At 48.2% G+C, this 72,089-nt stretch overlaps 1 protein-coding gene and 1 long non-coding RNA gene across 2 annotated transcripts; one reads left to right on the forward strand and one right to left on the reverse strand.

The window, feature by feature from the left end:
* Positions 1–7,410: 7,410 nt before the first annotated feature.
* LOC306641349 (cancer-related nucleoside-triphosphatase-like) lies at positions 7,411–16,908 on the reverse strand (the record flags this gene model as incomplete). The annotated part of the gene is made up of 4 exons (XM_079106460.1): positions 7,411–8,079; positions 14,840–15,049; positions 15,949–16,036; positions 16,787–16,908. 4 exons carry the CDS (start codon positions 16,906–16,908, stop codon positions 8,011–8,013), a joined length of 489 nt encoding a protein of 162 aa, XP_078962586.1. The 3' UTR covers positions 7,411–8,010.
* Positions 16,909–40,038: 23,130 nt separating this feature from the next.
* Positions 40,039–41,866, forward strand: LOC306642455. Its single transcript, XR_013758534.1, has 3 exons — positions 40,039–40,152; positions 40,640–40,765; positions 41,285–41,866. It is a non-coding gene; the product is annotated as an uncharacterized lncRNA (long non-coding RNA).
* Positions 41,867–72,089: the final 30,223 nt, after the last annotated feature.

A 72,089-nucleotide genomic window follows, 5' to 3' on the forward strand; every position in this document is an offset into this window, starting at 1 on the left:
TGAACCATTATTGTCAAAAAATCATAACTTGATTCACTGTAGTCAGGGACTCTCTGTAAGCAAGATGAGCCTGGAGCATCTTTCTGTAATTCATTGGCACACCACACCACCCCCCCCCCCCCCCCCCCCCCGCCACACACACACAATGATGGGATCCATCAAAGGGACACATGGTCAGAGCTGGAGCAATTGGAGCACCAGAATGAACAAAGTATCAGGTCATAACATGGAGTAGGAAATAAAGATCTGTGCATCTGTATTATTGTGCACTAATGATTGATAGGTAAACTCGGAAAAAGAGATGAATCCAGGTGAACATGCACACCCTGCCCTCAAGCAGGTGGGGGATTATGCCCCCTCCTGGCCGGTGAGCTGTCCATCTGGGTTTCCTTCTACAGCATGGCTAGAGAACTGAGGAAAAGGTAACCTGGCAGAGATGTAACAAACGACACCCCACAGGTGACTGGGTGTAGAGACGCGTATACAGCTGTTTGAGGAAGTAGCTCTAAGATGGCAGCTGGCGTTGGGCCAAGAGGTGGTGCATAATTAGTACTAACATGACATGATCTCTCATGACATTTTGCCTGATTGGTTGATGTCTCTTCTGCGCTCATGGTCAACACGTTCCTCATTCTTTCTTACTTGGTACTGTGGCACATGCTTCTATCATGCTACTTAATCCTAAACTGATTAGCTGCCTTAGTGTATATAAGACATTCTCTTCCTCTGGGAGAGGAAGCACCTCTGAGAAAAAAAAGCACCTCCGGAAGCAAGCACTTCTGACAGAAAGCACCTCTGATAGAATGCACCTCTGATAAGAAGCACCTCTGAGAAGAAGCACCTTCCTCTAAGAAGCAAGAAAGCACATTCAGAGAAAAATAAAGAAGTTGTTCATTCCCAGTCCACCTTCGATTCCTTCCCGCAGTCTTGTTGCTGCAGGCAACAACAACTGGGTCAACACTGGCAGCCTAAGGCAGTTAATAACAATATATCAGAACTGGTTCATTAACAGTAACCAGGTTGCCATGCCAATATGTTAATAATAGGGGAGACTTTTGTGGGCTGCATGGGACTTCTCCTTACTATCTTCTGATTCTTTTTCTCTTAATATAAAACTGAATCTGACAGTATTGCCCTATGTACATATGTGATGGTGTGATTCTACATCATGTACAACCAGAAGAATGAAAAATTATGCTCCATTTAAGTATGATGTGTCAAAATGCAATTTCCTATCATGTATAACTAATTAGAACAAAAAAAAAAAGTTTATTTTTCTGCCTGCCTAGCATGCCTGAGGTACTGGGTCCAATCCCCAGTACTATGAACAAATGAAAAAAAAATAAAGTTTTTGTTAAAAAATCCACTGGTCCACTTTGTATTTTGAGGAAGATTTTTAGTCATGTTTGACTTGGTGAAATCATCATTGGTCTTTTGGAAAGTATTGTTTCCTTGGGCTGATATAACCAAAGTTAACACATTACATTTCAGCACATTAAAACTGACTCCATCAGCTAATACCACCATTGGTCTCATTAGAACAGTCTTTGACTAGTGAAGAGCAGCAAGCACACAAACAAATACAAAGTTTGTGAAAGTTTTCCAAAATTCTAATTTTCTTTTGAACACTTGACTTTTCTCACTGGCAGCAAAAACTGTGGGTTGCTGCCCTCAGAGAGGCAGGCTCTCTCTACTCCTTTCTGTAACAATGTCTACCAGAGCTGTAGGCCTGCAGCTGCATAGCGAGCCAACCATCCTTCAGGTAACAAGGGTGATGCCCAAACAGCACCCAGGTGAGCTCACAGTTACCAGTTACACATGTGGGTTGAAGACAGCCATTCCATTTCTGGCTTTGTGTCTGAATATTAATATTGTGTCTGTGCATTCAGGGTTGAGGCCTAACATGAGCAGGCATTCTGTCATCCATTCTGTTGCCATGTGCAAGCGGCCCTTTTGCAGGGAAGCATGTGGAATTCTGAGCCTGGGACCTGGGGGTTTGCTGCTGCTGCCTTGGTCATGCTCAGGGATCCAGAGCCTCCCAACTATTGCTCTGGAGACAGTTAAACAGAACAGGGACAAGATAGGTGTGTTTTGCACCAGATCCCTCTAACAGCAGTGGGGGTGGACTGGTCAGGAATAGACAGCCAATTGTGGTGGTGGTCACCAGAAGGTTACTAAGCACCAACCACTGGCAGTCACTCTGCTGCCACCTGGGCTTGCTCTTGGCCAGGTTGGACCTGCCCATATGCCCTGTGCACACAACTGATAAGGGGCACATGGGTCAGTGCAGGGCAGATGGAGGGTTCTTGGACAGGATATCTTGCAGAGACACTTGGCCCATCTTGCCTGGGCAGGCATGTGTCTGTGGCAGTTAGTCATGGAAGGAGGCTTTGCAGGCTTCCTGGGGCTCTCAGGTTAGCCACAGAGGGACTCTTCTGCCACTGTCCTAGGGGTCCCTCTCCCTGGGACTGCATTTTAGCTGAGGCTGCATGACACTCTGGAACTCAGGCTTTTTGGGCTTGGGGAGACCATGGAGGAGACATGAGCCAGTGAGTGGCACAAGTGGAGATTTACTCCTCTTGTGAAGAGTGGTTAAAGAAGAACTCAAGCTTCACTATTTGCCAATGACATGATTCTATATTTAGAGGATCCAAAAAACTACACTAGAAAATTTCTAAAATAAATTAATTCAGTAAAGCAGCAGAATATAAAATCAATATGCATAAATCTAATGCATTTCTATTCATAAGTGATGAATCCTCTGCAAGAGAAATTAGGAAAACCACTCAATTCACAATAGCCTCAATATATATATATAGGAATGAATCTAACAAAGGAGGTGAAAGACCTCTACAATGAAAACTACAGAGCATTAAAGAAAGAAATTGAAGAAAACCTTAGAAGATGGAAAGATCTTCCATGTTCTTGGATAGGCAAAATCAATATTGTTAAATGACCATTCTACCAAAGGTGCTATAGATATTCAAAGCAATTCTAATTCAAATCCCAATGACGTTCCTCATAGAAATAGAGAAATCAATTATGAACTTTATCTGGAAGAATAAGAGACCTGGAACAGACACAACATTCTTGAGCAGAAAAAGTGAAAGTGAAGCAGACAGTATCACAATACCAGAACTTACAGAGCAATAGTAACAAAAACAGCATGATACTGGCACCAAAATAGACAGGTACACCAGTAGTACAGAATAGAAGACACAGAGACAAACCCACAAAAATACAGTTGCCTCATAGTAGACAATGGAGAAAAGACAGCCTCTTCAACAAATGGTGCTGGGAAAACTGGAAATCCATATGCAGTAAAATGAAATTAAACCTCTATCTCTTACCCTGCACAAAACTCAACTCAATATGGATCAAGGACTTAAGAATTAAACCAGAGACCCTGCACCAAATAGAAGACAAATGGGCCCGAATCTTCATCATGTTGGCTTAGTATCAGGCTTCCTTAAAAAAAACTCCCAAAGCAAAACAAATCAATCAAGAATCAATAAATGGGATGGATTCAAAATGAAATGATTTTTCTCTGCAAAGGATACAATCTATAATGTGAAAAGAGTGCCTACAGAGTGGGAGAAAACATTTTCCACAAGCACTTCAGATAGAGCACTAATCTCCAAAATTTATAAAGAACTTACCAAAATTTACACCAAAAATACAAAGAAACCAATCAATAAATGGGCCAAGGAAGTGGACACTTTACAGAAGAAGATATACAGGCGATTAATAAACATATGAAAAAGTGCTCAACCTCTCTAGTAATTAGAGAAATGCAAATTAAAACAATTATAAGAGTTTATCTTACTCCAATTAGAATGGCTATTATCACGAAAACAAACAATAATAGATATTGGGATGGATATGGGGAAAAAGGCACACTTTTATTTTGCTGGTGGAGTTGCAAATTGGTACGGCCACTCTGGAAAGCTGTGTGGAGATTCCTCAAAAAAACTTGAAATGGACCCATATTTTGACCCAGTTTTTCCACCCCTCAATTTATACCCCAAGGACTTAAAATTAACATACTACAGTAACACAGCCACAACATTTATAGCAGCTCAATTCACAATAGCTAGATTGTGGAACCAACCTAGATGCCCTTCAACAGATGAATGGATGCAGAAACTGTGGTATATGTACACAATGGAATATTATTCAGCCATAAAGAATAATAATATTATGGCATTTGGAGATAAAAGGATGGAATTGTAGAATATCATGCTAAATGACATAATCCAATTCCAAATAGTAAAGGGTAACTATTTTCTCTGATAAGTGAATGATGATATATAATGGGGGATGGGAGAAGGCAAATGAGAGAACAATGGGGGAACTTTAGATTAAATAGAGGAAAATGAGAGGGAAGAGAGGGCAGGGGTATAAAAAATGGTGGAATGAGACAGACATCATTAGCCTATGTATCTGTATGATTACACAAATGGTATGAATCTGCATTGTGCACAACCATAGAAACAAAAACATGTACCCAATTTGTGTACAGTGAATCAAAATGGAGTCTGTAAAAATAAAAATAATTTTAAAAGCACTTGACAATTTTAACATACAATCATTATATTTTTTAAATCAGTGAAGGAAACATTCTTATCTGATAGAAACAACAATTTTCCAGCAAACATGGCACTTAAGGTTGAACTATTGACAGATTTTCCCGTGAGATAGGAACAAGTCTAGCAGCCATCAGCAGTTCTATTCAGCAATTTCCCGGAGGCCTTATTCAGAGATGACAGAAAACAGAAAAGAGAAAAAATAGATATATAAAACACACACACACATACATGTTTTAAGATGTAGAAAGCAAATTGTCTTTATTAGTAGATAAAATAATAGTGAACCTAGAAAATAAAAAAAAAAATACACTCTTAGCTGTAACAAATAAAATTGTCAAGGCCATTGGATACCAGATCAATATTTTTTGTTTAAATAATTGAATTTTCTATATGCCAACAACAAACAAACACATTGTTTTAAAAAGGGACATTTATAATGGCTGCATAAACCTAGTAGAACCTAGGAAAATATTTTCAAAACTTCTACACCAAAAGTTAAAAAATATTACTAAAGATCTCAAATACTTGAAAAAACTAGAAACCTTAAGAAGATTTTTTGTCAAATATAAATAATGGTTACATAGGAGAAATTATTTCATAAGCATAAACTGGAAAAGTTTTAAGAGAATTACAATATTTCTTACTGATAGAAAAATCTATTAATATTTATTAAAAGGATACATACATCTTGCTTTAAAAATACAAAAGTCTCATTCTTAGTTACTTATAGCATAAAATTCAAATCATTCTAAGTAAGGCAATGGGTATGAGAACAAATTTTGCACCACTGTCATAGTATTTATGTCACTGGATTGGAGAATGGCTATAATCATTATGCATATCCAGGTTAAAGAAATTAAGTAAACAATGTGAATTAGGTTGCTTCTACTTCCAGAGAAGACTATCATGGACCAGATTTGAACTTCTGATTTCAATTAGAAAAAAAATTCAGAAACATAAAATAATGAATTTCAAATGTAGGATAATAGAAATCATGGAACTGTGATCTCACAGCAGGAAGATGCAAACATGCCAAGGCATATGGTTGTAGTCTTTGCAGCTCCCTGCCTAGAGGGAGCATCCAGGCTGCTATGAAGGGAGACAGACACAGGAGAAGTGTGTGGTCTCTCTGAGATGAAAATATGGTATTGGTGCAGTGGGGAGACCCTAGGAGCTGGAGTTCCTAACAGTGCAGTTCCCCTAACCAGGTTCTGGAGCTCTCTCCTTTCCAAGCTGCAAACAGAGCGAGCTCCAGAGATTCACTGAAATCTCCCCAAATCAGGACCTGAATATTGACCAGTCCTTGAATGAGAGAAAACTAGCTGAGGCTGAGGGGAAAATATATATGAAAGGAGCGGATGTTACAAAATATCACCATGGGCCAGAAATATAATTCTCATACCAACTGGAGTGAAAAATTATACATGGGTATGGGATAGAGTGCTCAAGTCAAATGAGTATGCTCAGACAAAAACACATATGTGAAAGTTATAGTGTTTTCACACATCTTCACCAACATTCGGAACAATTCAAATGCCTTTCCATTGGTAAATGGATCAGGGCTGGAGGCCAGGGTCCAGGGGGCTCCTCCACCTGCCCATGCTCCCATGTGCTTCCCCGGCCCGCATACTTGTCTTCTACACTCGCGCTGGGCCACCCGCCCCACCACAAGCACACTCGCACAGCCTTTGTTTTGGGAATTAAAGTACTTACAGTTATTGCCTGTTCTGGTGCTTGAGTTTTGCTGAGTCTGCTGCCATTTCTAAAACATGTCCCTCATGCTAAGGACAGCTCCCTTCTGCACCCTATTGAGGCTTCTGTCTGGTGAACGCTTCTCGGATCCCTGACACCAGCGCCTCACTGCCCACAGACCTGCTTGTGCCTCGCTCCCTGGCTCCCTTCCTGTCAGCTCGTCAGCACACAGGGCCAGTCCTCCTGGATGTGGCCCCTGCCAAGGCAGCAGGGAAGGAGGGGCAAGGCGTCCTGCCATTGCCAGCTCCCTGGGACTTGGAGTGGGGTTGGGGTGAACAACTGAACTTGCAACCTTACGAGGAGCGTCTCTGTGTTGGCCAGTTTTAAAGGTTCATCCTCTCCTCCCAAGCCACCCATTCAGAGCTAAGAGGAATCCATCTGTAAGCCTGGTGTGGAGTGGCCGGCCAGGGCTGCCAGGAGAGAGGAGGGCACAGGGCAGCAAGCCTTCCCCAACCTGCTCTGCATCCCACTGGCCTCTCATCCAGCCAAAATTCTTTGCACGAGCAGCACTGCATCTGCTCTGTGTGCCCCTGTGGGCATTTCTCCTTAAGACCTAGGCCAGCTGCTGGACTGTCGGTGCCCCTCCTTGAGCCCCTGGATGGTGACGGATTGTATGACATCTCCCACGTGCCCCTGAGCATTCTCTGACATGGCAATACAGGAATCATGGCAGGACTTGCCACAGCATCACAGTTACGTGTCGCCTGTGAGGTTTGGGGCATGTGCACACTAAACCCGCAGAAGGCCTGACAGAGCCACGAAGGGCGTGCTGGAAAGGGCACGTGCTCCAGAGCCACTCAGGCCCATATCCCCCTCACATCTGGTCCCGGTGCCCAGGGCCAGGCCAAAGAGCCAGCTCCACACTCAGGCAGAGCAACACTCCTGCCCCCACAAGCATGAACCCCAAACTAGCCATTCCATCTGTTTTGAAGTAGGTTTCATTGGTTTCCTAATTTAAGACAAAAGCAGAGTTCAGTTCCCTTTGCAGTCTCACCGCCTGCTTTGAGGACAGCCATTGCCTTTTCCTGGAAGGGAAACAAGGCTCAAAAAGTTAAAAAGGCACCCAAGCCCACCACCCAGGCAGGGCTCTGAAGGAACCTGGGCCCAGGCCTTGCCACCCTTCAGTCTGAGTGGCAGGTGGCAGGACGCTCCAAAGGCCACCCACACAAGCACTTGTGTGTTTGAAACACCATGTTTGCTTTAATTTTATTAAGCAACTAACAAAGAATACACAAGGGGTGGGGAGGGAACCCCAATGGCTTTCTGAAGAATAACAATTCAGTGCTGGAGTGCAGAAACCCAGAGAGGGGTTTAATTTCCACGACACGCAAAATTGATGGGCAGTGAACTCGCTGTCCAATGGCAACACAAGGACAAACTTCAAAGGGGACAAATTCCAGGGACTGAGTGCCTTTGCTCAGTTCCTGCTTTACCCTGGCCACGTACATGATTGAAGAGGAAATGAACAGAAAGCCCTGAGCACGAGCAGGACATGAGGGGCTGCTGGTCAGCCCAAGGCCACCTGGACTTGCCAAACATTTATGGAAACAGCTGTCAGCCTCCCCGGCTGCAGGGTCCAGATGTGTGGAGGCACGCAGCTAGAGGCAGGGCTAGAGGCTGTGCTCCACTGGGCACCTCCACAGGGCAGCACCACAGGCGCCAGCCGGCCTCACTTCCCACAGCTCTGCACCCAGGGCACGACATCCAGTAGAAGGCGGTTTCTCTTCTCCTTGGTGACCTGTGGGAGGAAGTAGGAAGCAGGCCTCAGAATTCCCGCCTTTCCTTTGCCCTGAGAGCCGAAAAGGCTGGGAGGCCAGCAGGTGCTCTGAGACAGGACAGGTGTCTCCAGTCCCACCATCGGCTCCACAGAGACAGCCCAAGGGACAGCAAGCCAGGTGAGGTGGCACACACCTGCAATCCCACCAGCTCGGGAGGCTGAGGCAGGAGGATCCAAGTTAAAAGCCTGCCTCAGTAACTTAGTAAGATCTTGTCTCAAAATAAAAAATAAGAAGGGCTGGGTTGTCGCTCAGTGGTTAAGCAACCCTGGTTCAATCCCTGGTGCCTAAACAAACAAACAAACAAAATAAATAAATAAATAAATAAATAAATAAGAAGGGACAGCAGCTTTGAGAGCTGATGGATCCTGACTTGGGAAGAGTGTGAACCAAGAGCTGTAAGGAAGGCAGGAAGGGGGTAGGGCAGATGGACAGTCACCCTGGAGCAGAAGCAGCCTAGAGCAGCAAATGACTGAGACCCAGGGACACCTAAAATCCAAGCGTGCTCCCAAGGTCAGTGCATCTATACTTGGCTCACCAGGGGATTGGAAGACCCAAGTGCTGCAAGGGGTCTTGGCTCACCTGGAGGAGGAGAGGACTGAGCCAGAGAAGCAAGGGTGACAAGGTGCAGACCATAACTCAGCCTCCTGACCCCAGCATGTTCTCCATAGGCAGTACCCTTACAACACAATGACGTCCAACAAGCAAGCACAGGAAGAAATCCCGGCATCCCTGCCCCTGTGATCAGTTCTTCCCTCACCACCAGTCTGGCAGAACAAAAGGGGCAGAGGAACCAGGGAGAAGGCAGGGCTGATGCTTCCTGTCACTATGCCTGGCCCCCACACTCATGGGCACAGGGCCGAGGGTGGGGTGCCACAGAAAGGACGCTGACCTCATGGAGGTGGCAGACTAGGGGAAACATAGCATGAACAAGGATGGGGGAGGCCCAAGACTCCCAAGGAAGGGTCCAGAGAGGTAGCAGGGCCTGGGTGGGAGGCAATAGAGCTCAGAAAGGCTTCCACAGCTGGGTGCACCTGGATGCAACACTGACAGATGGTCAATGGGGAAGGGCACCTGAACAGAGGGGGACACAAACAAAGCCTCCTGGTACAAGGGAGGGAGCACTGAAGGCCTGCAGAGGTCAGCACTGGCAGCCTGACTGGAGCAGCAGCTGGCCCCAAGCAGGCCTGCTCTGGGTTGACTGTGTCCTCCAGAGGTTCATGTGTTGGAAGCCTGATCCCTCAGTGCATGGCATGTGGGGGTGGGGTCTTCAGGAGGCAACCAGGATTAGATGAGTGGCTTTGTGAGAAGGGGAAGCCACCCCAGCTGGCACCATGTTTCTCCCCACCATGTTAGAGAGGGATGTGGGTCAATGTCTAAGTGGTGACCAAGTCTTCTAGAGAGGGGAGTGGTGCCACTTCTTCTCCACTTGGCTCTTCTACCTGAGGGGGGGTGGTTTTATGGAGACATAATTCATATATCTTAGAATTCACCTTAAGAGTAGAATTCTAGGGCTGGGGATATAGCTCAGTTGGTAGGGTGCTTGCATCACAAGCACAGGGCCCTGGGTTCAATCCCCAGCACTGCATATCTAATATCACCACTATCTAATATCAGAACATTTTTATCAAAAACAGAAGCCCCTTCTAGTTACCCCTTGTGCCCACCTCAGCCTCTGGAAACCACTTCTATCTGCTCTCTCAGTAATGTTGCCTCTCCTGGACATTCTCTGCAAGTGGAATCACAGGTATGCGATCTGTGCCTGGCTTCTTTCACTCGGCATGAGGTGACACTCGTTCACACATGTTGTACAGTGAAACCATCGGTACTTCAGTCCTTTGTGTTGCAATAACACCCATTGTATGAAGGTATCATGTTTCTTTTATCCCTTCACAGAATCGGAGTGATTCCCACGTTCTGGCTGTAATGCTGCTGTGATTGTTCATTGAAGGTTTTTGTGAACATGCTTTCCATTCTTCTGGGTAAATATCTTGGAGTGGAATTGCTGGTTTTCAGAGTGATTCAAATTTAATTTTTGAGGGACTGCACCTGTTTGCCAGTTTCAGCACCACTGAGGTCTCAACAAAAGGCGTGAGGGCACCAACACCCGATATCTTCCATTTCTTTCTTTCAGTTGTATTGCAGGCACCCCAAGGGGTGTGCCTTCCCAGCCACCCCTGACACTGCATGGCCTTTCACGGGCTTACCTATCACCTGTATAGCTTCTGTGGAGAAATACCCATTTAGAGTCTCTATTTTTATGAGTTTATTTTTACTTTATTGTTGAGTTCTTAAAGTCATCTTTGTGTTCTAGGATTCAGGCTCATCTGATACATAATTTGCTAGCATCTTCTCCCTTCTGTGTGCTCCTTCCTACTCTTGCTGGGTCCTTTGAAGCACAAAGGTTTAGGGTTTTGGTGTGGTCTGACTTATCTATTTTTTCCTTTGCTGTCTGAGTTCTGGGTGTTCTTTCATAGCAGGCTTTGTCCAATTGCTGTTCATAAAGACTTACTCCTATATTTCCTTCCAAGAGTACTATAGATTTACCTCTTATATTTAACTCTATAAACCATTCTGAGTTAATTTTGTTCACAGTGTGAAGTAAGGGTCCAACTTCGTTCTTTTGCACGTGGATATACAGTTTTCCAGCTGCAATTGTGGAAAATACTGCTCTTTTCCCATTATGCTGCCCAGGCTCCCTCATGGAAAATCATAGACATAAGACTCTATTTTTGAACTTCCACTTTCTTCCAATGGTTTACATGTGCACCCTGATGCCAGTACTACACTCTCAACTACTGTGGAGTAAATTTTAAAATTAGAAAGTATGAGTACTTCAACACTGTTCATTTTTCAGATTATTCTGGCTGGGCCCCTTGTATTTTTATGTGAATTTCAGGATTTGCTTCTCAATTTCTGCAAAAAGAACCCACCGTCATTGACTTCTGATCTTGTAGTATCCAGCAGTTGGCAAATGAGCCCTGACCCTGGCTTTGCATCCAGAGAACAGAGGTGTGGGGATTTGGGGACAGTATCGAATTCCCACTAAGAAGAAAACAGTTTATGTCCTGTTTGTTTAAAATACATGCAGCAAGAAGAGCAGGAGGTCTAAAAATTTCCAAATAGAAAGAAGCTGGGACCTAGCATCTAGTAGGCTTACAATCCTACAACCCAAAAGTGAGAACTGAAAGAATAAAAATGGCTTTGTGGAAAAAACAAGTTTAAAGGACTCTAAATTCTTATTATTAAAGTAGCTTTTGGTTATATTAACATTTTTATAAAAGAGAAAAATCAAATAACATCTCAGACTCAAGACACAGAAGAGTGTGCACCCCACTGACAAGCCAGTGCCCCCGGCTGCAGGCATGGGTGGATCCTGCCCCCACCACACACGCTGTGGAGGGGCGAGTCTGTGTACCTAGCACCCCACACTCGCTCCCAGCCTGCTGGTCTGCTCCACCCAGTTAATTAGAAAACTAGGAAAAGTACACATGTCAACCCACAAAAGCTTTCTCCTTTTGCCTCCAAGGCATCAACATGGCCGTTACCTGTTTTCGCAGTTAGCTTCCGTGAGCCAAACAATGCAATAAGTTCAAAACAAAAACAGTTCTCAGTGTTATAATTAGAGAGCAATAGGCTTTAGAAGCCATAAAAAAAAATGGTCAATGTTCTGAAAGAGCAGTATAACCTCGGGAAGACCATGGTCAGTACCCCAGCCATGGCAGTTCCCACGCCTCCAAGACCCTCCTGTGGTCTGGAAAGTCTTCAGTCAGAATGAGCAGGACCAGGAGCTGTAGGAGTGCCCAGCAGGTCAGGGAAGCACCTGGGCAGACCAAGGTGGAATGACGGCTGGCATTGGCAGTTCAGCTTCTGCTGGAGCCAAAGGGAGACAGCAGGGGGCAGAGGCAGGAGCATTCAGGGGCAGGTAGGCAGCATTACAGATTGGATGCCAGACAGCACCCCCGCTGCAGCCAGGGACGCAAGGCAACAGGGGGTGCCAGGCTCATCACACCATGAGCTCCCACTGCAGAGGATGTGATGTGGCTCAGAACCTCACCAATGCTGTGACATGGACTAGAAGGCAGAAGACCAAGTAGGTGACTTCTCTCTCAGAAACCAACAGGATGAGATGGCAAAGTCCCCTCCGAACTTGACAGCAAGCCACAGGAGACCAACTCTCATCCCAGCTCCACTAGCCTGCTCTTCCTCCTGCCTCAGGACTGTGCTCAAGTGGCATGCTGAGAGGCCTTCTACCCACTCCAGAGGCCTGTCCACCCTGCCTGACCTTCCCTTCCCTTCTACCTAGCCACGGCTGGACACATCCTACAAACACTTGGTTGGTGGGTCCCCTCCAAGCAGCAGGGGCACCCACCTCATGGGGCAGGGAGCAGCGCCAGGCTAAGTGGGGGAGAGGCCAGTCCACAGCAGCTCCCCCGCCCCACCTGCTGGGCAGCAGAGGCATGAGGATACCTTCCTTCTGGAGACTGTCTTTCTTTGTCTACCTACACGTCTGAGTGTCGCCATTCCTGCCTCACCTGTCAAACATGACCTCAGGAGCTTGAGACTCTGCCACCAGCGCACAGCTTGACCTCTGCATGGTGATCTCTCCCCCGTGCTCCTGAGGGATCTTTACCTGGCTGGAGTCCTCTGGGTGCCGAGCTGCTGCTCCAACGCTGGGGCCCTGAACCGACGGGCATCTGTGGCTGCATATGGGTGCATCAAGAGTCAAGTGTCGCTTCTCCCACGCTGCTCTTGGGACTCAAGTCAGTGCCCACAGGTCTAGTCCTGAGGTTCTTGGCATGGATTTCTTTGGTTTACCCAGCTGTGGTTCACAGCAGCCTTTTGGAATCTGTAGGTTTATGTCTTTAGCAAACACAGGGAGATCTGGGCTACTGTTTCCCATCCATCCCTAGGGCTCATTCTTGACATTTTTATTCTGCCTGCTGCTCTGTCTTTGAGTCTGCTAGTTCTTTCTTCTGTTATTCTCAGAAGGTGGGTCCACAGATTAATGTTTTAATTTGGTTACTAAACAGTTGTAAAATCTTCCTGTGATTCTTCTATTGTCTCTATTTTTGCTGAAACTTTCACTCTGAGACTTTCAGTTCTTCATTTGCTTCCAGGGCCTGTGATGGTCACTGAGGCAACACAGGATGCTGGGCCCAGTCCTGCCCTGACTCCAGCACCATGGCTGGAAGCCCAAATCTTCCAGCCACCTCTTCATTCCAGCTACAGCACACCTGGCTCTCAGGAAAATTGACCTGTGGCCTAGTCTGTTACCCAATTAGCCGCATGCCTGGCACAACGTGATGAGCAGATGGCACTGGCTGGGTGGCCTGGAACTGGCTGCCTTCTTCTCTTGTTCCTTCAGGAGCTGTGGATCCTCCCCGCCCCTCTGCTCAGACACCCTCTCCCTGGCCCCTGCCTGCGTCTTGGTCAGGTCTCCTCACAGCTGCCTGCTCCAGGACACTGTGGGCAGAGGCCACTCTCAGACAGATCCAGACATCCACTGCCTCTGGGAATCAGAAAGGACCCAAGACACACATCAGCCAACTGCTCAGTCTGGTCCTCCTTTTTAAGCCAGAACCGCAAGGGTCACACCCACGGTGCCAGGGCGGCTGGAGAAGAGTGGGGCGTGCAGCCCCCTCCCTGAGCTCTCTCAGAGCTGATGCCTTCTGTGCCACACTAGGAACAATGACTGCCCTGCTGGAGGACAGTCTCCCCTCTGCAGTGGGGACGTGGCCTCATTTTAAGACACAGCACGCACTTCTGGACATGGCCCTCAGCTCCCCTGACCCTCCCTTGACTTTCGGGTTCCTGGTGCTAACAAGGGACCAAGCCCAGCCTTCCAGCATGGAAGTGCCATCTCCTGCTCCTCCAGCACCACTGTCTCCATGTCCACAGACACTGTCATCATGAACCTCTACCTCGGAGGCGGTGCGCAGAGGGGCAGGTGGTGGCACTTGTCTCTGGGGCCACTGACATAAGGGCTCAGTCTTCGCACCTTTCCAGCCTCACTCAGACTTCACCTCCTGGGACAGACCACCCTTGAGCACTGCCCACCACCAGGCCACCTGGCCATGCTGCTCTTCCCAGCCCTTGGCAGCAGCTGAAACCACCTCCGCCTCTGCCTGCACATGTGACACTCAGCTCCTGCTCACTCAGATCCCATGCTCCTGGGGGACCCACCAAGATATGAACAGTGCCCTGCACACAGTAGGTCCTCAGTCAGCACCGGCCAAGGGAGTGCACCCCTGAAGGAGGTGCACATGCCTCCCAGATCTGGCTGGTCCAACCCCAATGTGGTCCTTCACTGCCACACACAGGATGCACTGGTGGCAACATACCAGCAGGGCCAGCATGCCAGGGAACCTTGCAACCAGTGAGGCAGGCACTTGCTCTCCTCTAACCTGCTGAGGCCCCATGCCCTCCACTCACCACCTGCGTCTGGGAAGCTTGTAATCTGTGGTGGGGGCGGCATGAGTGGAACTCTCGTCAAGGGCACTTGCAGGCACACAGGAGGGCAGCAGAGAGGACACAGAGGCACGAGAGGGACTGAGGAGGGCAGCAGGCTGGGATACTCGGGGGCTCCCAAGGTTCATCAGTGCATGGAGGATGGTGTCATTCTAAACCCCTAAGATCCAACTCAGTGATGCTGCAGCACAGGGGCACGTGGGGTCAGAGGAGCAGGTGAGGGCAGGGTGCCTGCAGACAGGGTGCACTCACGCTGAACACCTTCACATCAGACCTGCCCCGGATCTCCTCCACCAGGACCAGTGACTTTCCTTTTGGGGCTGGGATGGTGCCCAGGACAATGGTCGCTGGTGAGGACAGAGTCTGGTGCACAGCCTGGATGAAGGGCTGGCTGAAGAGCTCCATCTTCCTAATCTCATTGATGACACACACTCTGGGTCCAAGGCCTCCACAGGAACCCACCTGTGGACGGAGACACTCACTGTACACCAGGGCACACTACTCATAGGGCCCCACATGCCACAGGCTGTGCTCACGTGCAGACTCACAAAAAGGGTGACCTAGGAGCCTGTAGCACCAAGCACTTGGTCCCCAAGTCCTGGCTTCTTGCAATATTTTATTCCTCACAATGGTTCCAACAGTGACCCCACCTTATGCTTACATGTACAAAGAAAATAAAGGGCACCCCAATATCTCAGGTTTAAAGAAAGGAGACAGCAAGGCTGAGTGCCATGGCAATGCTGGCCTCTTGACTCCAACTCTGAGTCTTGCTCCAAGAGGTCTAGACTAGCACTGGGCGTTCCCAACCAGGCCCAGCAGCAGAGGGCGCTCCAAGGCACCCCAGTGTCCCTGTCAGGGCCTGTAGCCAGGCCAGGGCTCCTCCTTGATGTCCTACATGCCCCTCAAGGTCCCATGCACACCATTGGCAAACCCACAACACACAGGTTCTCGGCTGGGAGAGCTGTCCTGGGACTGAGAAGGTCCTACCAGCTGACAGGCAGAGGGGCAGCATAAAGAACCCCTCCTGTGACACAGGCCCTGAGAACCAGCCAGGAGGCTTGGGCTGTGAGACCCTGGGAGAGATCAACAGCCACTCTGGCCCCTCTCCCTGGCAAATACAGACCCAGCTGTGGAGAGGCCCTGCCAGGCACCGCTGCTGTTGCCCCAATGCTCCAGGATGACCAGAACCACCCCTCCAAGGAAGCCCGCAGAGCAGAGCGCCTTCAGGCTGCCCGGCTGCTGCAAGGCAGGTGTGCACACTTTCTCCAGGTGCCCGCCCCTCTGAGAGCACCATGAGGAGTCCTGGAGTCCAAAAAGAGGGGCCCCACTCCGAGGCCCCAGCACTCCCATGTGACACACACCTGCACACCTTCCCAGGAACCAGGAACTGTATCCAAGAAACCCCTCTCACCATGAAGAAACTGCTCTCCAGGGGCAGAACACATGTGCCTGGCAGCCAAGGCATAGGCATAGGCATGAGCACCACCTTATGGAGCATGCTCAGCCAGCAGCCTGCTGGGCAGCAGACCTGACCACAGGTGCAGGGATCGCTGTCCTTGCCACCAGCAGAATTCAAACTGTTTTCAAAAAGTTTCATATGCTAGTAAAAATTTTACCACTATTTGAACTTTGGAGAAAAGCTCTTATCTCTGCCACCGGCTGTCCTTCTCTTTATTAGAAACCACCTGGAGTGGGGAGAACAGACTGCCCACTACAGGGAGGTGGTGACAACTGGCAAGTGGCTGGGGACAAGAGAAGTTCAGCTACAATCCCAGCTGGGGGTTTGGCTCCCCAAGGTGCCACACCTTGGTGGGACGTGCATTTCAAGGAGGAGTTAAATCTGCTTGCCTGTAGGGCCTGCAGAGGATACCATGCTGCTCAGAGTCCTGCAAACAGCCTCCCCAGGAAAGATGCTAAAGAAGGGAGAGAGAGGATCCCCACTGAGGCCATAGGAAGGAGGCTGACTGGAAAATGACCATGTCCTCCACATCAACAGGACCCTCGCTCTGCACAGTCCCCATCACCCCATGTGACCTCCAACGCAGCCTCAATTCCACAGCTCAGGACAGCTCTGCCTGGCAGACACTGTGCCACCAAGAAGACCTCAGTAAAACAGGAACGCAGAGGCAGTGTTCTGAGGATGGAGCCTCCAGCCGGACAGTCTGCACTCAGTAACGGCCAATGCCAGGACGCTGCTACCACCAGCACAGGACAATGCGGGAGGACCAATGCATGGGGGCAATGTTGCAATGGTAATTAAACAGTGCAGTATTGATGCAGAAATGAAGGGCCAGCATCGATGAGGGATGGCCCTCTAGCATTTCGCGCACACATTTAAACATGACTTATGAAGCAAAATACACTGATTGGATGTGAGTTGTCTCATAAACGGTTTTAGCAAACTAGCTAAGTATCTGGAAGGAAACCAACTGTCTCCCATGTTATATTTGAAATAAATCCAGGTGGACTGAAAGCATAAGTGCTTTTTTAAAAGCACAGGGAAGAAGAAAAATAAAGTAAAATGTTATGTTAAATTTGAATAGGACTGAACTAAGTGACAAGCAGACAAACAGAATCAATATATATGAAAAGGTCATCTGCCTTACAAAGGGGGAATGGGAAGAAGAATCCCACAATAATTTAGACTAAAGAAACCAAACAATGGAAACCCTGAAACCTCATTAGGACCTTAAAAATGCAAATCAAGGCCAGGAAGTGTCTTGGAACTGTGAATCAGGTACCTGCAATGTGCCTGACAGTCTGTCCTCACACCACAGAGGACCAGAGTGGCCCTGGGACCAGTTTCCTCACACCATGCTGCCCTTCAGGCCCTGTGGGAGGCCAGCCCCCGCTGGAGGCAGAGCTCCTGCTTGGTGGCAAGGTCACTTCAAACTGGGAACAAGGTGTCTGACATGGAGGGAACCACAGTAGATCAAAGATGAAATGCCCACTCAGAGAGTCGATCATGAACCTCAGTTCTGAAGATTATTAAGATATGAGACCACATCCAATCACTCAGTCAGCCTGCAGGAAAAACAAACCGGGCCCATAAACTGGGAGGGGCTGTTTCTTCAGTTCTGGATGACTGAACAAGCAGACTAGGGAGCCAGGCAGGCAAAGCATGCCAGCAGTGACTATGCCATGGTAAGACCTGAGTAACTCACATTGTCCTTCCTTTTTTTACAACTTTTTTTTTTTTTTTTTCCCCCCATGGACAGAGAAAATTTCAATATTTAGGAAAACAATGTGATAGCTCTCAAGTAAGGCGAGGTCAGCCCTGGATGAGCGATCAACCCAGCTGGGCCTGCAGGGGGCTTCCTAGAAGCCCAAGACCTTTCCCATGGGTACCGGCCTCCCTCCTTCCCCTCCCATGCCCCTGCTCTGCTCCATCTCTGCTCTAGTCTGCAAAGTATGGCAGATACCCATGCTGAGGTGAGCCTGCGGACCTGAGCCTTCTAGGCCTCCTCCGCCCCAAGGTGCTGCCAGCTCCTGGCAAGTTCTGCTTCCTTGGGGACTAATGGGCATGCCACACTGGTCTAACCTGAGAATTATTTTCCATACATTTTTCATAGTATTTTTAAAAGGACTCAAACAACCCTCCACCCACAGTGAGGCTCTTACACATGACAGACATTTCTTAACTTTGTCAGATCTGCTTTCCCAGGTCTTGCAAGCTCAACACTGGCCGTGGATGGAAGGTCTCACCTGTTCCCCTGGGGTTTCTAGAGCTTCCAACCCACCCTATCACTACCTGCCAACAGCAAAACCTGTCTCTTCACACACCCCTATTTTTGTCACCTATTCTTTGTGTTTTTATAAAAGCTAAACTCTAATTCCTTCTCCTTTCTTCATCACAATAATATATGGGGGATGGGAGAGACATTTTTGTTCTAGAAAAGAAATCCAAGCCCTAACTGGGTAGGGATGCCCTGTGGGGGGCCGTGCCCGCCTGGCACCTGAAGGTCTGAGCTGCTGATCAGAGCATAGAGCTGTCTTTGTTTCTTAATTAAGAAGACAGATGCAAGCTCTTGATGTGGTCAGTACAGAGAGCTTATGTAACCCTGCAGCTAGACATCAGGCATGCATTCTCCTCCCAGAACTCTGTCTGCTGACAGGAAGTAAAAATCAATTCTGTGTATTGATCCAATGCTCAAAGTCAGACTCTTCCCTTGGAATTTCATTAAAGCATCTCACTTGCTGTTTGGACATTGAGATGCAGGTATCTGGTGGAAAAACACCACATTCTCTGTTCCCATGAAACTCAGCAGGGGGAGGTTTCCAGGGGAAGGAGGTTGAGGAGGGGGGTGGTGGGTGTAGCAGAGGCAGAGAACTAACTCATGGTCTGGGGAGCTGTAGCCCCACCAACAGGGGAGAAGACCCCACCAACTTGAGGCATCCTCAAGCAGCTGACTCTGAACTTCAGTGGTCTTGGCAACCACCAATCCCCTGCACTGTTCAACTGGGCTCTGGTGCTCAGGGGCAGAGGCATGACCCGGGAAAATGGTGTGCCAACAACCAAGATGGAAGGTGCTGAGAGCCTGGGATGGGATGGCCCTGGCACCTGTGGGCTGGAGCACAGCCGGATGACCTCAAAGGCAGCAGGGTCAGCTGGCACAGGGCCTTCCAGTCCACTGGAAGCATGCTGGACCTCAGTCCTGGTGCAGTGGAAAGCCCTTGAGACAAGTTCACACCACTCCATTTCCCTAAGTCACTCTGTAAGATCCTCGACAGGGCCCCAGAGCCCTGCACCTGTGTCCCCAGCACCTTCCTCTCCTCCTCACTCCTGCCATCTAGAAGATTCTCCCTGGACCACCCCTCCCCAGTCACCCCCACACTCTCTTCTCTTCTTTTAGTGTGGACATCAGTTCCTCAGAGCCCCTTCCTGGCCTCCTGGGCCCAGCTGTCCCCACACTGCTCTCACGGCACTGCTGGAGAGGTCCCTGTCCTCATCTCCCATCTGTATTCACGCTAGACAGAGTCTCTCCAGAGATAAGCTTATGCATGCTTTATTCATGATCCTGAACTTGATCCAGGACTTGATGGTATGTGATAAACAGATGCAAAGAGGCAATAGATAATCAATAAAGCCAAAAGCTAGTTCTTTGAAAAGATCCTCTAAATTGAAAAAGCTTTCAGTAGACTGATTAAGAAAAAAAAAAATGGGAAAAGTGCTAAATAAAGAAGAAATGAAAGAAACTTCTGTCAACACAATCAAGCTTACAAAAAAAAAAAATAGTATATAACTTGGATGAAATGGACAAAATGCCAAAAGATAAAAATAACACAATTGATCCAGTAAGAAATCAAAAACCAGCCGATATATAACAAATAAAGAGACTAAACTAGTAATTAAAAAGTTTCTAATAAAAAGCTTTTTACACCTGTATGACTTCCATACATTAAAAAAAAAATGAATACCAACCATTTCCAAACTCTTCCAAAACTTAGAGAAAGGAGACCAATATTACTCTAAGATCAAAGCCAGATAAAGATTCCCAGGAAATAAAGTGAGAGCACGTTTCTCAGAACACAGATGCAGAAACCCTCAGTGCCAGCAATGAACACAGGCACAGATAAAGGGCTCCAGACCCAGGTAAGGTAGGGCAGTGCTGTCTTTGGGGTGCAGGCAGCTGGACTGGGAGCCTTCCTGCTCTCCCTAATGTGGAGCATCAACATGTGCCGACCAAGAGGCAAGTATGCAGCCCAGGGTATCATGCTGCATTTCCTCAGCTCAACTGCTTGAAGAGTTTAAACCGCAAAATGCAAATCTGACCTCCCTGGAAGAGCAAATGCCATTCTGTTCCCATCTCAACTCCTGTGATGGAAAGCACAGGCAAGCACAGGCAAGCTCAGGAGATAGGAACACTCATGTTCCTCACAATGGAAAGTGCCAACTGCTTGAAAGAAGTCATCAACCACATACTGCCCCACCTGTCACTCACACTTTGCTGGCATTGGTTCTGACCTGTGAGAAAAGACCCTGTTTTGAGGAGGGTTCCTGCACTGATTCCTGGTGCTCAGCAGCCCCTTGCACAGCTGGCCTTCTGCACTTTCCCTCATCCTCAGCAACCACCCAGGGAAGACGCTCTGTGAGCACTGGCCCCACTGTTCTCCCCTGGGAATGGTGCTCACTGCATGTCTGCCCACCACCAGGCCTTGCAGTGTGACCGCAGCCCCAGTGCCCAAGCTGTCTGGAAAGTGGGGTCAGATACAAGGCCATGATTTAACAAGGGAGAAAAGCACAGGACTCTGGGGCCCACATTCCAAATGAAACATGACTTCATTCTTGCTGTTCATGTGGTGGTCTGTTTATTTCTCTGGGACATCTCTCGAGCCCTAGATACGTCAAAATAGAGGAGGTCATTGGGCTCAGCCCCAAACCCAAGGAGACACAGATTCTGAACCCTTGATAGAGGGAGGAAGAGTGGCATCCAAGGACCCCACAGGGAACTTTTGGAAAATTTAACACTGGTGGAATCAGCTCTGAACTTGGAGAGAAGGATCGCTTAGGGATAAAACCTACAGTAACGAAGCATCAGTACCAGACTCGGGACAGAGACCCTCAAGCTCCGGACAAAGTTACGACATCAAATCCAGTCCTTCTTCCTCTCTGCCTGACTTCTTCTGTATAAAATTCATCCACAGGCACCCCAGAGGACTTTAAAACCTCACTGGCTTTCTGGATCAAAGTCGTTTTTCCATCCCCTGAAAAAGAGAAGGAGACCCATCAGGAAGCACTCCCGGTAGAGCACACAGCACATGCCACCTGCAGGACAGCAGCCAAGGGAGGCAGAGGAGAAACCACACACAGATCATTGCACGTACCAGTACACCTGTGGGAGCCAAGGTGGGGCTGCTGCAGAGCAGGGAATCTTCCACAGGCTGCAGAGGGAGCATTCTTAGCTTCAGGGCGGTGGAAGCTGGAGCCAGCTCAGCTCATGACGCAGGAGTTTATGCTAGGTCAGATGCAGAGGTTGGTAGTCAATGGCTAGAGACTAAAGGTACCCGAGATAAGCCTGATGCAGGCATTGAATGATCGCACCAATCGACAGTTAAAAGAACAAATAAGGAAGCAAAAGATCATTTCAATAAAGAGTTAGAGATATTGAAAAAAAAAAAAAAAAACAAACAGAAATCTTTGAAATGAAGGAAACAATAAACCAAATTAAGAACTCCATAGAAAGCATATCCAGTAGAATAGAACACCTGGAAGACAGAACCTCAGACATTGAAGACAAAATATTTAACCTTGAAAACAAAGTTGAACAAACAGAGAAGATGGTAAGAAATCATGAACAGAATCTACAAGAACTATGGGATATCATGAAAAGGCCAAATTTAAGAATTATTGGGATTGAGGAAGGCCTAGAGAAACAAACCAAAGGAATGAACACTCTATTCAATGAAATAATATCAGAAAATTTCCCAAATCTGAAGAATGAAATGGAAAATCAAGTTCAAGAGGCTTATAGGACTCCAAATACACAAAATTACAACAGACCCACACCAAGGCACATTATAATGAAAATACCTAACACACAAAATAAAGACAGAATTTTAAAAGCTGTGAGAGAAAAGAAGCAAATTACATTCAGGGGGAAACCAATACGGATATCAGCAGATTTTTTAATTCAGACCCTAAAAGCTAGAAGGGCCTGGAACAACATTTTTCAAGCCCTGAAAGAAAATGGATGCCAACCAAGAATCTTATACCCAGCAAAACTTACCTTCAAATTTGATGATGAAACAAAATCCTTCCATGATAAACAAAAGCTAAAAGAATTTACAAAAAGAAAGCCAGCATTACAGAACTTCTCAGCAAAATATTTCATGAGGAAGAGAAGAAAAACAAAGAAGCAAATCAGCAAAGGGAGGAATTATCCTAAAGGAATTGTCAAATAAAGGAGGAACCAAGTAGTGTCAAACAAATAAATACATAAAATTTAAAAAATGAACCATATGACTGGGAAACCAAATCATATCTCAATAACAACCCTGAATGTAATGGCTGAAATCATCAATCAAAAGACATAGACTGGCAGATTGGATTAAAAAGAAGGATCCAACAATATGTTGCCTACAAGAGACTCACCTCATAGAAAAAGATACCCATAGACTAAAGGTGAAAGGATGGGGAAAAACATACCATGCACATGGACTCAGCAAAAAAGCTGGAGTATCCATCCTCATTTCCGATAATGTGGACTTCAAGCCAAAGTTAGTCAGAAGGGATAAAGAAGGTCATTTCATACTGCTTAAGGGAAGCATAAATCAGCAAGATATAACAATCATAAACATCTATGCGCCAAACAGTGGCTCATCCATGTATGTCAAACAAATCCTTCTCAATTTCAGAAACCAAATAGACCATAACACAATAATACTAGGTGATTTTAACATGCCTCTCTCACCACTGGACAGATCTTCCAGACAAAAATTGAACAAAGAAACCATAGATCTCAATAACACAATCAATAATTTAGACTTAACAGACATTTATAGAATATACCATCCAACCAAGAGCGAATACACTTTCTTCTCAGCATCACATGGATCCTTCTCTAAAATAGACCATATATTATGCCACAAAGCTAATGTTAGCAAATACAAGAAGATAGAGACACTAGCATGTATTCTATCAGATCATAATGGATTGAAGTTAGAAATAAATGAAAGAGTAAAACACAGAAACTATTCCAAAATCTGGAGATTAAACAATATGCTATTATATGATGAATGGATAACAGAAGATATTAGGAAGGAAATTAAAAAATTCTTAGAGGTAAATGAGAACAAAGAAACATCATATCAAAATCTCTGGGACACTATGAAAGCAGTACTTAGAGGGAAATTTATTTCATGGAGCGCATTTAATAAAAGAAGTAAAACTCAACAAATAAACACATAACACTACAGCTCAAAGCCCTAGAAAAAGAAGAACAGACCAGCACCAAAAGTAGTAGAAGACAGGAAATAGTTAAACTCAGAGCTGAAATCAATGAAATTGAAACAAAAGAAACAATACAAAAAATTGACAAAATAAATAGTTGGTTCTTCGAAAAAATAAACAAAATTGATAAACCTTTAGCCACGCTAACAAAGAGAAGACCAGAGAAAACCCAAATCACTAAAATTCGGAATGAACAAGGAAATATCACAACAGTCAGGATTGAAATACAAAACATAATTAGAAGCTATTTTGAAAATCTATACTCCAACAAAATAGAAAATTTTGAAGACATCAACAGGTTTCTAGAGACATATGAATTGCCTAAACTGAACGAGGAGGACATACACAAGTTAAATAGACCAATTTCAAGTACTGAAATAGATGAAGTCATCAAAAGCCTACCAACAAAGAAAAGTCCAGGACCAGTTGGGTTCTCAGTCGAGTTCTATAAAACCTTTAAAGAAGAGCTCATTTCAATACTTCTCAAAGTATTCCATGAAATAGAAGAGGAGGGAACCCACCCAAACTCATTCTATGAAGCCAATATCACAGTGATACCTAAACCAGACAGAGACACATGAAGGAAAGAAAATTTCAGACCAATATCCTTAATGAACATCAACGCAAAAATTCTCAACAAAATTTTAGCAAATCGCATACAGAAACATATTAAAAAGATAGTGCACCATGATCAAGTGGGTTTCATCCTAGGGATGCAAGGTTGGCTCAACATCCGGAAATCAATAAATGTAATTCACCATATCAATAGACTTAAACTCAAGAATCACATGATTATTTCAATAGATGCAGAAAAAGCATTTGATAAAATACAGCACCCCTTCGTGCTCAAAACACTAGAAAAAATAGGGATAGTGGGAACATTCCTTAACATTGTAAAGGCCATTTATGCTAAGCCCCTGGCTAATATCATTCTAAATGGTGAAAAAGTGAAAGCATTCCCCCTAAAAACTGGAACAAGGCAGGGATGCCTTCTTTCACCACTTCTATTCAACATCATTTTTGAGACTCTAGCCAGAGCAATTAGACAAACCAAAGAAATTAAAGGGATACGAATTGGAAAAGAAGAACTCAAACTATCCCTGTTCGCTGATGACATGATTATATATTTAGAGGAACCTGGAAATTCCACCAGAAAACTCTTAGAACTCATAAGTGAATTCAGTAAAGTAGCAGGTTACAAGATCAATGCTCATAAATCCAACGCATTTTTATACATACGTGATGAATCTTCAGAAAGAGAAATTAGGAAATCTACCCCATTCACAATAGCCTCGAAAAAAATAAAATACTTGGGAATCAATCTCACAAAAGAGGTGAAAGACCTCTACAATGAGAACTACAGAACACTAAAGAAAGAAATTAAAGAAAACCTTAGAAGATGGAAAGATCTTCCATGTTCTTGGATAGGAAGAATTAATATTGTCAAAATGGCCATACTACTTAAAGTGCTCTACAGATTCAATGCAATTCCAATTAAAATGCCAATGGTGTACCTTACAGAAATAGAGCAAGCAATTATGAAATTCATCTGGAAGAATAAGAAACCCAGAATAGCTAAAGCAATCCTTAGCAGGAAGAGTGAAACAGGGGGTATTGCAATACCAGATCTTCAACTCTACTACAAAGCAATAGTAACAAAAATGGCATGGTATTGGTACCAAAATAGAAAGGTAGATCAATGGTACAGAATAGAGGACACGGACACAAACCCAAATAAATACAATTTTCTCATACTAGACAAAGGTGCCAAAAATATGCCATGGAGAAAAGATAGCCTCTTCAACAAATGGTGCTGGGAGAATTGGAAATCCATCTGCAACAGAATGAAACTAAACCCATATCTCTCACCATGCATGAAACTAAACTCAAAATGGATTAAGGACCTTGGAATCAGACCAGAGACCCTATAGATTATAGAAGAAAAAGTAGGTCCAGATCTTCAACATGTTGGCTTAGGACCAGACTTCCTTAACAGGACTCCCATAGCACATGAAATAAAAGCAAGAATCAATAACTGGGATAGATTCAAACTAAAAAGCTTTCTCTCAGCAAAGGGAACTATCAGCAATGCGAAGAAAGAGCCTACAGAGTGGGAGAATATCTTTGCCAATCATACTTCAGATAGAGCACTAATCTCCAGAATCTATAAAGAACTCAAAAAACTCTACTCCAAGAATACAAATAATCCAATCAACAAATGGGCTAAGGAAATGAATAGACACTTCACAGAAGAAGATCTACAAGCAATCAACAAACATATGGAAAAATGTTCAACATCTCTAGTAATAAGAGAAATGCAAATCAAAACAACCCTAAGATTTCATCTCACCCCAATTAGAATTGCGATTATCAAGAATACAAGCAACAACAAGTGTTGGTGAGGATGTGGGAGAAAGGTACACTCATACATTGCTGGTGGGGCTGTAAATTAGTGCAGCCACTCTGGAAAGCAGTGTGGAGATTCCTTAGAAAACTTGGAATGGAACCACCATTTAACCCAGCTATCCCACTCCTTGGCCTATACCCAAAGGACTTAAAATCAGCATAGTACAGAGATACAGCCACATCAATGTTCATAGCTGCTCAATTCACAATAGCCAGACTGTGGAACCAACCTAGATGTCCTTCAATTGATGAATGGATAAAGAAACTGTGGTATATATATACAATGGAATATTACTGAGCCATAAAGAATGATAAAATTATGGCATTTGCAGGCAAATGGATGAAATTGGAGAATATCATTCTAAGTGAGATAAGCCAATCTCAAAAAGCCAAAGGAGGAATGATATCGCTAATAAGTGGATGAGGACACATAATGGGGGGAGGGAAGGGTTAGTGTTAGGGTTAGAGTTAGGGTTAGGTAGGGGGCAAGTATGGAGGAAGGAAGGACTGTATAGAGGAAAAAGAGGGGTGGGAGGGGTGGGGGGAAGGGAAAAAATAAAAGAATGAATCAAACAACATTACTCTATGTAAATTTATGATTACACAAATGGTATGCCTTTACGCCATGTACAAACAGAGAAACAACATGTATCCCATTTGTTTACAATAAAAAAAATACATTATAAAAAAAAGGAAAAATAACTTAAAATTAATGGCTTAACTTAAAACATGCTTTGTTGCATTGCAAACTTAGTGCACATTTTGTCTGCCTACCAGATCTTGCAAATAAGCATTAGTTTTGTTGTACAAACAAACACACTAAACGTCCAAGAGAAAATTAATCTTCCCTTCTTATCTCATTAAGAGAAGCTAATTTCTTCTTCCTCTCCTGAATTCATTTCCTCTGAATCCCACCCCCTCCCCCAGTTGCCTTCACAGCTTCGGATTTGGGGCAGTTTTAAGCTGATAGAGACTTTTAGAAAGCAGTTGCTTTCCCCAGCTTGTTTGGTTTCCTTTGGAGCCAGATGCTCCTCATCATCCCTGGGAAATGCATCTGTTACATGTGGGGTTCTGGGTCTACGGCCTTGCAGGCCTTTGATCCATGTAGCAACACATAGAGATGGACACTTTTAGCATTGAAAGTACCCACCCTCCAATCAGTCTGGACAAAGACCACCAGGGACAGAGAGCATTTCCATCCCACAAGCACCCTGTGCCCTTCCAGACAATCCCACACCAAGCAAGCCCAGCCTGACTCCTATCGCAACAGGCTGGTGCTGCTAACCAAGATGACTGAGCGCTGTGCACTCTGGTGTGTGCTGGGCTTCATTCATGACCCTAGTGTTGTTTGTGTGAGCTATGCCTGTAAGGAGGCATCCACAGGAACCCAGCTACAAACCAGAGAAGACAAGGCGGCAGCTGGGCAAGGCCGGCCCTGCTCGAGTTTCAGAAACAGCTCTGCACATCTTCCAGGGCCTTCCATTCATTTTCCGGGCCTGTGGAGCACCGTTCCATTCTCTGTGCACGAACTGCCCAGTTCTCCGTCTGTTGCTGGATGCTTGTGCTGTTTCCAGCTTGGGACTTTATTTAAAAGCAGACAACAAAAAACAAACAGAAAAGCTGCTCTCAGCAATCAGGTACCTCTGTGCAGGTATGCATTCTTGTTGCTCTGAGTAAACACCTAGGAGCAGAGCCTCCAAGTCACATTTCACGTGGTCATTTCATGCTAACAGCTAATGGTTTACAATAAAAAATACAAATAAAAAAAATTAAAAAAAAGACAGTCCAAAAAAAAAAAAAATTCTATCCTTGCTAATACTGTCATGAGAATCATACAAGAAACATCAAAGGGATTTCACAGAATGGGAGAAACCAGACTATTTCACACTACCAGGCCTGGAGGAGATCAGTACCCCAAAATCCAGACCACCTCTGACCAACTTTTCATGACACTTATAGGCTCTCTAGTGTCATAGATTTTCTAGTCTAAAACAGTACATAATTGGACACAAGGTTTCAAAAAACAATAAATGACTGTGCTTAAGGGCCTTGGAGTGGGAACTGCTCACAGAAGCAGACTGTGGTAAGGAGCTGGCTCACAAGGTCTTCTGTATCTCCAGCCTTGAACCTGGAACCTTCATAGGGACTTTTACACTTCAAAGGGATGTGGTTAGGTCCCAGGGAGAGTCCTTTACATTCCAAAAGGAGGAGTGAATGGTGCTGATTAGCTGTCCCTCCCTAAGCCCAGCTGGCAGGGACAGGGACAGAGAACTCTTACTGGCCCGGCCCTGTTCTTAGAAACCTGGTCCTTGGTTTACTTTATATCCAGGCCTGGTCAGTTACCCACTACAGTACTGGTTGTTGGAAAGGTTTTTTTTTGGTTTGTTTGTTTGTTGGTGTTACCAGGGACTTAACCCAGGGGCACGTTACCACTGAGCCACATCCCCAGCCCTGTTTATTTTTTATTTGGAGACAGGGTGTCACTAAGTTGCTCAGAGCCTCAATAAGTTGCAGAGGCTGGCCTCAAACTTGTGATCCTCTTCTGCCTGCACCTCCTGAGTCTTTGGGATTACAGGCATGGGCTCCCATACCCTGCTATTGTGAGATTTTCTAATGCTGTTCATTAAGTGATTATCTTATTGTGTTTGTAATTGGCATTTCCTGGTGACTAACAATGTTGAACATCTTCCATACACTGATTGGCCCTTGTATATCTTCTTCTGAGGATGCCTATTCAGTTTCCCCCATGTTTTAGTGGATCGTTTATTTTCTGGTTGCTGAGTTATGATAGCTCTGTACACATTCTGGATACAAGTCCTTTGTCAGAGATGTAGCAAATATTGGCTCTGGCACTTATAAGCTGTGGTAGAATTTAAACAAAGCAAAGTAGACATCCCAGAAACTTGTTGAAATCTTCATGAATTAAACAACACATTCTGGACTGTGGTGGCAGGTGTGGAAGAGGAAGCAGACCAGATGTTTCAGGGCTGCTCCTCTGTGCCAGGCGACCAGAGCCACCTGCATGGCCCCCTGCATTTGGCTCTGACTCCTGATTCCACCATAACACATCTCAGGCAGCAACATTGTCCTGCAAATGAGTTCTGGTTAAATATGCTGCAAGGAAAAGTCGCCACCTGAGTTCCAGGCAGGTGGAGTGGAGGAAGGTGTCATGTTCAGAGGGTGGGTGGCTGCTCTGTCTGCCAGAGCAGAGAGACCACCCAGGGCCGCAGAGGTGCCTGTGTACATACTTGACCATGGGACACCCACCAGGGGGTCAGCTGGCATATAATAATGCTGTCATAAATAATAGTAAAGGAAAGTAATATTAAAAGTGGTGGAGCATGGGCACTGTGGAGCACGCCTGTAATCCCGGCTACTCAGGAGGCTGAGGCAGGAGGGTGGCAAAGTTCAAGGCCATCCTGGGCAACTTAGAGAGGCCCTGTCTCAACATAAAAAAATGCAAAGTGCTGGGGTGAAGCTGAAGTGGTAGAGCGCTTGCCTAGAATGCAGGAGGTGCTGGGTTCCGTCCCCAGCGTTCGAGATAAAAGTGGAGATGTCACTGTGAAGGTACGAGTACCACCCATCCTTCTACTGACATTTGTTTATCTATTTATCTATCTATTTGTTTATCTGTCTATTTATTTATTTATTTATTGGTACCAAGGCTCAACCACTGAGCCCTGTCATGGCCCTTTTGACTTTCTATTTTGAGACAAGTTCTTGCTAAGTTGCGAGGGTCCTCACTAAGTTGCTGAGGCTGGCCTTGAACTTGCAATCCTCCTGTCTCAGCCTCCTAAGCAGCTGGGATTATGGGTGCCTTGACAAAACAAACTTGCCTTTGAGTTGTGGCTGGCCAGCCCCTGGCCACCACAGCCCTCCTGTTGCTTAGAAGACTGAAGAAGTTGTTAAGGATAACTTGGGCAGGCAGCTTTGTTTCCTCACAGGATGACTTGGCTGTCCAGCACAGCTGCCCACTGACTTCCCTGTTCCTTTTTGAACCTGCAGGCAGAGCTTGGCATCGAGGCTCAGGCAGATCCAGAAGGCACAAAGCCTGGCTCTGTGCACCAGCTGCATGTCATTCAAAGGGTGTTTTCCAAGTAAAACACAGTGTGCTTCCTTCCTCTGCCCTACAGGTGGCTCAGGTGTCTGGCTTCCTGAGGGTTTGTGTCTGCTCAGCTGAACTGCACAAGATGCGAAATCATGAGTGCAAATGGTCAGACACTGCACAGTCAGCCTGCCTTTTGAGGTGGCTGTGTCCTGCTGTCTTGCTTGGCTGTCTCTCGTGCTCTACGCCACAGTCCGGTGCTCCCTCCTGCCTATGACTGGCAGGTGTGCAGGGGCTTCTGCACTATGGGGGTGCCGCTGAGGGAGGAAGTGGGACACTTACTTCTGCTGAGTGTCGCAGGGAGGGGACAGGATGTGTCCAGCACCACTGTCCCACGGAAGCTCCGTGCTTCTAGAAGAGTTTTCTACACCAGGTTCCTCAGATACCTGGATAGGACGGCTCATCAGCCGAGCCCTGCCCAGTCACTGTGCTCATGCCACAGGCCTGGAAGGTGGCATGTCCCCCATTTTACAGCTAAGGCCACAGGCCTCCTCCCCTCCTTGCACCTCAAACGACTGATCTGCCCTACTTCTGCAGTTCTCTGAGCCCAAGGAGACTCTCGTCTTTGGACACTGCTTGGTGACAGGACTCCTGGTCTGGTAGGAGGCAGGATGAGAGATAAGTGGAGCCTTGACTTTCAGTGTCCCCACCCGCTCAATAAACTCCTGGTTGAGCCTCCAGTAGGTAGTGTTTTTTTTTTTTTAATCAATGAGGAATTTATGTTGCCCATTCGTTGGTTCCATCTGAACAGTACGCTCGGCACAGACCCTGCAGATCCTCCGTGGGGAGGCAGCCATTACTCTATCATGCTGGGAGCCAAATAACCCAGGGAGTGTAGACAACAAGTGACTGGAGCTTGGAACTCCTTATCTCCACCCCTCCTGGGATCCCAAGAGCATGTTCTCACAGGGCCTCAGGCGGCCCCGCCTGGCACGCCTGCCTGGGTCGCCTGTTTGGATTTTCCCTCAGCCTCCTAAAGATGGAGTCAAACACATGGCAGCTTGCCCAGCCTCCAGGTGCTCCCTGAGCAGGCCAGTCTGCCCTGACCAGGTTAAGCTTGGACATCACTCCTTGGGGATACCTGTCGTACACCAGGTCAGGAACAGGAGCCCCTGGGACCACCTGGTCACCACACAGGGCACAGGATATTGTCCCAGCCTCCTTCCTTCTGCAGCCTGCCCCTTGGCACTTGCTGAGGTGCCTCTTATGGACTGCACTCCTGTCACAGGGCTGCCCTCAGTTAAAACACAAATTCCTGAGTGCAGGAGGGTTTGGGAAGGGGTGGGTTTTTGCTGGCTCTCCCAGGGGAGAAACAGGCAAGAGTGCAGCCATAAGTGTCCATCTTGTGAGCCCAGAGAAGGGCAGGGCTGGAACCAGGAGATCTGGATGTACACTGCGGGGATTCAAGCAGGGAACTCATGGCTGTTCTTCTGAGCAACAAGAAGGTGAGCAGAGCCAGCTGTCCAGAGCCAGCTGTCCAGCGGCAGCTGTGGAAGAGACCATGAGCGCTGGTCAGCTGAGCCTGTGGCAGCCCGCAGGCCTTCAGGGGCTTTCCCCGCTTTGCTCTGGGCCCATCTGAAGGAACTGCTGTGCAGGAGAGCAGCTCTTTGCCCCTTCACCCGACTCAGGCCTTACTGGTTCACAAAAGAGGGTTCTACCAGGAACAAATAGCATGGGCTGAGTCCCAGCCAAACGCCTCCCATGTAGAGACATGCTTGCAGATTTGGGGAGGAGGACTCACAAGCACAAGCGCCACACGCCAGAGGACTCACCCACCTACTGGCGGGTGATGCCTCCTTCCCCGCAATTCCACATGCAAGTGGCCCGCTGCACTTGCGCTGCTGCCCAAGCAACCTTTTTGTTTGGGAGGTGTCAAACAAGGGAGCACACACGAACGCCTGGGAAGACTCCACTGGTATCTTGTCCCACAAGGCAAAGAGAGGACTTAACCATCCTGGAAGGCAGAGCTGGTGTTGGCCTCAAGACGTCTACAAGGCAAAGAGAGGCAAGCAAGGAAGCATCAAAAAAGAAATATAAAGAATGTCCTCTTTCACCACTTCTATTCAATATTGTCCTTGAAACTCTAGCCAGAGCAATTAGGCAGATTAAAGAAATTAAAGGGATAGGAAAAGGAAAAGAGGAACTTAAACTGTCACTATTTGTAGATGACATGATTCTATATTTAGAGGATCCAAAAACCTCCTCCAGAAAACTTCTAGACCTCATCAATGAATTCAGCAAAATAGCAGGCTATAAAATCAACAACATAAATCTAAAGCATTTTTATATGTAAGCGACGAAACGGCTGAAAGGGAAACGAGGAAAACAACTCCATTTGCAATAGCCTAAAAAATAAAATAAAATACTTGGGAATCAATCTGACCAAAGAGGTAAAAGATCTCTACAATGAAAACTACAAAACACTGAAGAAAGAAATTGAGGAAGACCTTAGAAGATCGAAAGATCTCCCATGTTCTTGGATAGGAAGAATTAATATTGTCAAAATGGCCATACTACCAGAAGTGCTATACAGGTTCGATGCAATTCCAATTAAAATCCCAATGACGTACCTCACAGAAATAGAGCAAGCAATAATGAAATTCATCTGGAAGAATAAGAAACCCAGATAGCTAAAGAAATCCTTAGCAGGAAGAATGAAACAGGGGGTATCGCAATACCAGAACTTCAACTATACTACAAAGCAATAGTAACAAAAACAGCATGGTATTGGCACCAAAATAGACAGATAGATCAATGGTACAGAATAGAGGACATGGACACAAACCCAAATAAATACAATTTTCTCATACTAGACAAAGGTGCCAAAAATATACAATGGAGAAAAGATAGCCTCTTCAACAAATGGTGCTGGGAAAACTGGAAATCCATATGCAACAGAATGAAACTAAACCCCTATCTCTCACCCTGCAAAAACTCAACTCACAATGGATCAAGGACCTTGAAATCAGAACAGAGACCCTGCAGATTATAGAAGAAAAAGTAGGTCCAAATCTTCACCTTGTTGGCTTAGAATCAGACTTCCTTAACATGACTCCCATAGCACAAGAAATAAAAGCAAGAATCAATAACTTGGATAGATTCAAATAAATAGCTTTCTCTCAGCAAAGGAAACTATCAGCAATGCGAAGAGAGAGCCTACAGAGTGGGAGAATGTCTTTGCCACTCATACTTCAGAAAGAGCACTAATTTCCAGAATATATAAGAACTCAAAAAACTCTACACCAAGAATACAAAGAACCCAATCAACAAATGGGCTAAGGATATGAACAGACACTTCACAGAAGATCTACAAGCAATCAACAAACATATGAAAAAATGTTCACCATCTTTAGTAATAAGAGAAATGCAAATCAAAACTACACTAAGATTCCATCTCACCCCAATTAGAATGGCAATTATCAAGAATACAAGCAACAATAGGTGTTGGAGAGGATGTGAGGAAAAAGGTACACTCATACATTGCTTGTGGGCCTGCAAATTAGTGCAGGCACTCTGGAAGCAGTGTGGAGATTCCTTAGAAAACTTGGAATGGACCTACCATTTGACCCAGCTATCCCACTCCTTGGCCTATACCCAAAGGACTTAAAATCAGCATACTACAGAAATACAGCCACATCAATGCTCATAGCTGCTCAATTCACTATAGCCAGATTGTGGAACCAACCTAGATGCCCTTCAATTGATGAATGGATAAAGAAACTGTGATATACACACACACACACACACACACACACACACACACAATGGAATATTACTCAGCTATAAAGAATAATAAAATTATGGCATTTGTAGGCAAATGGATGAAATTGGAAAATATCATTTAAGTGAGATAAGCAAATCTCAAAAATCCAAAAGACGAATGATCTCACTGATAAGCGGATGATGACACATAATGGGGGGTAGGGGGGCAAGAATGGAGGAAGGAGGGACTATAGAGGGGGAAAAGAGAGGTGGGAGGGGTGGGGGGGAAGGAAAAAAATAACTGAATGAATCAAACATCATTACTCTATGTAAATGTATGAATATGCAAATGGTATGCTGTTACTCCACGTACATACAACATGTATCCCATTTGTTTACAATAAAAATAAATTAAAAAAAGAAAAAGAAATATAAAGAAGTTTTTCATTCCCAGTCCGCCTCTGATTCTTTCCCAAGGTCTCGTTGCTGCAGGCGGCAACACTCCTGCACAAGCCTCCCCAGGAAGGTTGTACCCAGCCAGCCAGCTCTGCACCTGGGCAGAGGTGCATGTGGCTGTTCATCCAGCAAATTGCTAATTGACCAGCTTTGTCCTCCCAGGAGCCTTATCTCCACTTGCACACGGAAGGCACACTGTGTGTGCACTGCAGGCCACCAAGCAAGTCCGTGGGGAGTGGCAGGGAGCAAGTACTGACCTGCGGCCCCTCTGGAGAGCCCTCAGCCTAGGCGCCTGCACCTGGTGGACACAGTCAGAGCTTCTCAGAGAATTCCCGTCCCCACCATGGACACCACACTTCCAGCTCATGATTTGGTTTCCTAGTTGTTCTTTCTCACAACGAGTCACTTGCTGGTGTGACATCGGAACTCCTGGGCAGACATGAAGGATTTGGCTCTTCTCACCACATTTCCAGGCTCTGATGTGGACTCTGTCCAAGGGGCCCTTGGTTGGTTCACTTCAAAGCAAGGATGGGCCTTTTACCAAAGCTAGCCATGTAATGACTGCCCCTCTTGCACAGCCAAACCAACGTGCACATGGCAGTGAGGTGACTCCCTCACCACAACGCAGCGCTTCAGGGCCTTCCAAGGGCCAGGGAAGCCAGAGTCCCTTGATATCTGATGTACCCCTCAAGGAACCACAGTGGGCCCTGCACCTGGTTCACATTTCAACCCTCCTACTTAATTAGAACAAAACTCTCTTTACGAGAGGCTTGGCTGGGACCCACATCACAGGCAAGCCTGGAAGCAGCAGCAAGCATCTGTGACAGGCCTCATGACAGGTGCATGGCCCTCGTGGCCCAGCCCCCTGGAGAGTGTAGATGTCTATAAAGAGGGACTTTGTGAGATGCTTTGGGTCTGGAATTTTTCTTTGGCTGTTGTTCAATGGAGAACTTAGCAACCTGTGGAGAAAAGTCATTTTGTCTTCATCCTACAGGTCTAAATTGCGTCCTGGCTCCTGCTTCCTGCCTTAAGGAGCAAGTCTTGGTCTCTCCACCAGTCAGCAGAGCACCATCATAGCAACTGGAAGTGCACCCTGGACCTGTTGTACCTGGAGGACAATGTGGTCTCATGGAGCACAGAGCTGGCTGTGCAGGACCTGGGTTCTTCTCCTGCTAGCCATGTCAACCCTGTGGCCCTGAGTGAACCTCACCCTGACTGCACATAGTTTTGCATCTGTGAAAGTCAGCAGGGGTCTCTCCCAGCCCTGCAACTGGTGTTTCTCTCCTATGCACAGCTGTGGGGTATGGATTATTAGCAAATCTCACCTTCGCCAGCCACCCTGAGACAGCCTCTCTTCTTCAGGGAACAACCTGTTATCTGCAGCAGAAATGCAGGCTCCAAATAATTCTGATTAAAGGAACCCAAGTTATCAGAAAGGATAGACTTCCATGACACTTACACAGACCAGATCCTGAAACTCAGGGAGGTGAGGATAATTCCTCCTGACCACGACATCTGTTAGAATTTATGGTTCAGAACACAATTAGAGTCAGTCAGCATGGGCCAAGGTGACCTACAATTGCCACGGCAGTGGGGACTTGCAAGTCTGATGTCATCCTGCTGTCAGTCAAATGTCAAGAGGTGGACCTGGGCAAGACTCTCTGGCAAGCTCTCTGGGATCCCCAATAAAACTGAAGGGCAGGAGGGGCAACTTGTCCCTCTCCTCTCTGAAGATGCCCATTCTCTCCTTGAGAGTGTCCCCTTTCCCTTTTCCTATCCCTTCAATAAACGCATGCCTGAAACTCTGAGCGCATGTCTGAGATCTGTTTGACTTGACAGCAAGTCAGGTTTGAGCAGTCGTTGTGTGGCCTCGGTTTACCTGAAGGCCAGCCCTGTAAGAGCTGGGTTCTTCAGCCCCCAGAACCATGAGTCAGAAAAGCCGCTTCACCTGGTGCCACAGGTCCTTCTCACAGCACAGTGGGCTGAGACAGTTCCGTGCTCTCGCACGTACTTTGCAAAGCGCAGTGTCAGTTCAAGGGGTTGTACATGGTGGTCAATGTCTTTTGTCCTGTGCCATTGTGCTGTGTCCTTAGAGGAAGGATGGATTCAGTTCAATAACTGGGGAGAGCAGGTCTTAGTGAAGGCCATTGCCTATGTTTTCTGCCTGGAGTCCAGGTCACAGCGGGGCCACACATGGTGCCATCATTTTGTTTTTCTGCAATTCAGTTACCTGTGCCCAGGTAGTGGTAGAGGTGGCAGCTGCTCTTCACCCCTCTGCCACTCACCAACCTGAGCCCAGATCACCCATCCCACAGCCCCCATCCTGCCTGGGGACCCTTTGTCTGGGCAGGAAAAGTGGAGAGAGGAAGTCAACTTGGGTGACAGCCTCCCTTTGGCTCCTGACTGGGTAGCATGGTGACAGGAGGCTCCTTTTATTGAGGAGAAATGAAGCCTCCACTGCCCCCGTGTTCAAACCTCAAATCTACTTGGAGCTATAAAAAACACCACTACACATAATAAGCTGTGGAGAAGTAGCTGTGCCCTCCGTACCTGTGTGCCATGATGGCTACCATCCAGCAGGGCCAGTGTTCCATTAGCAGTGTGATGAGGCCAGCCTGAAGCCCTTCACCCCTCACAGAGACTACAGGCCAAGGTGGCTGGGGAGCATTTCTCTGGAGTAATAGAGAAAGAGGAGTGGGGAGAATTAGCCAACCTGATCCACTGGAGGCAATAAACGCATGGAAGTCCTGCAAAGGAAAGTGTGTGGGGACAGAGTAGCTGCCGGGAAACAGGCTTGTCCTGATGGGCTAGAAATCATCCAATCTGCCAGCATGAGAGAGTGCCCATGCTGCACCAGGACTGACCCTGGAGGCAGGAAGCCACCCCCGTTAGCACCACAGCACTTAGCCTTGCTTTTTGGTGTCGATGACAAAAGCCTGAAGGGGAATATTAAGTCCAGAAAGAAAGAAACCCAACTTCTGACTGCCAGGTCCAGGGCATGATCCCCCTCTCCACCTGCTGCCCATGTGCTGCCTCCACCCAGGGGTGTTCTGGCTTCAGCTGAGGTTTTCTTGACTATGACAGAGGAGATACTGCTCCTGGTGCCTGGTGAGGGTGCCCTCACCCTGCGAGCACAGGGCATCTGGGTGCAGCCCACCAACCGCCGCCTGGCTGTCCTGGAGAGAGCACTGGGTGCAAACTGGGGAAGTTACCTGCAGAAGATCAGCAGTGGGCAGTCCACTTGCTCCCAGGGGCACCGGGATATCAACATGTTGCCAACAGCCTGGGACCAACCACATGCCTGTGCAGCAGGTGCTGGGCAGACCCCAGGGTGAGTGTCATGTCCTGTCTCCCAGAGGTGCCTAGTGTACAGGGGAGAGGGACAGGTGTGTGGATGACCAATGCAGACACTCAGGGAAGCAAAGAGCAGTGGGGAGAGCACATGCCCCGCCCAGGAGAGGCAGCTGGAGCACAGCCAGGTGTCGGGGGCCTGGACCAGCACAGGCCCAGGTGGTCGTTCTGCTCCTCCAAAGTGGTCACATTTTCCAGTCTGGAGATGTGCATGTGGCAGGGCATGGGCCTTACCTTCCTCTGTCCCCAGCTCTGGACAGGGGTCATTTCCAACTCTATACAAGGAGCAAAATGGCCCAGGAATGCAGGAAGTCTCACCATGGAATACAAGGCATGCCGTTCACCTAGTGTTAATGCCAGGCTGTATACATGTGTTTAAGACAGTGTAGGGTGAGCTTGATCATTCTGCTGTGTTTATACAGGGTTAGGTTAGAGAAACCCTCAAGCTATCAATTATATGTCTTTCTCTATATGTCAAATATATGTCTCGAGATAGTTGTTTAGACATACACAACAAATAATGAACAATATCCTTCAGATAGCACAAAGCTTACTCCATCCTATACTGGTAGAAAATAGATTCAACTGTAAGCACAGCAAAACCCCGGAAAAGAATAACTTTAAGAAAACTTTTTTTTTTTTTCCCTTCACATGAGATCTGGAAGTAGGCAGTCTAAATCTGGTGTATTCCTTCTACTTTCTAAAATCCTCAGGGATCCTGACTCTAACTTTGCTACTTCATCAAGTATGTGACCATTAATCCCAACAGCATTACAAGGTCTAATGTGACTTCTCCAGCTCCAGCCATCACATCATGAATTCATTCCAGGCAGCAGGAACAAGGGACAGAAGAATAAAGGCATGCCCTGGCATTTTAAGGACACTTTTGAAGTTGCATACCACTGGAATTTGATAGCATAGCCCACTCCAGGAACACTTGAATACCATGATCAACAGAATATCCAGCTTCCCCTAAGGAATGAGGCAGAACCGCTTTGGGTCACATCCCCATTACTGAGTACTGGAGGAGGCACCTGCCCCAGGCCATCTGAGGCATGATGAGGAGGAAAGGAACATCCTCCCCAGGACAGACGCAGAGAAAACTGAGCAAACAGAGCAGGTGAGTGCTGCTCTCCACCATCCGTGCTGCATCAGACCCAAGTGTAAGGACCCACAGGAGTAACTGGATCTTTGGTCCTCCAATTCAAAGCCTCCCAGACCACACAAAATGGAATGAGATGAGGCTGGTCCCTCCTCACTCTGCCTTGTTACAGGGGTTTCAGCCGTGACCTGCCAACGGGTGGAGAGAGGAAGGCTCCCGTGTATTCTGCGTCCTGACTCTTCCTAGCTCTTCTGTCCCTACTTTCCTTTCACTCTGCTTACAGGTGAATTTTGGTGATGCTGAAGCTAGAGCCTACAGTGGCAGCTCTAAGGATCACAGCTGCCAAAACTGGTTCTTCCTCTGCTACTTCCACCTGGGGCAGCAGACACAACTTCCTCTGCCAACTTTCCACAGGTTCCACCTTTTGGGTCTCATTGCATAGACTAATGACCTAGACGAAAGAAGTAGGACTTGTTCAAGTATGAAAAATCAAAACAGAGAGGGAAGTCAGCAGCACATGCCCCCAAGTGTGGTCCAGGGGATTATATAGAAACTGGGGTCAATGCTCTTGTTCCAAGCTTGTGCTAATCAGGTCTTCAAAGTCACCTGCCATTGGCTAGCCTTGCATTCAGGTCTTCAAAAGTCACCCGCCATTGGCTAGCCTTGCATTCAGGTCTTCAAAGTCACCCGCCATTGGCTAGCCTTGCATTCAGGTCTGCACCACTTTGCTTTCTGGCCCCTTGTAGGGAAGCAGGAGGTACCTGGTAGTATGGTGGATGCTGGGGTTCTGGCTACTGTGCTGCAGGTCAGCACCCCAACTGGCCTCTCCCCTGGCCTCTCCAGGCCTAGGGGGCCACTGTGGGAGGCTTCACGCTCAGCCATGCTTGCTGCCAGTGCTCTAGCCTGCCAGTCCTGCACTTCACAGCTCCACTGCTGCTTTGCCATGTCTGCTCCTTAGGGATCAGCTTGGGGCCAGGGAGCCATGTCATGTCTTCTATTTAGGAAGCTATCTGAACCCAGATTTTTGTGGTAAAGAGTGGTTTGTGAATAAATAAACACCCACTCACCGAAGGAGCTCACCAATGCCCCTCATTGGATGCTGGCTTCTCCATCCCTCACTTCCCAGACCCACGCTGGCCACATGCACTATCCAGTCTTATGGACAGAGACAGTGTCCACTGCTCAGACTAACTGAAGCAGCATCAGCTGAGTCCTAGATCTAGGTGAGGAAATCCAAGGCCTCCTTTCACAGAGAAAAATGGACACAGGTTTTCTCAAATGAATTAAGGGTTTTGACAGGCAATTACTTTTCTCAGTCAAGCTATCTAGGACATAGCTTGGCAGCCAGGGGTTCCAGGTAGACTCTCCTTCTCTTATCAGTGGAAGGCTGCTGACACCTGAGGACTCCAGCCAACAGAACCAGGATCAGAAGTGGAGCTAAAGCAGACAGGACCATCTTGAGCCCAGGAGAAGCTGGCAGCATCACCTGCCAGGTAACCCTATCATAGAAGTGGCTTTCAAAATGTATGACATTGACTTAGGGTTTTAAGAATCCATCTATATGTTAAGCATGTGAGTTATGGTTTGGATATGAGCAATCCCCCAAAAGATCCTATGTTAATTCATGCAGGAGGTGAAACCTTCAAATTATGAGACCTAATCAGTGGATTGGTCCATTTGATGCATTAATCATTTGAGTGGGTTACTGGATGGTACCTGTGGACAGGCTGGGCATGGTGGCAGTAACTGGGAGTGTGCCTTGGGTAGTGTATATTTTGTCCTTTGCTCCATGGCTCTCTCAGCTTCCTGACTGTCATGAACTGAGCAACTTTCCTCCACCACACCCTTCTGCCATGTTCTGCCTGATCTCAGACCCAGAGCAGTGATTTAGTTGACCATGGACTGAGACCTCTGAAACTGAGAGACAATGAACTTTCCCATCTCTAAGTTTTTTTTTTTTGTTAAATATTTTTGTCACAGCAACAAAAAGCTGACCAACAGAAGGAGAGATAAGAACATAGATATTGTCCTGGTTCCCATTACCCACTGTTTTATTTCAAGAGCACCTCGCTTTCCTCTGAAAATGGGAATCAAGTTGTGTTCCAGGTATTCTGCTTTTCTCTTTCATGAGGGAGTCTATTCAGTGACTGAGACCTTGGATAGGATGTAAAAAACATTGTTTTGACAAGCCACCTGCAGCTATGTAAGTACGATTTTAGTATAAATGAACCAGATAGCACATGGTGAAACCTAAGTTCTGAGGTGAAACTTGATTCTCTATGGAATTTCTCTGATTCTTCCAGTGGGTGGGGTAGATAAGATTGCTGGCTTCTGAAAGCAGAAGACTTACGACTGTCAGTGGTGGGCCATGCCCTCTGAAGTCCGCAGCTGAGAAGGGGTGAATGTGAGGGTAGGGTTTACTGAAGAATAGAAGCAAGAACAAAACTCAGCCTATAAACGTAGACCACAAGGGACATTCCCCATCTGACAGAGCTAGGCTTGGGGTGTGTATAGCACTTGGTCCAACATTATGCTAATAAAGCTCTGGAAACATGCTAATGCTATTGGTCAACTCTCAAGTCCCGATTCCATTCGATCTTCCCCACTTCCGCTTTCTCCCTCCAGGTCAGGAAGCGGGAGGTTGAGGTCATGGGATGGTCTGTGCTTGTGGACTCCAGACTGTGCTGCTGTCTGGAATGGCCTTCTGCAGCAGGCGTCACTACCACACACAGGCCTGGTTGCTGAAGGGTCGCTGAAGGGTGACCTGGACTCACAGCACCTCAAGACCCCTGTGCCTGCACAGCAGGCTCCTCATGGCTTCCAGTCATGCCTGCCACCACACTCCAACCCCCCTGGGCTGCTGCTCTGCCGCTGGGCTACTCCTTCTCAGCTGAGACCTTGGTCCATGCAATGGCATGTAGTTCTTCTAGGAAGTATTCCTGTGTACTGGGGTTTCAGTGGAGCTTGCTGCCCTCTTCTCTTTGCTGACCCCTCAGGCTTTGTGCATGGGGGCTGTAGGAAATGCAGTCCTGAGCTTGTCCTCCAGAGTCCTGGGGTGGCCAGCCCTGCCCTAGCTCCAAGCAGGCACTCCAGCATACTGGGGAAGGAAGCTTGCTTTCCACCACCCACCTTTCCTGCCAGACCCCCTGCCCTTTTGAATCTGTGTGTGTACAAAAGTTGCATCTCCTTAACTTACATGACACTGCAATACATCATCCTAACAATTCAAAAGTCACCATGCTTGTGGTTTCTTTTTTCCATAGTCTGAATTTAGAAGCTCACAGAAGTAGAACTGCCTGCTCCCTTAAAGAAATGCAGAGCACTACCCTCCTGGCAGCTTTCCCTGAAGCCACCCACTACTGCCTGCTCTGCATGGGTGGCTGCAGAGCGTGGCTTCCACACAGCCCAGGACCAGTGCTGCACATCTCCCAGCTGAGAAGAGTCATGCTTAGAGTCCCCCGTTTGTGGAGAAGGCTGGGCAAGAGTGTGAAGAACAATCAGTCTCATCTCTGAACTTCGAGACACTTTGTAGCTCTTTACCAACTTGTGTCCATATAACCTACACCCTAAAACTGACAAGATCTTAAGAGGCTCTTAATTTGGTGATATTCATGGCAAAGAACCCCCCACACATGAAAATCCTTATGACCTGCTTCTGTGAAGTTCCTTCAGCAGGCAAAGCCCTAACGAGAACCTGAGGAAGCCAGACAGGTCCCCAAATGTCAGTCAGCTTCCTGTCACTGCAACAAATGCTGGAGACAATCCATATCAACTTCCTTGTAAGTTGATGGTAAAGAGACCCACTCTGCGTGACGAGCTGGATGCAGAATCTCAGCAAATTGTCCTCTTCACCCAGTATTCATTTGTTTTGTGAAAACCCTTTCTTCATAAAATGTAAGAGAACCAAGCTCAGCCCTGGTGGATTCACCAGGGATTCCACCCAGTGAATTCTGAATTACTTGTGCATAAAGTGCTCTGTCATCAGGATGTGCTCTATCCCCAGCTCTGGGGACCAGTGCTGGATGCTGGAGACCCAAACCTGATGAACTGGGCCAGAAAAGGATCAGAGGGAGGCAAATGCTGAGGAGAGGGGAGGCCCAGGATCAGCAGGGAAGCTGGACATCTATTCTGCACTGAGGGAGTGACCCTGACAACAGGCCATGCAACAGATCCCAGGCAGCAAGAGTAACTGACATTGCCTCTTGAGGATGACCCCAGGGGATATGAGACTGGTAGCCTGGGAAGATGAATGGTGCCTCCAGGCAGGCAGCTTTGTTCTACTGGCCTCCCTGTCCTCCCTAGAACCCCAGCTACCTCTCCAGGTGAGGCCCTCCCACCTGAGCTGGGCCTCCTGCCAGCACCATCAACCCTCCTAGCATACTGGATACCTCCATCCTTGACTTCCATGCTGAAAATTCTACATCCCAAGTGCCTGAGATTCAGGGGAACCAGGAGAGGTGGCCACCTCCCCACCTCCCCCATTCCAGAACCCCTCCTCTCTAATCCCAGGAGTCTGCCCAGGAGAACTTTCACTCTGGGTTTTTCCAGAATCCCCACTGTGAACACTTACTTGTTTTCTATGCCATTTTTTCAAGATGTCCTCAAAGCTAGTTAAAAATATGGTTCACAAGCTCAATTACCGACAAGGCAGGGGAGTCATGTAAGTGGCAGAGTCACCGAGGCCGACTGCAAAAGCTTTTCAAGCTGTGCTCTTTCAATGTTCTCTGCTTTCATGGTGATTCTTGTGATCACCTCTCCCTCCCACTAGGTGACTTCACATTATCTTCAGGGTGACGCACAGTGTGTGCAGCAACAGGGACAGATGCTGGTCTCAGTGCTGGGGAGTGACAGAAAGCAGGGTTCCTCCCCCCTGCCGGGAGAACACTGATCCTACAGGGCCAGGGCAGGTGCCTGGAGTGCCACACCTGCCTTCATTGCTGTAGAAACGTGGGTCTGGGGTGACCAGTTTCCTGATTCTTTGCAATAAGCTGAAATTTAGAAATGTTATATGAAGTCTGCTTGAAATGATAACATGCAACTGAACATTTTTTAAAACACAGCTTGGCGCAACTCCATGAAGTAAAAACCAATATCCATGGATCACATTTGACCCCTAGGCTACCAGTTTGAGCCACATGGATTGAATTCTGCAATAGCTGTGTTTTTCTTCTCTCTCTAATCCCTTAATTGTGCCATTGACATCCTGACATTTTGAGTCCTGCAGACACCTACTGTTTTTCAGAATGGGCCTCCATCAGCCTTCAGGAAGCAAAGTTGCTGCCCTTAGCTACTTTGGGCTCTCCTGGCCATACTCCTGTCCCCAGGCAGTGCCCACAGCCCTGAGGTCACCTGCACACCAGTCTTCATCCCATCCAAAGCCACAAAGGAAGAGGAGGAAGGAGCAAGGAGCTAAGCATCTGCAGGCCTGAGAGTCCCTCCAAGTCACATCCCCACCCTAGCACCCTCAGGGGCCCTGCTACAGTATGGGGTCACCCCTTGGGGTGTGGGACTTCCAGAGGAACATGAAGCTCTTGTTTCCAGGGCAATGGGCCAGGGGGAAGGTCTTGGCAAGCTGGAGCTACACATTGCAGAGAAGGGATGGAGGGTGCTGCTCTTAATGTGGGGTGTGGGAGGCAGACTTGCCTGCATGATATTTAACAATGCTGGCTGAAGGCAGAAGGGGAGGGCACATAGAGAAGACTGTGCATTTGAACAGTCAACAGAATTTCCTGCTGGCATGGTCTCTGTGAAGGTTGTCCTGTGGCAGTGGCAGCAACAGTGATCTCAGTCTTCAGTTGCCCTGTGCTAGGCTGGACACCTGCAGATGTAAGAATAGTAACCAGTGGCATCATTGGAAAGGACAGGCTTAGCACGCGTGTTAGCCGGGATCTGTCTCAGGAGCGGCAGCCAGTGGGGGCATGGTGATAGCTGGCAAGTCAGCCACCTGGGGTCCAGAAAGCAGGGTTCCTCCCCTGGGGCATGAACCCATGCCTGCAGAGACTGCCTCCTTTAGCCAACAGGAGCTAGTTGATCCAGAGAAGATGGCCCAGTCATGTGACCAACCTGGTGCAGGAGAGCCCTTCCTTCCAATGGGGCTTCAGCCATGTGGGCAGCGTGGGAGCCTCTGGGCCACACAGACCTGCAGAAAGCCCTCTGGGAGGCATGCCGCCCACTGCCAGGACTGCCTGGATGGCTGCTGGTGGCTGCCTCAGACTTTCCCTTACGTTTAGGTTTCCTTCTTTGATCCCCATTGATCACCAGCTTCTCTCTGTAGCAATTATTCCCTGAAATTCATTCCTGACAATTGAGCCCTCTCCTGTGCTTTTAACATATGATACAATCCCTCCCTGGGAACCAGCTCAGGCCTGTGGTGCCTGCAGTGGGTGCAATAGTCCAGGACCTAATGAGAGCAGCCAATATTTCCCCACGGAGAGGTTTCATTTTATGCCACAATGGCTAGAAAATTGAGTGGTGGATAAATTGAACATCAGATGAACAGCAGCATCTGGGTCAAGCGACCTCAATTCTGCTCTCTGTTGTCTGCACTGAAACAGTTTTAGAGGAGCTAGAAAGGCCTTGGGATCCGTTTTAGTCTGGAGTATGTCCCCAAACTGAGTCAGGCTGTATGTTGGATTTGGCTGCAGGCCCCTGTGCACACACAGGCACCATGGCACAAAGACGGAACACAGGGGCAAGCTGGCTGGAGTACAGCAGGGGAAGAGGAGCTTGGTGGTGGGGGCTGCACCTCACATCCTGGGGCCTGTGTGGACAAAGAGAACAGAGCTGTGGGCCTGGCCCACGATGCACACAGGCTCCAGCTGCAGGGCTCATCTCTGCACAGGTTGGTGCACATCCGGTTGTTGTGTTCTGGTCTGGGGGGCCCCAGGAATGTACATTTTTACTAGTATTATACCACATGATTCCAATGAAGGCAGCTTAAGAAACACTAAAGAACAGAGAGTTCAGAATGTGAGTCCAGAGAGGGATCTTGGGAAGCTGATTTTAATTCTAAATATAGTTTTTAATCTTAGCAAGAAAGGGCAGAACGCTTGGAAACAAACACTATATTATTGAAAGACTCAAACAAGAGCCACAGTGAGCTGGGAGGTCTGTGCTGTGTCTGATCATCATCACTGAAAGCATTGGGCAAAAGCAGAGAGCAGCCATGTCCAGGGCCACTGTGAGTGCTGCTTCTCGAGGCTGTGAGCACCAGGAGCCTCTGCTTCCATGTCCTTATCTGCACATAGGAATGCACCTGGATTGTGAAGAGGAGACACCAGGCCTTCAAGTGCTTTCCAGATGTGGGCTCTTCCTAGCACTCTGCCTTAAAGGCACATCCCTGCAGTCACTGCTTCCTTGGGAAATCAAAGGGGAAGACGGAGTGGCTCTGTTCCACCCCAGCCTCTGCCTCCCTGGTGCCTTGCTGCTGTTCTGGTGGGAGTAGACCTTGCACCTTGGCCTTATCCCTGTGTGAGAAAGGCATGGGTCTTTCTTTGGACCCCAAGGCCTTAAGGGAAGTGGTCATGTGATGGCAAAACCACACCTCGTTGTGAAATGGAATCACAAAATCCGAGTGTACTTGGTCCACTTTTTGTGCCTACAGTGAAAGGCCAGGCAGGTGACTGACAGGTGAAACAGTCCAGCTCACAGGGCCCCTCAGGCTCACTGCCAGATAAGCCCACACACCTGCCCACTCAGAGTCCTGCTCTTGTAACCAACAAGATGGCACAAGAACATGTGACCTGCCAGGTGAGCACTTCATGTACTTGACCTGGCTGGCAGCTGGAGAGCAGACTCCTCCGTGTGGGTTTTGTTGTTTTCTTCTGTTTTTTGTTTGTTTTGTTTTGGTTTTTTGGTACTGGAAATTGAACCCAGGGACACGACCACTGAGCCACATCCCCAGCCCTTTTATGTATTTTTTTAGAGACAAGGTCTTTTTAAATTGCTTAAGACCTTGCTAAGTTGCTAAGGCTGACTTTCAAGGCTGACATTTTTGAGATCCTCCTGTTTCAGCCTCCTGAGTTACTGGGATCACAGGCATATGCCATCTTGCCTGATTCAGTGCAGTTTTAAGGTACTACAGGACAAGAGGGTGCCCCCAGCCTCATGTGCAGGCAGAAGGCTGAGCATACCTGCAGGTGGCCACTGGCCACTGACCAGTCAGTGCCCTCCTCGATTGGCTAATATAATGATGGTGCCTGCCCTGAGAGAGCAAGGTGGCTGCTGATGTTGCTGGAATTCTTTGTCGGCACTTCAACCATAAAAGAACTATGAGCTGTACACTAGAAAGAAGAAGATCAGGGAGCCCTCAGGCTCTCTCAGCCCTCAGGGGTCTTTGCTTGGTCACAGGTAGCCTTTACCAGCCTGACGGTACAGACACCTCTTTGGGCCCAGGCTCTGGCTGTGATGCCAACACCAGCTTTGCCAACCGGGCACTGATGTTCTCCTGAACTACAGGAGCTGTCGTGTTGCTAATATCCCCACTGCGGGTGGCTTAGCCCACTCACTCCCTGACCCAGGAGGCATCTGGACCTTCAAAGCTCGTCCTGCTTTTGGAGTGTTGGTACTCCTGGCCTGATAGGACTCTGGGATCTGTTGGGAAGGGCCGTTGTCCACTGTGGTTCCAGGTTTCTTTGTCACCCTTGCTCAAGAAATCCAGCAGTGTCCCAGCTGCAGTCTCTTTCTGTTGCCCACTTGGGATGGGGCATGAGCTCCCTGGGTCACCCAATACTGTCTGTCTCATCAGTGTTCCCTCAGCCTTTCCCACCGCCCCTGTGCTGTCCTTGTCTGCCCCACAGGCCATTCCACTTGAAACTCTGCCTCCCACTGTTGGTCCTCCCTTCTTTCCAAAGCTGGCATCACCTGGAGAGGCTGAGAAACGATTTATGCAGGACCTGCTGCCCCAGGTACTGCTTGCTGCAGATGCTCCATGGGGGATGCTGGCCTCCAAGCCAGCAGAACTGGAGACCCTGCTGATGGCCTGCGCTCTGGGGTGGGGACTCCCAGGTGCAGCTGCAGTCCAGGTGTGGGGCAGCCTGCTGACCAACACTGCAGCCAGGGCACTCACGGTCACCTCCCTCAGGACCACACAAGGGGTTTCCCCACACTGGCAAACCTTGACTCCTTCTTAATAGAACAAAAGTGAAGATTATGAAATTATAATCCCTTGGGGTTTTCAGTCATTTCCACTGTGATGGGTACAAGGGCTCATTTTGGGGGAACTGAACACTGAATGTCTACACCTCCCCACTAGAGGCTGAGCTTATAGGTGCCATTCACAACATGGAGGAAGATGCCCCATCCAATGGTCTCCACTGCATTCTGAACCCAAGGCGGCTGCATTTAGGTGAGATTCCAGAGCGCCATTCCCAGTCCTCTGTGGTGCCACCTTCATTATTCTCCCCTCTCCCCCTCCCTCCCACTCTTTTCCCACTATTTTAAAACATTTCCCTTTGGACCGGTCTGAAAGGAAGTCCCTGGACAGGCCTCTCTGCTGCATGGCACTCCGGAGCCTTCTTGCTTCCCGTCTGGCTCTCTTCCTCCCCAGCAGCTGGTTTTCCACTAGAAGGTTCCACCTGCTGCACCTGTCACCACTGCTTCTTGGAGGCTGAAGGACTGCTGGGCCCTCACCTGCAGCACGGTCCTGCTTTTCTTTACCAAATATTGAGAAAAAAGTTTCAAAGGAAAGAGCAGAGAAAGAGAGGCAGAGGAATCCATCCCAGCAAAGCGTGGGAATAAATAATACACAGAGGAAAGTAAGTCCAGGTCCCAGTAATTTCCCGCATCCCAGTGGTCCTGTGTTTTAGCATTCTGCAGAAACAGATTCATGCTGAGACAGAGGGACCTATGAGCATCCTGTGGCAAAATGTTAGACTCTTCATGCATTTCACTAAGGGAAGTGATGGGCCTTCAGAAAAAATTGCCCCAGCTCAAGTCCCTACATGCCACACACACCTTCCAAGAATGTGAATTCACACCAGAAGTGGCCATGGGATGTGCCTACATCTGCCGGCCAGGGTGCAGCCTGGGATAGATGTGCAGTGCTTCTGAACGAAGGAAGGACAGTGAATGCGGCTTGTCACTGTGTCTTCCAAGGGGAAGCTTACCCTTCTTGGTCTTGTCTTCCTCTCATTCTTTTTTAAAAAGATGATACAAAAAAAGAAGAAAGGAGGAGGAGGAGGGGAGAGAGAGAGAGAGAGAGAGAGAGAGAGAGAGAGAGAAGCCATCCTGCATGGAGAGCTGGAGAGCAGGCCTCACAATAACAACCCATGGCAGAGTCCTCCATGAGACGACCAACTCAGGAACCTTGATGGGGACATGTGACCCAGCTGCAGAACCCTCTGGTGAATCCTTTCCATGCTGGATTCGGGCCAGTATATCACACAAATTACTTGGCAAATTCCAGTGGAGCTGGCATGGCCCTGAGGGTCTGCATCTGCAGAATGACTTCAAGGAGCTCCACTTCACTGTTTGTTCCCCACGCCAGAATTGCAGTAAAGAGAAATGGCTTCAGATTATTTTTAGTTTGCTCTGTTGGAGTGAGAATTCACCTTCTTTTGGACAACTGTCCACGTTACTACTTGAGCAGTAGAATTCAGGTCTGCAATGAAGATACTAATCACACCAACAGATCAGAGAGGAGGACTTTGCCCAGGAGTGAGGAGGCACACTTCACAGCTGAAACTGCAAACCCATTTGTCTCCCAACTAACAGTTCAGATCCTTGCCTGAGCCTAGCTGATGGTGCCTCAGGCACATCAAGAGCTGAACTTGCTCTTGGCACCTGTTCCTTGGAGCTGAGCCTTGAGCTCTGAGCTATGGATACGCAGCTTCCAGCAAATCATTAGCAGGGGTGAAATCTGACTTTCATTTCTCCACTTTTGAGTCATTCCTCATCTCATTTGTGATCCACTTCAGTCTCTCCAGTGATAGTGCTGAATCACATGTTAACCAGATGGCTCTGGACTGCGTCTCTTGGTGTTCCAGTCTACCTTTCATCTGGACATCACTTTCAAAACAACGTCCTCCTTGCGCACAGCACCCTTGTCCAGGAGCTGGTGAACAAGCACACTATTTACAAAGTATGTCATCAGAGAACCTGATCCAACTTATTAACCATATGCTGGCCCTCTCCTTGCTTGGACAGTTCACTGTCCATGGCCTTTCATTTGGGATCTGCCATTTACACTTCCAATAAAAAAATATTCATTGAAATTTCATTTCTCCTCCACCAGATGCCAGCTGAACAGATGGTCTGTAATTGGTGGGTCCACATATTTTATGCTGCTGGTTTCACATGCAAGATTGCAGGACTGACATCCAGCTGAATGCTGCTCATTTAAGACCTCGCTTTCACGTTAAGAACCTCACTGTTTCATAGGGCTGTAAAATCTGTCATTAAAACTAGTTGGTTAAAATTGAAATGATGATTACAACAACCCTACAGAAACTCAAAGGACAGTTAATGATTAAAATATGAGCTGTGTTCCTGAGGAGAGTGGGAATATTCATACAGAAACATCTAGGTTCATGTGTATGCGTAGGAACCCAGGTAGGAGGGCAGAATGTGTGGTGCATGTCATGTGTCCCTCGGCAGTTCAACTTACCTGAGTCTGCAGCCCGTCTGCAGATTCATTGGGTTAACTTGTGTTCTGAGTCCACATTCAGCACTTCTTTGATGGCACTACAATCCCATCTGTGCTCTTCTTTACTCTAATTGTGAGCCTGCTGACATTGTATCCATCACTCTGCACTTAGAACACCAAGAATTATCCCCACCCTAAGACTGGGTGTGACAGGGTCTGCAGAACAGAAGGACAGCAGCACTGCACACAGGCAGTCCAGGTCAAGGAGTGTTCTCCCCCAGGCTGCTCGTTTGCAGTGGCCTTGGCACACTGGTCCTCGGCTAACAGTGTTGGTGGAATATCTCAGAGCGACATAGTCGGAGATGTGGTGGATTCCATGCAGATGGAGCCCCCACCCGCTCCCCATGCTCCCGGACTCCTCCATGGCCTCCCTGCCTCCTCCCACACAGCCTCCACTATCCACTACTTGCAGGTCTTCTATCTTTTCCACTCAAAATCTCTTCTCAGAAAAGGCTCAGATGAACTCACTTTCATATGAAATGTCTTAAAGACTCAAAACAATTTCCCCAGGAAATTTGCAAAGTCCAGAGCCTTCTTAGACAGGAAGTTGTCCTTCCACAGGGCCAGGTACAGGTTCTAGTCCTGGAGTCTCTGAAGTCATCCCATCTCCTTGGTGATGCTGTTCTACTTCTGACCCTATGCTCCACCATTCAAAGAGGACCACCATCAGGCTTTTGTGTGGGATGAGGAAAAACAAAACACTTAGAAAGATGGAGAGTGATGAGACCACAGAGAATTCTTAGAGGAAGAAGACACCAAGTGACCTAAAGGCAGAGGGGACCTGGGGACTTGTTTGAAGAGGCTGTCAGCCTCCCATGACAACTTGCTGCATGCCAGAACATTCCACTGAGGTTAGGGTAGTGCTCACCTAGAGCAGGTATAAGAGCTCTGGGACTCCCTTCTCATCCCTGGAAGCCTGCCACACTCCTCACCCCATCCCCAGGATGCAACTCAGGCCATGGTGTCGGGTCCTGTTCAGTACACATGTTCATGTGTGAAAAAGTCATCAAAGAATTATGACCCCATAAAAGCACCTCAAAAAGAACTGCTTCCCTTCGTTAGTGTTTTTGTATCTTTTAGGATGTACTTTGGGCTTTTAAAGGGTTTCAATCTCATTATTAAAATGATTATTATTGTAATTGCACAATTCAGAGATTTGGGATAATGAACTAAATCAATACTAATCCAGTCACAGACCAATGCAGTCAACAAATTCTAAAAAAGGAAATCACATTTCCAGACTACAGATCCGATAAAACTTGCACATGTAATTGACAGTTTGCCTGCTATTTCTATGTGACAGAGATACAGAATCTAACCCCACGCAGAATCCACTCTGGCTCCAGGAATCTGCTCTTCCAGTGGATTTGTAAGCTGCAGGGCAGGTGATAGGGGTATGGGGTAATTCAAATATGTGACCAGGACCAGCTCAGCTCCTTTTCCCCACATTTGTCCTGTGTCCACCCTAGCACTGAGCTTTGGGGCCAAGAGGGAGCAAGAAAAACCTCTGCTTTAAAGAATCTCAAAGCTGAGAAACTATGAAAACTACTAAATTCAGGAGAGAGAGAGAATATCCTCTGTGTATTTAACTGTGTACTTATAAAACTAGGGACTGGGACAGGATGAAATCCTAGGGTCACTCCAACTCAGACACAGAAAAGCACATCTCTGGGAGTGAGCTAAATGGGACCAAGCAAGAACAGCTCAAAGCTCTTTCTCTCTCAAAGCATAGAACCAGACCAAAAAATGCCAAATATTTGTTCTTGGAAGTCTGAAAATTAACCAAAAGCTTTCAATCTTCTGAGGAGCATTTGGTCAAGAAAAATGGTGGGACGTCTGTAGAGCCTATAGCCTGTGAGTTGTAAAGTGACCTTTCCTCAAAACCCTCCCCAGCTCCATGTGGTCTTGAAACCCTACAGATGCTCCTCAGGATACACCTGGGGCAATCCTTGATGTCAGCACAGATGGAGGGGTCCATAACACAGGTGGAGAAGTCCATAACACAGGTGAAGGGCTCCATGACACATGGAGTGGTCCATGACATAGATGGAGGGTGCTGCCAGTATTCTGTACCCAACACACCATTTTACAACCTAGATCATCAGTCTACAAACATCCTAGCCAGCCTGCACACATTCTTGCCAGTCATTGGTCTGTTATTAGCCCACAAAATTTGACTACTTAAGAATAGCTCCACCACCATTCTCTCTCTCTCTCTCTCTCTCTCCCCCCCCACACTCACTCTTGCACATGCTCTCTTGCTCTCACTCTCTCACTTTCTTTATCTCTCTCTATCTCTCCTCCTCACTCTTGCTTGCTCTCTTGCTCACTTTTGCTTTTTCTTTCTCTTCTCACTCTCACTCTTGCTCACTCTCTCTCTGTGTACAGACACTCTGTGCTTAATAAAATCTCTTGCATGAGTTCCAGCATTTGAAGTGGTTTCAGAGGAGTCCAAGACATGGGGGGAGGGGCCCATGACATGAATGTGTGAGTTCATGACATCAGTGGAGTGTTCCATGACACAAGTGGATGGTCCATGATACAGGTGGAGGGATTCATGACAGAGGCGAAGAGTCCATGACAACAGAGGAGGGGTCCATGACATAGGTGAATAGGTTCATGATCTGGGAGGAAGTGTCATTAACACTGGTGGAGGGTCAATGACAAAGGTAGAGGGATCCATGACATGAATGGAAGAGTCCATGACATGGGTGGAGGGGTCCATGACACAAGTGGAGAAGTCCATGAAAGAGGTGGAGGAGTCCATGACATAGGTGGAGGGGTCCATTACACAGGTCAAGGGGTTCATTACACAGATGGAATATCCATGACACAGGTGGAAGAGTCCATGACAGGGGTAGAGGGGTCCATGACACAGGTGAAGAAGCCATGACATGGGTGGAGGGTCTGTGACATAGCTCATAGGGTCCATTAAAAGGGGGTGGGGTTCATGACACAATAGGTGAGGTTCATGAAATGGATGCAGGGTCCTTGAAACAGGTGGAGAGTCCATGACTCAGGTGGAGGGCCATGATACTTGTGGAAGTGTTGATGACACAGATGGAGGGGCCCATGACACAGGTGGAGGGATCATGACACAGGTGGCATTGTTTATGACATAGGCAGAGGGTCAATGACACAGGATGAGGCTTCCATGAGAGGTAAAGGGGTCCATGAACTAAGTGGATGGTTCCATGGCATGGGTAGCATGTTCCATGACACAGGTGGAGGGGCACATCACAAAAGTGGAGGGATCCATGACATGGGTGGAGAGGCCCATGACACAGTGGAGGGTTCCATGAAACAGGTGGAGGATTCCAGTGACACAGGTCAAAGGGTCCATGACACAGGTTGAGGTCCATGACACAGGTGGAGGGGCCTGACACAGGTGGAGGTGTTCATGACACAGGTGGAGGATCCATGAGACAGGTAGAGGGGTCCATGACATGGGTGGAGGAATTCATGACACAGGTGTAGGATTCATAGCATAGGTGGAGGGTTCCATGCCACATGTGAATGTATCCATGACACAAGGGGAGGGTTCATGATACAGGTGAACCAGTCCATGACAAAATTAAGGTTCTGTGACATGCGTGGAGAGGTCCATGCCACAGGTGGAGAGTTCGTGACAAAGGTGGAAGGTCCATAACATAGATGAAGGCATCCATGACACATGAAACAGGTTGAGGGTTCATGACACAGGTGGAGTGGTCTATAACACTGGTGGAAAATTCAATTGACACAGGTGGAGGGTCCATGCTAGGAGGAAGACCCAGTGACAGGTGGATGGGTCCTAGACATGAGTGAAGGGGTCCATGAAACCAGTGGAGGGGTCCATGGTACAGGTGGAAAGTTTCATGACACAAGTGGAGGGGTCCATGACATGGGGGGAGGTTCCCATGATATGCATGGAGGGTTCCATGACATGGGTGGAAGGATCCATGACACAGGTGAAAGAGCACATGACACAGGTGGAGGGGACCATGACATGTGTAAAGGTGTCCATGACTTAGGGGGAAGGGTCCATGAAACATGTGCAGGAATTCGTGACACAGCTGGAACGTTCCATGGCAGGGATGGAAGGGTCTATGACACAGGTAGAGGTTTCCATAACACGGGTGGAGGGGTCCATGATATGGGTGAATAGGTCCATGACACAGGTGGAAATGTGCATGACATGGGTTCAGAAATCCTGGACACAGCTGGAGAGTTTTTTGTCAGAGGTGGAGAGTCCCTGAAACAGGTGGAGGAGTCCATGACACAGGAGGAAGTGTCCATGACACAGGTGGAGGATCCATGAGATGGGTAGAGGGGTCCATGACATGGGTGGAGGAATTCATGACACAGGTGGAGTGGTCCATGACATAGGTGGATGGGTCCAGTGATACAGGTGGAGGAGTCACTGACACGGGTAGAGGTGTCCATGACACAGGTGGTGGGTCCATGACACTGGTGGAAGGGCCCATGACACAGGTGGAGCATTCAATGACATGGGTTGAGGGGTCCAAGACAGATGGAGGGGTTCATGACACAAGTTGAGAGGTCATGAAACAGGTGAAGGGTTCCATAAAATGGGGAGGGATCCATGACATAAGTAGTTGTGTACATGATACAGGTGGTGGGTCCATTACTCAGGTTGAGGGGTCCATGATACACATGGAGGGGTCCATGACACAGTGGGACATGACACAGGTCGAGGGTTCAATGACCCAAATGAAGGGGTCCAAAACATATGTGGAGGGATCCATGACACAAGTGGAGGGATCCATGACATGTGTCAAGGGTCCATGAAGCAGGTGGATGGGTCTGGACACAGGTATAGAGTCCATGAAACAGGTAGAGGGGCCCATGACACAGGTGGAGGGTCAACGACATGGGGGGAATGTGTCCATGACACAGGTCGAGTGTCCATGACATAGGTCAATAGGTCCAGGACACAGGTTGAGGAGTTTATGATACCAGAGAAGGGGTCCATGACACAGGTGGAGGGATCCATTACATGGATGGAGGAGTCCATGACACAAGTGGAGGATCCATGACATAGGTTACCGGGTCCATGACACATGTGCATGTGTCCATGACATAGGTTGAGGGTCCTTGACAAAGGTGGAGGGTTCATGACAATGATGGAGGGGTCTGTGACACACATGGAGAGTCCATGACATAGGTCAAGGAGTCCATGAAACAGGTGGAGGGTCCATGACATGGTGGAGGAGTCCAGTTACATAGGTGGAGGGTACATGACACAGGTGGAGGGGTCCATGACATAAGTGGGTGGTGCATGACATAGGTGAAGGGGTCCTTGACACAAGTGAAGAAATCATGACTCAGGTGGAGGGTCCATGACATGAGTGGAGGGGTCCATGACAGTTGGAGGGGTTCATGACACAGATGGAGGCTTCAGTGACACAGATGATGATTCCAAAACATGAGTGGAGCGGTCGGTAACACAGATGGAATGTCCATTACACAGATGGAGGGATCCATTTCACAAGTCGAAGGGTCCATGACACAGGTGGAGAGTACTGTGACAAAGGTGGAGGGTTTTCATGACGTTGGTGTAGGTGTCTACGAGACTGGTGGAGAATTCCATGATACAGTTGGAGGGGTCCATAACACAGATAGAGTGGTCCATGACCCAGGTTGAGGGATTCATGACATGGGCAGAGTGTCCTTAACACAGGTGGATAGGCCCATGACTAAGGTGGAGGGTTCAGTGACACAGGTGGAGGGGGTCCATGACACAGGTGGAGGGTCCAGTGACACTGGTGAAGAAGTCCATGACACGGGTGAAGTGGTCCATGACATGGGTGGAGGGGTCCGTTACATGGATGAAATCATCAATGACTGAGTGGATAGTTTCATGAAATGGGTGGAGGAGTCCAGTGACAAAGGCGGAGAGATCCAAGACATGGGTGGACGGGTCCATGACACAGGTGAAGGGTTTCATGAACCCTTCCACACTGGTGGAAGATCCATGACACAGGTTAAGGAGTCCATGAAAGGTGGGGGGGGGGAGGCGCATGACACAGGTGGAGGCTTCCAAGACATGGTTCGAGGGGTCAATGACACAGGTGGAGGGGTCCAGTTATACAGGTAGTGAGGTCCATGACACTCACAGCAAGCTGGGTCCCCACCTCAATGTCAGCACAGGTGGAGGGGTTCATGAGAGAGGTGGAGGGTCCATGACACAGATGAAGAAGTCCAACAGTGGTGGATGGTCCAGTACATAGGTGGAGGCGTCCATGACTCAGATGGAGGGTCCATGACGTGGGTGAAGGGGTTCATGAATTGGGTGGAGGAATCCATGACATGGGAGGAGGGTACAAAATGACTGGATGGGTCTACAATCCAGATGGAGGCTCCAAAGACATAGGTGGTGATTCCAGTGACAAAAATGAAGGGGTTTATGACACGGGTGGAGGGGTCGATGACACAGGTTGAGAGTTCATGACATGGGTGGAAGGGTCCATGACACAGATGGAGAGGTTCATGTCATGAGGAGAAAGGTCTATGACACAGGTGGAGGGTATAGTGACAGACATGGAGGGTCCATACATGGCTGGATTGGTCCAAGACACAGGTAGATGGGTCTATGACATGGTTGGAAGGGTCAAGGGACAAGAGTGGAGGGGTACATGAAACAAGTGGAGGGTCCAGTGACATAGATGCATAGGTCCATGACACAGGTGGAGGGATCCATGACAGGATGGAGATGGAGGGGTCCCTGACAAAGGTCGAGTGGTCCATGACACAGGTGAAGGGACCATTGACACAAGCATAGGTATTCATACATAGGTGAAGGGGTTTATGAAACAGATGGAAGAGTTTATGACACAGGTTGCAGGGCTCATGATAGTTGCCAGATGCATGACACAGGTGGAGGCATCCATGACATGGCTAGAGGGGTCAATGGCACAGGTGGAGGTGTCCAGTTATATAGGTGGAGGGGTCCATGACACCCACAACAGGCAGGGCTTTCACCTGAATGTCAGCACAGGTGGAGGGTTCCATGAAAAAGTTGGAGGGGTTCATCACACAGTTGGAGGGGTCCATGACACAGGTGTATGGTCCAGTGTCACAGGTGGAGGGATCCATAACAAAGGTGGAGGGGTTCATTACATGGGTAAAGGGATCCATTACACAGTTGGAGGTTCCATGACTCAGATGGAGGGTCTATTACAAGTGTTCAGTGTTCCATGATTTGGGTGGAGCAGTCCATGACATGAATGGAGAGATCATGACATGGGTGGTGGGTACAAAATGGAAGGGTACAAGAGACAGGTGGAAGTGCCCATAAAATGGGCAGAGGGCCCATGAAACTGGTAGAGAGTCCATGACATGGATGGAGGGGTCCATTACACAGGTGGAGAGGTCCACGACACAGGGGGAGCAGTCCATGACACAGGTGGAGGGTCCAAGACATAGGTGGAGGGGTCCATAACACGTAGATGTGTCCATGATACAGGTGGAGAATCCTTGACAAAGGTGGAGGGTTCATGACACAGGCAAAAGGGTCCATGACATGGGTGGAGGGTCCATGACATGGTTGGAGGGGTCCATGATACAGGTGGATAGTCCATAACTCAGGCTAAGGGGTCCAAGACACAGGTGGAGGAGTCCAGTGACACAGGTGGAGGGGTCCATGACATGGATGGCAGGGTCCATGACACAGGTGGAGGCATGAATGACATGGGTGGAGGGTCCATAACATGAGTGGAGGTTCTATGACACAAGAGGGTGGCGCATGACACAGGTGGAGGGATCCCTGACACAAGTGGAGGGTCCGTGATTTAGGCGAAGGGTACATGACATGGGTGGAGGAGTTCATGATGCAGGGGGAGGGGTTCATTTCATGGGTGGAGGGGTCCATGACACAGGTTTAGGGTTCATGACACAGGTGGAAGTGTTCATGAGAGAAGTGAATGGGTCAATGCCACAGGTTGAAGGGTCCATGACACAAATGGAGGAGTCCATGACACAAGTGGAGGGTCCATGTCATGGGTGGAAGGGTCCATGACACATGTGGAGAGGCCCATGACACAGGTTGAGGGGTCAATGACACAGGTGGAGTGTCTGTGACACTGGTGGAGGGTTCATTACACAGGTAGTGGGGTCCATGACACAGGTGGAGGGGTCCATGACAGGTGAAGAGGTACATGACAAAGGTAAGAGGTCAATGACAAAGGTGGAGGGTTCAGTGACACAGGTGGAGGGGGTCATGACACAGGTTTAGAGGTCCATTACATGGGTGCAGGGGTCCATGAAATGGGTAGAGGAGTCCAGTGATAAGTGGAGGGGTTCAAGACTTGGGGAGAGGGGTCCATGACATGGATGAAGGCATCCATGACTCGGTGGAGGGGTCCATGACACAGGTGGAGGTGTCCATGACACAGGTACATGGGTCAGTGACACAGCAAAGTGTCCATGACATGGATGAAGGTGTTCATGACTGGGTGGACAGTCAATGACATGGGTAGAAGATCCAGTGACACAGATGGATGTGTCCATTTCATGGGTGGAGGGTTCCATGATATAGTTGGAGGGGTCCATGACACAAGTGGAGGATTCCATGAGAGTAGAGGGTTCAGTGACAAAGGTGGAGGGGTCCCTGACACAGGTGGATGGTCCATGACACAAGTTGAGGTGTCCACAACACAGATGGAAGGGTCCATGACATGGGTAGAGGGGTCCATGATATTGGTGGAGGTGTCCAAACATAGGTGGGGGATCCATGACACAGGGGGAAGTGTCCATGGCCTGGGTCGGGGGTCCAGTGTCAGCTGGACAGGTCCAAACAGTAGTGGAGGGTTCCATTACAAAGGTGGACTACCCATGAAACATGTGGAGGGGTCATGACATGGGTGGAGGGGTCCAAGACACTGATGGAGGGGTCCATAACCCTGGTGGTGGGGTCCATAACATGGGAAAAGTGTCAAGTGACACAGGTGTAGGGGTCCATGCACAGGTGGAGAGTTTGTGACAGAGGTAGAAGAGTCCATGACACAGGTCGAGGTGTCTATGATGGGTGGAGTGGTACAGTGATATGGGTAGAGTGTTCCATGACACAGAGGGGTCCATGACATGGGTAGAGGAGTCCATGACACTGGTGAAGTATCCATGACATAGGTGGAGGGATCCATGTCACATGAAGATCAGTCCATGACACAGGTTGAGGGTTCATGACACAGACAAAAGGGTCCATGGCAAGGGTGGAGGTTCCATGACATGGGTGGAGAGGTCTGTAACACAGGTGGAGAGTCCATGAAACAGGTGTAGGATCCATGGCATAGGTGGAGGGTTCCATGACACATGTGAATGGGTCCATGATACAGGGGGAGGGTTCATGATACAGGTGAACCAGTCCATGACAAAGTGGAGGTTCCATGACATGTGTGGAGAGATCCATGCCACAGGTGGAGAGTCCACGAAAAATGTAAAACTTCCATAAGATAGGTGAAGGCATCCATGACACATGAAACAGGTTGAGGGTTCATGACACAGGTGGAGTGGTCCATAACACTGGTGGAAAATTCAATTGACACAGTGGAGGATCCATGATACAGAAGGAAGGCCCAGTGACAAGTGAATGGGTCCTTGACATGGGTGAAGGGGTCCATGACACCGGTGGAGTGTTCAAGACACAGGTGGAGGGGTCAGTGACAGTAGTGGAGGTGTCCAGACACTGGTGGAGGGTCCATAACAGGGTAGAAGTTTCAGTGAAACAGATGGATGGGTACATAACGTAAGTGGACATGTCTGTGAGATGGGTGGAGGGGTCTAAATCACAGGTGTATTGTCTATGACACAGGTGGAGGGGTCCATGACATGGGTGTTAGGATCCATGACATTGGTGTAGGTGTCTGGAAACAGGTGGAAAGTCTATGACAGTTTGAAGGCTCAGTGACACAGGTGGATGGGTATATGACACAGGTGGATGTGTCCTTAACACGGGTGGAGGATTCCATAACACAGGATGAGGGGTCCAAGACACAGGAGGAGGGGCCATGACACAGGTGATAGGGATCCTGACACTGGTGGAGGGTTCCATGACATGAGGGAGGGGTCCATGAGGCAATTGGAAGGTCCAATGACATGGGTAAAGGAGTCCATGGCACAGATGGTGGGGACCATGACATGGGTGAAGAGGTTCATGACATAGGTGGAGGGGTCCATGACATGATTGGAGGGTCCATGACATAGTTGGAGGGGTCCATGACAAGAATGGAAGTCCATGACACAGGTGGAAGGTCTGGTGACATAGGGGGAGGTTTCCATGAAACAGGTGGAAGGTGTCATGATACAGATAGAGAGGTCAATGACACAGGTAGATGGTCCAGTGACACAGGATAGAGTTCCATGACACAGGTGGAGGGATCCATGACACATGTGGAATGTCCACAACACAGGTGGAGGGCTCCATGACAAAGGTGGAGGTATCCAGACATGAGCGGAGGGTCCATGATACAGGTGGAAGTGTCCAGACATGGGTGGAGGGTCCGTGACACAAGTGGAGGTGTCTATGACATGAGTGGAATGGGCCAGGACATAGGCGGAAGGTCCATGACACAGGTGGATGGGTGCATGACACAGGTGGGGGCATGCAAGACAGGGATGGAGGGACCATGGCAAGTTGGAGGGTCCAGTGACAGAGGTAGAGGGGTTCATGACAAAAAAAGGAGGGCTCCATGCCATAGGTAAAGGGTTTCATGACAAGTTTGGAGGGTTTATCACACAGGTGGAAGGGAAAATGACAAGGGTTGATGGGTCCATGACATGAGTTGAGGGTTCATGACATGGGTAGAGGGGTCCATGGCATGAGTTCAGGGTCAATGACACATGTGGAGGGGTCCATGACACAGATGGAAGGGAAGAGGGCACAAGTGGAATGTCCAAAAACACAGGTGAAGTTTTCCATGACACAGGTGGAGGGTTCAGTGACAGGGGTGTTTGTGTCCATGACATTGGTGGTGGGGTACATAACAAGGGTGGCGGCTCCATACATAGGTGGACAGGTTCTTGACACATGTAGAGTGGTCCATGACAGAGGTGGAGGGTTCATGACAGGTGAAGGGGCCCAAGACAGAGGTGGAGTTGTCCAGTGACACAGGTGGAGGGGTCAATTGCACAGGTTAGGGTTCATCACACAGAGAGGTCCATGACAAGGATGAAGGGATCCATGACTCAGGTGGAGGGAACCATAACACGGGCAGAAGGAAGCATCCATGATACAGGTGGTTGGGTCCAGTGATACAGATGGAGGGGTCCATGATACTGGTGGAGGTTTTTATGATATGGGTGTATGGCTCTGTGACATGAGTGGTCCGTGACATGAGTGGAGCGGTACAGTGACACAAGTAGAGGGGTCCATGTCAGGAATAGAGGTCCATGACAGAGTGGAGGGGTCCATGACACAGGTGCAGGGTTCATGACATAGGTGGAGGTATCCACAACACATGTGGATAGGTCCATGACACAAGGGGAAAGTTCATGACACAGGTGAAGGGGTCAGGACACAAGTGGAGAACCCATAACAAAGGTGGAGGGGTCCATGACACAGGTGGAGTTATCCCCAGTAACACAAGTTTATGGGTCCATGACACTGGTGGAGGGGTCATTTGACACAGGTGGAGGGTCCATGATACAGATGAAGGGGTCCATGACACAGGTGGAGGGGTCCAGGACACAGATGGAGGAGTCCATGACACAGATGGAGGGGTCCATGACACAGGTGGAGGGGTCCATGACATAATTGGAGGGTCCAGTAACATGAAGTGGTCCATGACAAAGATGGAGGGGTTCATGACACACATGGAAGGGTCAATGACATAGCTGAAGGGGTCCATGACAACCATGGCAGGTAGGGCCCCCACCTCCATGTCAGCACAGGTAAAAGGGTCCATGAAACAGGTTGAGAGTTCTGTGACACAAGTGGAAGAGTTAATGACACAGGTGGAGGGGTCTATGACACAGGGGGATGGTCCAGTGACAGGTGGAGGGATTCATGACATGGTGGGAAGGGTCCATGGCACAGTTGGAGTGTTCAGTGTCAGAGGTGGAGAGGTCCATGAAAAAGAAGAAAGGGTCCATGACATAGGTAAACAGTTTCATGACAAGGCTGGAGGGTCAATAACACAGGTGGAGGGGTCAGTGGCAAGGGTTGATGGGTCTAGGACATGGTTGAAGGGTGCGTCACACCAGTGGAGGGGTCAATGACATGGGTGAAGTGATTCATGACACAGGTGGAGGGTTCAGTGACATAGGCAGAGGGGACCATGACACAATAGAGGGGTACATGACACAGTTGGAGAGGTCCATGACATGCATGTAGGGTCCATGACATGGGTAGAGGGTTTGATGAATGGCAGGAGGTGTCCAAGACATGGGTGGAGGGGTTCATGGCACATTTAGAGGGGTCCATGACATAGGTGGAGGGGTCCATGACATGGGTAGAGGCATCCATGACACAGGTGGAGGGGTCCATGATACAGGTAGAGTTTCATGACACAAGTGAAGGGATCCATGACACAGGTAGAGGGTTTCATGACATGGCTAGAGGGGTCCATGACACAAATTCAGTGTCCATGACATGTATGGAGGGGTCTATGATATGGATGGACATATCCATGACACAGGTGGAGAGTCCAAGACACAGGTGAAGTTTTCCATGACACAGATGGAGGGTTCAGTGACATGGGTGTTGTCCATGACACAGGTGGTGGGGTACGTGACAAGAGTGGAGGGTCCATACATAGGTGGATGGGTCCATGAATAGGTGGATGGGTCCATGACACATGTATAGTGGTCCATGACAGATGTGGAGGGTTCATGATATATGTGGAGAGTCCAGGAGAGGTGAAGGGGCCCAAGACAGAGGTGGAGTTGTCCAGTGACTCAGATGGAGGGTCCATTGCACAGGTTAGGGTCCATGACACAGCTGGAGGGGATCATGACACAGTGGGAGGGATACATCACACAGATGGAGAAATCCATGACAAGGATGGAGGAACCCATGACACAACTGACACAGATAGAGGGATGAATGACTCGGGTGAAGACCATGACACAGGTGGAGGGATCCAGTGATACAGATGGAGGGTACATGACAAGGGTGGTGGGGTACATGACACAGGTGGAGACATGCATGACAGAGGTGGAGGGTCCATGACATGGGTGGAAAGTTTATGACACAGGTGGAAGCATCCATAACATGGATGGAGGGGTCCATGACACAGGTGTAGCTGTCTAATGACAAGGGTAGATAGGTCCATGACAGGGTATAAGAGGCCATTACACTACTTAAGGAGTCCATGACACAGGTGTAGGGGTCCATGACACAGATGATGGGGTATATGACATAGGTAGAAGTGTCCATGACACATATGGAGGCATCCATGACACGGCAGAGGGGTCCATGACACAGGTGCAAGGGTCCATAATATGGGTGCAGGGGCCTATGACACAGTTGGAAGATTCCATGATAAAGGTGGAGGGGTCCATGAAACAGGTGGAGTGGCCCAGTGACACCAGTGGAGGGTCCATTACAGAGCTGATTGGTCCATGACACAGGTGGACGGTGAATAACATGGGTGGAGGGGTCCATGACATTCATGTTGTGGTCCACTCATACAGGTGGAGGGCATGACATGGGGGTAGAGTCCTTGACACAGGTGGAGGGGTCCATGACAAAACTGGAGGGTCCAGTGTCATGTGAAGGAATCCATGACTCCAGTGGAGGGCACCATAACATGGGCGGGGACATTCATGACACAGATGGAGGTGTCCATGAAAGGTGAATGGGTCCACTGACACAGATGGAGAGTCCCTGACACAGGTGGTAGGGACCATGACACAGGTGGAGGCATGCATGACACTTGTGGAGGGTCCATGATTCAAGTGGAGGGTCCATAACACGTGTGGAGGGTTCATGACACAGGTGAAGGGGTTCATGACAGGGGTGGAGGGTTCCATGACATGGGTGAAGGGTTCATTGACAGAGCTGGAGTGTCCATGATATAGGAGCAGTGGTCCACAATAGGGGTGGAGGGGTCCATGACATGGGTGGATGGGTCCATGACCAAGATGGAGGGGTCCATAACACAGGTGGACGGGTCCATGACATGGGTGCAGAGGTCCTGGACACAGCTGAAGACAGCTGACAGAGGTGGAGAGTCCCTGACACAGGTGGAAGAATCCATGACACAGGTGGAGGGGTTCATGACACTGATGGAGGGATCTAGTGACACAGGTGGAGGGGTCCATGACAAGGGGGGGCCAGTCCAGTGACACAGGTGGAGGGGTCAATGACTCGGGTAGAGGAGTCCATGACATGGGTGAAGGGGTGTATGAGATAGGTGGAGGGGTCCATGACAGGGGTGGAGGGTTTCTTGACACAGGTGGAGGAATTCATGACACAGGTGGGGTGGTCCATGACACAGTTGGAGGGTCCAGTGACATAGGTGGATGGGTCCAGTGATACAGATGGAGGTGTCATTGACATGGGTTGAGGAGTTCATGATAGGTGGAGGGGTTTGTGACACAAGTTGAGGGGTCATGAAACAGGTAAAGGGGTCCATAAAATGGGGAGGGATCCATGACACAGGTAGTTGTGTACATGATACAGGTGGAGGGTCCATGACTCAGGTTGAGGGGTCCATGATACACATGGAGGGGTCTGTGACACAGGTGGAACAGTCCATGACACAGGTCAAGTGGTCCATGACACATGTTGAGGGTTCCATGACACGGCTGAAGGGGTCCAAGATATATGTGGAGGGATCTGTGACAGAAGTGGAGGAATCCATAACATGGGTCAATGGTCCATGATGCAGGTGAATGGGTCTGGACATAGGTAGAGTCCATGAAACAGGTATAGGGTTCCATGACACAGGTGGAGGGTCAACGACATGGGGGCAATGTGTCCATGACACAGGTGGAGGGTCAACATCATGGGGGGAACGAGTCCAGGACATGGGTTGAGTGTCCATGATACAGGTTGATAGGTCCAGGACACAGGTTGAGGGGTTTATGATAGTGGAGAAGGGGTCCATGACACGGTTGGTCCATGACACAGATGGGGGGGGGGTCCATGACATGAGTGGAGGGGTCCATGACACAGGTGGAGGGTTCATGAAAATGATGGAGGGATCCGTGACACACATGGAGAGTCTATAACATAGGTCAAGGGGTCCATGACATGGTGGAGGGATCCAGTTACATAGGTGGAGAGCCCATGACAGGTGAAGCGGTCCAAGACACTGATGAAGGAATCCAGTGACAGAAATGGAGGGTCCATGACATGGATGGAGGGGACTGTGACATGGGTGCAAGTGTCCACACATGACTAAAAGGGTCCATGACCAAGGTGGAGGGGTCCATAACACGGGTGGATGGGTCCATAACATAGGTGCAGAGGTCCTGGACATGGCTGGAGAATTCCCTGACAGAGGTGGAGAGTCCTTGACATAGGTGGAGGGGTCCATGACACTGATGGAGGCATCTAGTGACACAGGTGGAGGGTCCATGACATGAGTGGAGGGTCCATGACAAGAGTGGAAGGCTGTATGACACAGGTGGAAGGGTCCAGGTCCCAAATGGAGTGAACCATGAAACAGGTGGATGGTTCATGACACAAGTGGAGGGCTGCATGACAAGGGGAGCCGATGCAGTGACACGAGTGCAGGGTTTCTTGACACAGGTGGATGGGTCCATCACATGGGTGGAGGTGTCCAGACCCAGGTGGAGCGTCCACAATACAGGTGGAGCATCCATGACACAGGTAAGGGGTCCATGACACATGGATGTATGCATATCATGGTTGGAGTGTCCATGACTCGGGTGGCGGGGGGTAGTGACAGAGGTGGATGGATCCATGAGGCTGGTGGAGGGTCCATGACACAGTTGGAGGGTCCAGCGACACAGGTGGAGCTGTCCATGTCCCAGGTGGTGTGGACCGTGATATAGGTGGAGGTCCATGATACAAGTGGAGTGGTTCATGACAAGGGTGGAGGGATTCATGACAAAGGTGGTAGAGTCTGTGACATAGTTGGAGGGTTCACTGACACAGGTGAAGGGGCCTCAGGTAGAGGGGTCCATGACATGGGAGGAGAGGTACATTTCACAGGTAGAGTGGTCCATAACTCAGGTGGAGGGGTACATGACAGGGGTGGAGGGTTTCATGACATGGGTGGAGTGGTCCATGACATGGATGGAGTTGTCGAGACCCAGGTGGTAGAGATGGAGGGTCCATGACACACTTGGAGTATACAGTGACACAGGTGGAGGGTCCACAATACACATGGAGGGGTGCATACCACAGTTTGGAGGGTCCATGACTCAGGTGGAGGGGTCTATGACACAGGTTGGGGGGTTCCATGACATGAGTGGAGGTGTCCAGACACATGTGATGGGTCCATGGTATGAGTAGAAGATACAGTGACAGGTGGAGAGTCCATGACACAATTTGAGGGATCCATGACAAAGGTGGAAGGGTCCATGACACATGCACAGGGGTCTATGACATGGCTGGAAGGTTCCATGACAGGGGTGGAGACATCCATGACATGAGTGAAGGTGTCCAGACATGTATGGAGGATCCTGTGACACAGGTGGAGAGGTCCAAGATACAGGTGGAAGTGTCTATGACACAGGTGCAGAGGTTTAGAACATGACTGGAGAGTTTCCTGACAGAGGTCGAGGGATCCATCACACAGGTGGAGGGGTCCATGATACTGGTGGAGGGATTTAGTGACACAGGTTGAGTGTCCATGACACAGTTGGTTGGCCCATGACACAGGTGGGGGGGTCCATGACACGAGTGGAGGGGTTCATGACACAGGTGGAGTGGTCCATATCACAAGTGGAGTGGTCCATGATTCAGGTGGAAGTCCAAGACACAGGTGGAGGGGTCCATGACAAGGATGGAGGGAATCATAACAAAAGTAGAGGGGTCCATAACACAGGTGGAGGGGGCAATAACATGGGTGGATGGGTACATGACATAAGTAGAGGGTCCATAACACAGGTACACGGGTCTATGACATGGGCAGAGAGGTTCATGACACAGGTGGATGGGTTCATGACACTGGTGGATGTGTCCAGACATGGGTAGAGGATCCATGGTATGGGTAGAAGGTCCAGTGACACAGTTGGAGGGTCCAGTGACACCAGTGGAGGTGTTCATGATGGGGGGAATGACAGCAGTGGAGGGGTTCATGGAGGGGGGAATGACATGGGTGGATGGGTCCATGATATGGGTAGACAGTTCCATGACATGGGTAGAGGATCCATTATACTGGTGGAGGGTTCCATGACACAGGACAAAAGTATTTGTTGCATTTAAAATTTTTTTTTTTTTTTGTAACGGAGATTGAACCCAGGGGTGCTCAGTCACTGAGCCACAACCACAGCCCTTTTTACTTTTTCAGACAGGGTCTCCCTAAGTTGCTTAGGGCCTGGCCAAATTGCTGAGGCTATCCTTGAATTTGCTATCCTGCTTCAGTCACATTTAAATTCTGAGAAATGTATTATATTTTTTAATAGTTTCAAATTCCTTAATTAGGTACAGCATTAAGCTAAATTGATCTGTTTGGTTGCAAATATAGCTGTTGACAAAAACAAAGAAATGTTTTCTTCAGAATGAATAAATGAATTCTAATTTTAAATCAGCACAAACTTCAGAGATTCACTTGCTTTTCAGAAGTGGGGGTTTTCCTGTCATGTCCAGCATGGATGAGATAAAGGGTTTCTGTAGGAGGATGGTGCCAGCTGTTGATTAATCACTAAGAAACTTATCTAATTAAAGAAACACGAAAGCCAATAATCTTTTCAAATGGGAGGGGGTGTGATGGATTGGACCATGCCAAGATCTGCTCACAAAACAAGATGGAGAAACCCACCTTCCTTTTGTTTATAGTTGCACAAGTAAAAGGGGACCAGGAGGGACTTCTTCTGTGAGGAACAGGATGGGGTGGAGTGAGAGAAGTCATTTGCCTAGAGAATTAGCATTTCCTCAGGGGTGAGCCAACTCTGTACAGGGTCACCTACCCCAGGTGGTCTGAAACCATCTCTCATGACTGCCAGTTCCTGGGAGTCAGACCTCTGTATTCCATGGCTCAGTCAAGTCTGATTCTGCTAAACATGGATTGCATCCTACACAGAAGGTCAAAGGGAAAGTCTTCTAGACAGCAGGAATGGCCTGGAATTACTTATAAATAAACCACTTTGGTCTTTTGAACAGAATTGCTTGACCCACAAGCATTTAGGAAACTTCATTAGGGCAGGGGTTTCTGTTTTTACTCATTTCCAACAAGGGAGTCTTCTAGTTCTTTCAGGGGGCTCAACAAAATGTCAAAATGGTGGAAATCAGTGCTTACTATATTCAAGAATTATTTTGTTTCCATTGAGAGACCCCCCCCCCAGTCCAAAACAGTATTTATATTTTAAAAGTGAATTTCTCACTAATGTAATATACTAACCCTTTTTGGATGTGTGGCCCAGACCCAACTGTGGCCAACACTCAGTGTTCCTATTCTTCTCTCCATGTTGACCCCTCTCCAGGCAGACCCTTGGATCTGAGAGGCAAGAGGGCTTACCCAGTGCAGCCTCCTGGCTGTTTCTCAAGTGGAAGCGTGTGCCGAGTGCATTCACTGGGTGAGGAGGAGGTGTTGTTTCAAATGAGAAGTGGGACTAGGTGCATCTAGTCCCAGAGCTCGAGAAGTAAGGAATGAGAGTCTTCCTCAGAGGAAAATCAGGTGAACTGTTTTTCCAAAGACAATGGATTTGGGGTAGCAAGACTCAAAGATGCTATTACAGCCCTCTAGAAGATTATTTAGACCATGAAGAGAAGCTTAAAACACAAAAGTTATCACACAGTGGTAAGGAATAAGCCAGATACCTGAAAAATAATTGCAACCAAAGACTCAGAATGCTAAGTGGCTGGGTGGCTCTGGCGGCAAACACATCTCAAGCAGAAAACTCTGCTGCCTGAGGTGACATGAGCTGGACCTCAGCACTTCATTTAATGGTTCTCATCAGAGCAGTGTGACTTAAAACATTCCTGTTCAGGCTGAGTTGTTTGGACTTCTGGAGTTAAACCACATCTTTGAGGGATTAGTCTTCAGGCCTCAGACCAAAGAACTGAGGCTTTGAAATAATTTTCTTGGGATTGTAAGTCATTTGATTAGTGTTTGAAATGTTTTTCCATTGGGTTTTCATGCTGATCTTTCCTTTTTCTTCTTTTCCTCTTGAGTATATATAATGGAAAACATTGTTGTAATTATTCCCAAGCACTGCAACTTTAATCTCCCCTGTGTAATTGAAACTTCTTCTGCAGTAAGTGGTGTTTCTAGATCTGCAACAGATGAACAGTCATCATCCCCTGGGGCGCGGACGGATACATGTGTACATATGTAAAATTGTCTCCTCAGTTTCCCTGCCACTACTTGTGAACCTTTTAAGTACTAGTGTTTGTTTCTCCCCCACTTGAATATTTAAGCCTCTGTTCATTGAACAAATGTTTACTGAATGTCAGCAACAGCACGTCCATTTATGCCAAGAAGCACTGTGTTACAGCTGGATCTACAGTGGTGGGCAAAACGGTCCTTGCCATCAGAGACTTACAGACTAGTGAAGACAAAAAATGAGCAAGGAAGGATTGTAAACAAGCATAAAAACTACTGATATGCATAATTACATGTTGCATATGCCATAGGAGACTATAGGAGTTTACCAGGTGCAATGCAGAAAACAGCAGGTAGGGAAGTTGGAATGAGAAACTGTATTTGATGTGACTGTCAAAGGCCTCTCCAAAGAGGTGACAAGGAGGAACATGGAAAATCCTGAGGTGTCAAAGCAACAGCAGGGATGTGGCTTGCATACAGCAGGGCAGGGGGAGCAGAGGTCCCAGCACACAGGCCTGTGGGCCTGCAGAGAGGAATCTGGATTTTACTCTGAAAGTCCTAATGAGTATTAAGCAGAGAAAGAATGTGGCCTGATTTGTTTTTAAGAGATCACGTAGCCATGCAGTGAGTGGATTGGATGAGCCAAGACCAGTAAAGGGCCAGCAGGGAAGAAGGCAGCTCCACTCTGACTGCAGGAAGTGGCATCAACAGGGTGACAGGATGTGGAGTGGGCAGGGGAGGGTGCTGCCAGCCCTCTGCCTGAGCAGCCCACTGGTGCTGGTGCTGAGCTGGGAAGAGGTGCAGTCAGGCCCTTGACAAGATGGTGCACTGCAGCAGGCTCACAAGGAGCTCTGTGGAGGTTGGGCAGAGTCAGGGAGACCAACGTGGAATGGTGCAGGGCCTCAAGACCAGCGTCCAGGGCACCAAGGGAGAGGGTCTGGTCAGTCCCAGAGGTGAAGGCTGCTGCAGTGACCACAGTCATAAAGGACTGTCCCACAAGAGCCTTGACTGTCTCAGAAGGACTGTCAAAGATCTTCTACCAAAGGTTGGCCACAGGAGGGGTCTAGGGACTCAGGCCCACTGCCCTCTCCAGCCCTCCACCCTCCTTCCAAGTGCCTCCACTGATGAACCCCAGGCAGAAGCCAGAATCCACAGTTGGTTACTGGTGCTACCCACAGGGGCCACCCCAAGCATAATAAAGGTATCCACAGTGCTGATGATTGAGGTGCAAAAGGAGAGCCCTTGTCTCAGGAAGCCTAGAGCATGCTGCTGTGTGGGTGGGCATCAAGCCACAGTGTGCGCCACCACCTTCAGACACTTGTGGCAGACAACTGACACTTCAGGTACAGGAGACTGCACCTTGAGAGAGGGTGATGTTGGGGAGCGAATCTGCCAGTTGCTTTTGAAGCAGTCAGGTAAGGTGAGGGAGGTCAAGGGAAGAGTCACAGAGCAGAAGTGAGAGCTGGAGGGCAGTGTTAGGATGCAGAGCAGAGACAGGGAGACTGGAGGACAGTTCTGGAGAAAGCCAGAAGAGAGTGAAGCTGAGGATGTCCAAGGAGAAGAAGTGTAGAGCCATAGAGGGCCATGGAGAGGTTGAACGAGGAGTGTGGACTGTCCACTGGCTCCAGGGCCATACAATCCCAGCACCTTAGCTTTTCAAACTCATATTTAAAAAGCTTTAAACAGTATATGTTTTACAACAGTTATCCAGGACTCGAAACCTTTAAAACTAGCAAACAACAATCTGCTTGGCAGTTTCAATCACATAAAATCAGATCCACAATCAATCTGGGCAACAAGTTCTACCACAAAGACCCACAGGGTGGCAAGGTTAGGAAGGTGACCATCTTGAGGGCTCTGCCCTCAGGAATGAGAGGTGTCCTATGGAAGGGTTTGTGAGGGAGTCACCTCCCTTGCCCTGTTCCTTCTGCCATGAGGACACATTTCTCCTCTTTGGAGCGATATGGGGCACAACTTAAGCATAGACCCATCACCACTGAGAAAGTCAAACTTGAGAGTCGTTTTTAGCTAGCTAGCTCTCACACAAGACCCTAAAAATGGCTATTGGGAGAACAGACCCAACCATAGGGTTGCAGGGTTTTTATACCATAAGTCAGTACATCAAACATAAGTGTCTGTTGCTATGATTCAAAATTATAAGCTAACATCGTGAGATCTGAAATCATCAGCAGAGAGGGAAATTTAGGTACAAACTAAAGAATGGTTACTAACATCCACACAATCACTGTTGACATCACTGTTGACATGCTGCATTGCTTAGGAAAAATAGGAACCAAAAAAGAAAGATTTTTTTATCATATAAGAACTGTCATTTTGTCATTTTGTATTGCTAAGTAACTTATGATGGGTACAAAGGTGGGGTGTT

This window comes from Sciurus vulgaris, assembly GCF_902686455.1.
Source record: "Sciurus vulgaris genome assembly, chromosome: 12".
In the NCBI taxonomy this organism is placed as follows: Eukaryota; Metazoa; Chordata; class Mammalia; order Rodentia; family Sciuridae; genus Sciurus; species Sciurus vulgaris.